Source organism: Peromyscus leucopus, chromosome 1 (assembly GCF_004664715.2).
Source record: "Peromyscus leucopus breed LL Stock chromosome 1, UCI_PerLeu_2.1, whole genome shotgun sequence".
In the NCBI taxonomy this organism is placed as follows: Eukaryota; Metazoa; Chordata; class Mammalia; order Rodentia; family Cricetidae; genus Peromyscus; species Peromyscus leucopus.
This window is the reverse complement of record NC_051063.1, coordinates 124,435,020-124,507,108: the sequence shown is the minus strand read 5'-3', so window position 1 is coordinate 124,507,108 and position 72,089 is coordinate 124,435,020. Positions and strand designations below refer to the sequence as shown.

The window sequence follows — 72,089 nt, the reverse complement described above, 5'->3', positions numbered from 1 at the left end:
GTTCTACCTCCAGCACCTCCAAAGGAAGTAGGGGATCATGTCTATATTAGTCAGGCAGAGTCAGAGAACTGCAAACAGCAGCTGCTAGAGTTCAGAAATCTCTCTCCAAAACCCAGGCCCAGCTAGCAGGACAGGTGCCAAGATTCTCAGGCAAGGCCTCTTGGCATGCAGAACCGTGGAGATGGGGGTGGGGTGGGGCAGGGCTTGGAAATGCCCTGGCAGGAGGAATGCTGGGCTTGTTTTCTTGCCAGAGGCGGGCACAGGATGTACCCAACTCAGCAAGCTCCCCACTCCAGTGCAAACGGACAAAGACTCTGTGCGGCCCGAAGCTTCCATGACTGACTGGCGGTGTGTGTGTGTGTGTGTGTGTGTGTGTGTGTGTCTTTCTAAGAAGGTGGAAGCAGAGACTGAGCCTGGAGAAGAATGGGTTGCACCTGGGGGAGAAACTTCAGCTAGATTCAGTCGGGGCTGGCTCGGCAGGGAACGGCACTTGTGCCAAGCCGAACCATCTATTTCCAACCCCCAGGACCCACGCAGGTGAAGGAGAGAGCTACTCCTGTACCCCTCTCACCTCCACACACCTGCTGTATCATCCCCTCCCATGAATAAATAGATGCCCTTTAAGGTTTTAATTGCTCAGACAAGCCTTGAACCTTAAATTCTTCTGTAGGAGCCTCTTGAGTAGCTGGGAGTCAGGTTCAGGTACGGATGTCCTAAGTGGGGACAGAGTGGGAAAAGGAAGGTGTCCTAAATACTTGGACTGGAGATGAGCCTTGCTTGGTAGAATGCTAACTTAGCATTCAAGAGGCCCTGGGTTCAATCCCTAGAGACCCTTAAAATTGGGTATAGTGGACGGGTGGTGGTGAACATCTTTAATCTCAGCACTTGGGAGGCAGAGGCAGGCAGATTTCTGAGTTTGAGGCGAGCCTGGTCTACAGAGGTAGTTCCAGGACAGCCAGGGATACACAAAGAAACCCTATCTCAAAAAAAAAAAAAAAAAAAAAAAAATGGGTATAGTAGCACATTCCTGTAATTTTAGCATTAGGAAGTGGAGGAATGAGGTTCAAACGTCCGAGATCAGGAAGCTGGAGAGATGGTTCAGTAGTTAAGAGTGCTTAGTACTCACGCAGAGGACTCAGGTTTGGATTACAGACAGGAGCCACCATTGTTAGAAATGGGTCTGGGAGCCAGGTGGTGGTGGCACACACCTTTAATCCCAGCACTTGGGAGGCAGAGCCAGGCGGTTCTCTGTGAGTTCGAGGCCAGCCTGGACTACAAAGTGAGATCCAGGACAGGCACCAAAGCTACACAGAGAAACCCTGTCTGGAACCCCCCCCAAAAAAAAAACCCCTCTACCACCCCCCCAAAAAAAGAAAGAAAGAAAAGAAATGGGTCTGGGATATCAGGAAAATGACCACACAATTCAAAGCAGAAAGTCTTACTTCTGAGACGGATGCGTGGCTGCTAATCTCACTGCGTTTTTATTCCTGACGCAGAGGAATCCTTTTCCGTATTCTGAGTGGTCGGTCGGAGCTCAACCTCCTGTCCTTATGGAATGGGATAACTTAAAAGCAGAGCAGTTGTTAAGCAAAGTATAAATTTTGAGAACAGTGTGAAACCTGGATCACATACTTTGATCTCTGACAAATGTTAACTGTTGGGAGGCATTTTTGCCAGATGGTGTCTCTATAAATTTCTTTGCTAGGTTATTGGCCTGTTGCTTTAAACCAAGAGCTCACAGCCCAAAGAATCTGAGCCAGTCTCTCCTAGAAGAGACAGATCCTTGATGGGAAGAGTAAACCCACAGGCAAGACTCAGAGGGGTGGAGAAAAGCAAATCCAAACTCAAGACAAATGTGATACTGTCAAGCTGCACGCACGCACGCACGCACGCACGCACGCAGACTCCCTAGCAGACAGCATGAAGACCAGAGAAGATAAAAATTCTCCATATCGGGGGCTGGAGAGATGGCTCAGAGGTTAAGAACACTGGCTGTGTTTCCAGAAGTCCTGAGTTCAATTCCCAGCAACCACATGGTGGCTCACAACCATCAGTAATGAGATCTGGTGCCCTCTTCTGACCTGCAGGCATACATGCAGACAGAACACTGTATACATAATAAATATTTCTTTAAAAAAAAATTCTCCATATCCCTTGCAGTCTGACTGAGACATAGTCAACTTCCCAATGCCCTCAAGACATTCACCCTGTAACTGGACCATATATTATACTAGCACCCACCCCTGGGGAAAAATGTCATCAAATTAGACCTTCCCCCGCCCACTCACCAGAGTGTGTCCCCATCTCTCCTCCCCCAACAGAAGTGCACACTCTAGTAAAAGAGCTTTTTCCACCTGAGTCCTCCCTCATCGATCATCCATCCAACTGGCTCACTCTTGCGTCCACTGCTGCTGATGCTAAAACCTCTAACAATGTAGACACAGAATTGCCTTTGTCTCATTTAACCCTTTAATAGAAATGACAGGCTGGGCAGTAGTGGCACACGTCTTTAATCCCAGCACTCGGAAGGCAGAGGCAGGTGGATCTTCATGAGTTCAAGATCCAGCCTGGTCTACAGAGCGCGTTCCAGGATAGCCACAGCGCCCAGCTGGGACTTGATCTTTGTAGCAGCCTGGAGTTGAAGGCAAGACACCACATGGCTTAATCCCCTCCTCAGTTTGGCTCTGGGGACTGGGAAGGTGTAGCAAGCTTTCTTGTTGGACTATCTTTGGATTGCAAGCCTGCAAATAATGACCCAGAGACTTATTACTAATTATGAAAGCTTGGCCTTAGCTTAGGCTTTTTCCCAACTTGCTCTTATAATTTCACCTGTTTCTATTAATCTACATTCCCCTATGGCTTGGTTACTCCCTCACCCCACCCCCGGCCCCGAGACAGGGTTTCTCTAAATAACTGGCTGTCCTGGAACTCGCTTTGTAGTCCAGGCTGGCTTCGAACTCACAGAGATCCTCCTGCCTGTGCCTCCCGAGTGCTGGGATTAAAGACGTGCGTCACCACCAGCAGCTCGGTCATCTCTTCGTGTGGCACATCCAACTTGCTCCAAGTCTGCTGGCGAAATCACCCGAGTTTCTCTCTCTCTCTCTGCCCAGAAGTCCCGCCTACTCTCTCCTGCCTAACTATTGGCCATTTAGCTCGTTGTTAAACCAATCAGAAGGCGCCTTAGGCCGAGACGCAGTGTAAACAAATATTCTGCAACCGGAAGGTGAAGCTGGGTCTTCCCCGGTGCCTGCTGGAGGGCGGTGGCCGTGGCGTCGTCAGTTGGAGTTGAAGGAAACAACACACAACAGGTGGCCAGGCCTGAGGGATGCTGAGGCGGCCAGGCTGCCGCACAGCATCTGTCCACTGCTGAAGAAAGAGGAGGGATAGGAACCCCCTGCCAAGCCGAACAATTGGTGACAGCTCACCCAACAGACCCTCCCAAGAAAGAGGCCAGCAGAGGGCCTGGGAATTCCCAGCAAGCAGAGCACGAATGGAAAGCGGCCGGCCACTGCGCTGTGGCCTCCAGGACTCACATCCCAGCAAAGGATGGCAGCGGGGCCACCGGAGGCCCAGCCACGTGGAAGCGAGACAAACCAGCTCTCTTTAGACAATGACAACACTAACAGCCGTGGGGGCCACCAGTGGGGAGCTGTCAAGTGATCGGGGTGCTCTGATTGCCAGCTTTGTTGAGCTTTAGTGGACAAAAGGATTGTGTGTATTCAAAGGGCACAACAGAGCCGGGTGTAGTCAAACACGCCTCTAATCCCAGCACTTGAGAGACACAGGCAGGATTGCCATGAGTTTGAGGCTAGCCCCAGCTACATACTGAGTTCCAGGTCAGCCTGAGTTCCAGAGTGAGATTCTGTCCCAAACAAACAATAAAATAAAATCAGAAAATCAGTAATCTGGACATGGCGGTGCACGCTTTTAATACCAGCACTCGGGAGGCAGAGGCAGGCAGATCTCTGTGAGTTCGAGGCCAGCCTGAGAAACCCTGTCCTGAAAAACAAAACAAAATCTTTTGCATCCTGGTCATTAGAAAAAGAAGTGTTGAGGGTGGAGAGTTGATAACGAGCCAGCAGGTGGCAGTGTTTACCCAGCGAGGGGCAGTGTGCAGGATCCCTCTCTCTTTCCTGACCACAGCCTTCCTTGCAAAATCCCAGCCTGCCAATCCCTGCCCCTAGCCCTGGGCCTCACACTGGTCTGCCTGGTGGAACAAAGTGCCAAGCAAGATGTGGCCCAGGTGCTGTGGTTATGGGCTGGATTTTAAGATCTAACAAGATTCTCCTCCCATGAGTAGTGGGGCCCCAGAGTCCTGCCGCTGCCCCCAGGCTGTGGAGAGGTTGGCTTTCCTGTCTCCCCGCCTGGACCCTGACTGACCTCCCAGCATCTGCCTGTTCCTCAATGCCTTCCCCTGCTCCCAGCTCTTCCTAAGTCAGTCACTTTCTCTCTTTAGGCAAGACACAGCTTTGGCTGAAAGCTTAGGCGGCTGAGACAAAGCACCCCAATGTGGTGTCTATATACACACAGTGGAGTTTTATTCAGCTTTAAAGAATGAACTTACGGTATTTGCTGGAAAATGGATGGAACTGAAGATCACCATGTTAAGAGGGAAAGCAAACAGACAGACTTAGACAAATACCAGCCAGCTATGGAGCTTCGCATCTGCGATTCTAGCACTTGGGAGTCAGCCTTGCCTGTATACCGAGTTTTAGGCCAGCTTGGGATATGTAAGACCCTATCCCCTAAAAAATATCCACCTAAATTAATATCTTGTTTTCTCTCATGTGCAGAGTGTGTGTGTGTGTGTGTGTGTGTGTGTGTGTGTGTGTGTGATGAAAGCAGAAGGGGAGAGAAACAAACACGGGTGTCTTCTCTTGGGTGTGAAATCTAGAGTTGACTCTGTGCACATAACCTGTGAGCAGAAAGGGAACAGTGTGTGGGGTGGAGGGAGACCAGTGGGAGGAGGAGGGAGAAGAACTGAGCAAAGGACAAAGATATGTATGAAATGGATGAAAATGTCGTGGCTCCAATAGTAAAGTACGTTACATGTTTTGTTTTGTTTTTGTTTTTTCAAGACAGGGTTTCTCTGTGTAGCCCTGGCTGTCCTGGAACTCGCTCTGTAGCCTAGGCTGGACTCAAACTCACTAAGATCCACCTGTTTCTGCCTCCCAAGTGCTGGGATTAAAGGTGGACACCACCTACCCACCCCACCACACCCCATGCACCCAAACTAGGGTTTTTCTTTAAATTTTTTTTTAAATTTTTTAATTTGTTTTTATGTGTTTCATTTACATGTATGTGTGTGCACCACAAGAGTGTTTGGTGCCCTGGAAAGTCAGAAGAGGGCATTAGATCCCCTGGAACCAGGGTTATAGGTGGTTGTGAGCCACCTTGTAGATGCTGGGGCTCAAACAGTCCTCTGGAAGAGCAACTGGCACTCTTAAACACTGAGCCATCTCTCCAGCCCTATTTATTTGGTTTTTCAAGACAGGGTTTCTCCATGTAGCCCTGGCTGTCCTGGAACTCACTCTGTAGACCAGGCTGGCCTTGAACTTGGAGATCCACCTCCTTCTGCCTTCCCAGTGCTGGGATTAAAAGTATGTGAAACCATGCCTGGCTCGCTTTCTTTCTTTCTTTCTTTCTTTCTTTCTTTCTTTCTTTCTTTCTTTCTTTCTTTCTCTCTCTCTCTCTCTCTCTCTCTCTCTCTCTCTTTCTTTCTTTCTTTCTTTCCTTCTTTCTTTCTTTCTTTTTGAGATGGGGGTCTCACTTTGAAGCCCAGGCTGACCTGGAATTCACCATGTAGACCAGGCTGTCCTTGAACTCATAGTGGTCCACCTGCCTCTGCCTCTGGAGTTCAGGGCTTAAAGGCGGTTGTCACCACACCTGCCTGTTATATGTATTTTATCACAGTTAAAACAACAAAAATACCCTGCCGGGTTCCACTCTCCTGAATGCTTAAGGGAAGTTCCTTGTCTGTGTATCCTGCATATTGGGCGTAAACAGCTTAGATGCAAGATTGTAAAACATCGGTAGCGGGGTTCTCCCATTGCGCTGTAAGCCTGTACTTAAGACCTCCTCCCTCCATCAATAAATGGCATTCGGCATTAAATTAAAAAAAAAGTGGGTTCCACTTAAAAAAAGTTAACTAATAAAAAAACAAACAACAAAAATAAGGAGCCGGAGAGACAGCTCAGTGGTTAAAGCACTTGTTCTAGCAAAGGGCCACAGTTTGGTTTCCAGCACACACATGGCGGCTCATAATCACCTATAGCATCCGTTCCAGGAGATCTAACGCCCTCTTCTGGCCTCCTCAGGCACTGCACACACATGGCGGCTCATAATCACCTATAGCATCCGTTCCAGGAGATCTACCGCCCTCTTCTGGCCTCCTCAGGCACTGCACACACATGGTGTGCAGACATACACGCAGGCAGAAATGCCCATACACGTAAAATAAAAATAAATCTTGAAAAAAAGCTAGGTATGGTGACATATCCTTTTAACTCAGCACTTGGGAAGCAGAGGCAGGTGGACCTCTATGAATTCAAGGCCAGCCTGGGCTACCTAGTAAGTTCCCGGACAGTCAAGACTACAAAGTGAGACCTAGTCTAAAAATAATAATAATAATAATAATAATAAATAAATAAATAAATAAATAAATAAATAAATAAATAAATAAGTTAGAACCCAGTCCAGTGGTGCACTCTTGTAACCCTAGGGTTTAAGAAACTGTGGCAACAAGAGAGCAAGTTTGAAGACTGAAACTTTTAGGCCGGTATCCAACTGCCCAACAAAAGGAGGAGGAGGGGGAGACAGAGCCAACAACCTGAGTTCCAGCCACAGAACCCACGTTAGGAGAGAGCTGACTTCCTGAAGTTGTCCTCTGAACCCCACACTCCACAAGCACTCTGTGCACACATCCATCCAAAAACACACATAAATGTAAAAACCGTCCACCCCATCAGTGCACCCTCTGGGCTCTCTTCTCCTGTTCTGCATCTCCCCGTTTCTCTGACCTTCCCCCGTCCTGATTTTGGGGTCTCTCGCCACTGCCTCGCAATCTGTTCTTTGCCCAGTTACTTAGTTCCTCGTGTGTGTAACCAGCTCTTTTCAGCCATGTCCTTGGCACCCTCCCCTTCTCAGCCCAACTGGCTGATCGAGATATTTTCCTAAACAAAACCTGTTCTCACCCTGCTAAATGCGCGGCAAACTTGCCATCTGGTGTCGATGTGGCTCTCCCGAGAAACTGATGAGTAGGCAGCCACAGCTGAGACTCAGATCGCCTCTCAGCCAGCTGCCAGGCTGAGTAGACAGACCCACAGCCTCCGGGGTGGGGGCCAGGTCAGGGGAAAGGCGCTCGCTCGCTCGCTCGGGCAGCCTCCGGGCAGCCTGCCAGCAGCCCCTGCCACAGTCCCACCTTTCTATCCCAGGCCGGACCTCAGAAGGCCGGGGCTGAAGTGGGGAACTGAGAGACATGAGGCAAAGCCATCCTTAAGTTCAGGTGAGAAGGGCCTCAGTCTGAACAAAAAGATGCTAAGCCCCTGGGACCAGACAGAGCCAGGTGGGAGTGGGCTGGTGATGGAAGGCTAGACGTCAGGAGAATTCCAGTCAGTCGTGGTGGAAATCCCGAGCTTTTGAGGCTGGGTGCCTCTGGAGCAGTTTGGGGGGAGGGCGGGAAGTTAAAAGGAAGGACCAAAGGCTATATAAGAACACAAGCCAAGCCTGGAGGGGAAACAGATGCCTTGCAGGGATCCATCTTCAAAGCAGAGGCGAGAGAGGGGAGATGAGAGGCGTTCCCAGTGAAAACTGCCACTTGATAAGCGTTCACCGGGCCAGGCAGCCGCGGTGACAAGAGCTGACAGGTACACCAGCCTGAGACACGCCAGATAGTGTTCCAGGACTGCTGTCCAAGAAATGCATGCATGCCGGGCTCCCCTGTGACTTTAGACTTCTACCAGAACATTGACAAGAGCAGGAGAGCAGAATGGGCTGATGACATGGGTCCGCCATCCCAGCATGTGAGAGGGCGAGGCAAGAAGATGGTTACTTAGTGAGCGTCTATGTCAAAACAAGAACACATACATGGACAAAAAGGCTGGGCATGGTAGCACACACCTGTAATCCCAGCATTGGGGAGGTAGAGGCTGGAGGTTGAGGATTCAAGGTCATCGTTAATTACATAGCAAGTTTGAGGCCAGCCTGAGTTATGAGAGATCTCTGTGTGTTCAAGGATACAGCCAGCATGGAGACACATGCCTTTAATCTCAATACCAACCGTAGAAGACCTGGAGGTCTGTATAGATGGGCAGTGACAAGGAGGTCATGTGGTTGGCTTTACAACCAATGAGAAGGCAAAACAGAAAGTCTATATAAAGACAGATACACAGGAAGTAGCTCTCTTGCTGAGGAGGACAGCCGTAGCAGTGAAGGGTAAGGTTTTTAGCTTTTAGCTATTATATTACTCTGACCTCTTGGGCTTTCATTTCTGCATTGGTTCTGTGTTTCTTATTTAACAAGACGGTTACATCTACGTGTGTGTGTGTGTGTGTGTGTGTGTGTGTGTGTGTGTGTGTGTGAGAGAGAGAGAGAGAGAGAGGAGAGAGGAGAGGGGGGGGTCTCACTATATAACCCTAGATGACCTGGAACTCACTATTGTAGACCAGGTTGGCCTAGAACTCACAAAGATCCACCTGCCTCTGCCTCCCGAGCGCTGAGATCAAAGGTGTATTTATTTTTACTTTCTGTGTATGAATGTTTTGCCTGCATATATGTCTGTGTACCATGTGCACTCAGTGCCCAGTGAGGCCAGAAGAGGGCATGGGATGCCCTGGAGCTGGAGTTAGGGATGGTTGTGAGCTGCTGCTATGTGATGCAAGAGCAGTGATCTTTGAATACAGAGCCATCTCTCCAGCCCTGTTTCATTTTTAAAAATAATTATTATATTATTATTATTTTAACCTATATGTAGTGTGTATGTGCATGCTCATAGGCCAGAGGCATAGATAGGATCTCTGGGAACTGGAGTCATAGGCAGATGTGAGTTACCTAATGTGGTGTGGGGAACTGAACTCAGGTTCCTCTGCAGGAGCCGTACATGCTCTTAACAGCTGAGCAAATAATACAAAATATATATTTGTATTAAGTCTCCAAAATCAAAATTGAATTTATACTTTTAGCACACCTCAGTTTGGAGGAGCCATGTGTCAAGAGTTTAATAACCACAAGTTACTCTAATGGATAATGAAGTCTGAACCCTACAGAGATACTAACTCATTTCTCCCTCAGAGCCATGCTTCTGTTATTCAAATTTGTAGTAAGAACACCATCCTAAGCTGGGCGGTGGTGGTGCACGCCTTTAATCCCAGCCCTCGGGAGGCAGAGGCAGGCGGATCTCTGTGAGTTCGAGGCCAGCCTGGTCTACAAAGTGAGTTCCAGGAAAAGCGCGAAACTACACAGAGAAACCCTGTCTCAAAAAAAAAAAAACCATAATATTAAAGTTTGGGGTAGCCAGTCATGGTCGCACATGCCTTTTATCCCAGCACTCAGGAGAGACAGAGGCAGGAGGATCTCTGTGAGTTTGAGCCCAGCATGGTCTATAAAGTGAGTTCCAGGACAGCCTGGCCTGTTACACAGGGAAACCCATCACACACACACACCCCAAACGTTTGGGGCTATAGAGATGGCCTAGTGGTTAAGTACATTGACTGCTTTTCCAGAAAACTCAGGTTTGATTCCCAGAACCCACGTGGTGGCTCACAACCATCTCTAACTCCAGTTCTCGAGGGTCCTATGCCCTCTTTCAACCTCCACACCAGGAATGCACATGGTATAGAGACATACATGCAAGCAAAACACTCATTCACATAAAATACCATAATAAAAACTGTAAAAAAAAAAAACACTAAAAAAATAAAAAACACAAAGAAGGCTTAAATGTCACCAAGTTAACATCTGAACTGTGAGCTCAGCTCCCGAGTCTGGTGACCTAATGTGCTGTTATCATTCCAAATCTCAACTCTCTGGGACTTAGAAACTAAGGAAGAAGGTTGCAGGTCATTACTATATGCTTCCACAGCTCTGGGAAAGTCTCAGAAGTACTAACCTTGCTTTTTGGCCTCTGTAGTTCCACTTCTGGCTAGCTGTCCTTGTTAACTGAAGACCAGAGGAAAAGCATCTTGGGCTTCCAGGGATCTGGATGGAATTTATTTTTCCCCAATAATCCAGGGTATAGTTAATAACCTTTAATTCTCCACTGAGTTGGCCATGGCAGTGAGCCACGTCTTCCTAAGTCTCACAAGTTTTCATTGTATACAAGTTCAGTCCCTGATCTTGGCCACTGAGAACTGTGACACAGCTGGGCATGGTGGTCTCCACCCATAATCCCAGCACTTGAGAGGCTGGGGCAGGAGGATCACTTTGAGTTCAAGGCCAGCCTGGGCTACATAGTGTACATGGTGAGCTCATTGCCAGCTCAGACGACTGAGGAAGTCTGTAAAAAAAAAAAAAGTGTAGGGGGAAAAAGTGTGTGTGGGGGTGTCATAGGGGTTGGGATGGGGGACTGGGAACAGGGCTGAGATATGTAGCTCAATGGTAGCACGCCTGCCTACATGACGCTGTGAGTCACATTCTCAGTACCACGGGGAAATAAAAATAACACATCCCTGATATTTATACGTGTTCACAGTTTTATTTTTCTCCAATACTTGACAACCTTATCTGCGCTGAGCATGTGGTTTCACTCTTGCTATTCTCTGATAAGCTTCGGTTCCTAGGAAATGTTTCCAAGTACACAGGAAGTATGGATACCACTCTGTAACAGGGCCCAGACCTTAGCAAGCTGACTCCAAGGTGCAAGTACCATTCAGGCTATAAAACTCAGCACGTGGACAGTACCACCGGCCAACATCAAAACAAAGGCCTAGGCCTGCAAAGTCCACAGCTCTGGGAAAGTCTCAAAAGTACTAACCTTGCTTTTTGGCTTGCGTAGTTCCACTTCTGGCTAGCTGTCCTTGTTAACTGAAGTATGTCAACCCAGGACCTGGTTTTTGTGCCTACGCTCACCCTGAGAAAAGCTCGGGGCTATACTGGGATCCCGAACACCCAATGTAGTCACTGGCAGGCTAATAAAGACTTTCTATTGGCCTAACCCATGTCTGAGCAGTCTTCTCTGGTGAATGCCCCATAGCTCCAGTTGGCATATTATGCAAAACACCTGTTTTTCGGTCCCTCCCTACAGTCTCTGCTCTCTGGAAAAGTGTACAGAACCACGTGAGTCTCCCCACCCGAGCCCTGTGGAAATGTTTGTGTGGAGTTTACATCTTGCCAGCTCTATGACCTTGAAGTCTATCTCATGCCTGGGAGGTTTATTGTTACTGTTTGAATTTTTTAAAGTATGTTATATATATATATATTGTGTGTGTGTGTGTTTGAGGGTATCTGGTGTAGTTAGAGACACACAAGTCACATGGTACTGAGTGTGGAGGTCAGAAACTAGGTTCAACAGTTGAGTCTCTCCCTTCCATCATGTGGGGCCTGGGGATGGAACTCAGGTCAACAGTTAACAGGTAAAGCCTGTGACTCTGCCTGTTTGAGTCAACTTTTCATTTCATTTTATTATTTATTTATTTTGACTTTTTGAGACAGGGTTTCTCTGTGTAGCCCTGGCTGTCCTGGAACTCACTCTGTAGACCAGGCTGGTCTTGAACTCAGAGAGCCACCACACCCAGCTTTGAGTCCTCTTATTGGCCCCTGCTTAACAGTTTAGCTCTGGCAAGGGACCTGATTGGAATAGATTCAGGAACTGCTTTTGTTTTTGTTTGTTGTAGTTTTTGAGACAAGGTTTCAAACTGTAATTCAAGCTAATCCAGAAATCACTGTGTTGCTCAGTCTGACCTTGAATTCAGGACCACCCTCTTGTCTCAGCTTCTCAAGTATTGGAATCACAGCTGTGCATTATCAGGCCCAGCTTTATTTTGTTAATTAACTAATTCATTCTTAGTTAATCTTGAGATAGGGTCTTGCTATAGACCCCAGGCTGACCTGGAACTATATGTAGTCAAGACTGGCCTCCTACCCCAGAAAATCCTGCCTCAGCCCCCTGAATGCTGAGATTATGAATGTATCACCATACTGGGCTAAGGTAGATATTTTAAATTTTTATTTATGTATATGAATATTTTGCTTTCATGTATGTATGAGCATCATGTGTGTGCCTGGTACTGGCAGAATTCAGAAGTATCAGATCCCACAGAAGTGGAGTCACAGATGACTGTGAGCCACCATATGGATGCGAGGAATTGAACCTGGGTCTTCTGCAAGTGCACTTGACTGCTGAGCCATTTCTCCAGTTCCAAGATCTCTCTCCTCTCTCTCTCTCTCTCTCTCTCTCTCTCTCTCTCTCTCTCTCTCTCTCTCTCTCTCTCTCTTCCCCCCCTCCCACCCACTCTCTTTTTTTTCTCTACAGTCTCATTCTGTAGCCTAGCCTGGCCTTGAACTCATGGCATGCCTCTTGCTGCAGCCTCTTGAGTGCTGGGATTATAAACATATGTGTCCACTGATAGCAAAGGCAGACATGAATTTTAAAAGCTACAATTTAGCCTGTAACGTGTTACATTTTTGTAACCGCAAAGGGATAAACGCACCAGAGGCAGGGGTGTACCACCTGGTAGAGCACTTAGCTAGTATTTATGAAGCCCTGGGTTCCATGCCCAGCACATCATAAATGGAATATGGTGGAACATGCCTATAATCTCAGGCCTCAGGAGGTAGAGGCAGGAGGACCAGAAACCCAGCTACATAGCAAGTTTGAAGCCAGGTTTGACTACAGGAGACTGTCTTAAAAGGGAAATGCCAGAAGCTGGGCAGTGATGGTGTACATCTTTTATCCCAGCACTCATGAGGCAGAGGCAGATGGATTTCTGTGAGTTTGAGGTCAGCCTGGTCTACAGAGCAAATTCCAAGACAGACGGGGCTACACGGAGAAACCTTGTCTCAGGAAAAACAAACAAGAAAGTGCCAGGCGGAGAGTTGGTGGCGCACGCCTTTAATCTCAGCACTCGGGAGGCAGAGGCAGGCCGATCTCTGAGGTCGGGGACAGCCTGGTCTACAAAGCGAGTTCTAGGACAGCTAGGGCTATACAGAGAAACCAGGCCTCAAACAAACAAACAAACAAAACAAAAACCCAAACAAACAAACAAACGAGAAGTGTCCAGGCTAGTGAATGGCTCAGCCAGTAAAGGTGTGCCTCCCAAACCTGGTAACCCTAGTTTGACTTCTGGGACACTTGTAAAGTTGAAGGGAGAAACCAGCCCTACAATTGTCCCCGGACCTCCACATGCACACCGTGGCACATCCATGTGAATGAACGGATTTTTTTTTTTTTTTTGGATTTTTCGAGACAGGGTTTCTCTGTGTAGCTTTGCGCCTTTCCTGGAGCTCACTTGCTAGCCCAGGCTGGCCTCGAACTCACAGAGATCCACCTGGCTCTGCCTCCCGAGTGCTGGGATTAAAGGCGTGCGCCACCACCGCCCGGCATGAATGGATATTTTAAAGAAGAGAAAGACCAGCTGGAGGAGGAAGCTTTGGAAACACCAGAAATGAAGAGATTAAGTCAACAGTCTGCAAAATTCCTTGCTTGTGCTGACTTCTAGAAATGTGTAACAGGTCAGTGTGGAGGTTGATGCCGGCCTTTAATCCTAGAGAGGCAGAGGGGGAATGGGTACTCTGTGTCGTGTTGGAGGCCAGTCTAGTTTACATAGTGAGTCTCAGGCCAGCAAGGGCTTTAGTGAAAGTATTCTTAGAGCTCATTCTCTCCAAAGCCCACCATTCTACAAGGGGACCTTCCTGTGTTGTACAAGCTACTTCTAGAAACATCGGCCCACATCCCAGCACCTGTTCATGCTGGTTCTGAAACTACAGATGGACTTAACTTTTGTGCACACTCAGAGATTCTGTAATAGAATCACTTTGCGGAAAAACACTCAGATCTAACTCAGATCTAACAGGAGGTTTTGTTTTGTTTTTTTCTTTTTGAGAAAAAGAAAGCACAGAACAGTGTTGAAGACTCATCAGAATGGCCCCCTCAGGTACTGAAACGATAGCCGCACTGGAGGTCAGTAACGGGGCTCTGAGCTGTTTTCCTCATCTTCCCACTTGGCTGAATTTCCCACCTCTTTTTGTCAGTGATTGGGTTACTGCTCATAACGGAGGGAATAAATGACTGTCACAGAATACTCCTGGGGAGGCCAACGGAAAGGGACCTCAGGTTCTGTGCAAAAAGAGAAGATGAAAGAAAGGGGGAGCCTGCCAGGGGCTGCGGGGAGGGCAGCGTTTGCGGAAGCCAAACGGAAGGGAGATCCGTCAGGCGGTGGGGTCTTGGCTTCTAGACCACTGAAGTTTATGCCTGAGCTTCCCAGGAGGAATGAGCACTAGCTCATCCAACACTGATGAAGCCTTGTCAGCAAGTGCCTGGCCACTGGACGTCAACATGGGACCCGTGGCCTGAGAGGACTGCAGCCCTGGCTATGGACAGATGGGGTGCTCAGCAAAGATGTGCTGCATTCTTTCATGTTGCATTTGTTTAACTCTGTGAGGCTGTGTTACTGTGCCTGGCTAAACAACTGACAGTCTAATACAGAGCTGAACAGCCAATAGCAAGGCAGGAGAGAGAAATAGGCGGGGCCGGCAGGCAGAGAGAATAAATAGGAGAAATCTACAAGGAGGAGAAAGAGCAAGAGAACAAGGGGAGGAGGACGCTAGGGGCCAGCCACTCAGCTACCCAGCCAGCCAGGGAGGAAGAGTGAAGGTAAGACATAACAGAAGTAAGCAAAGGAAAAAGCCCAGGGGCAAAAGAAAAGCTGGCAAGAAACAAGCCAAGCTAAGGCCAGGCATTCAGAAGTAACAATAAGATTCGATGTGTGTTTATTTGGGAGCTGGGTGGCAGGTCCCCCAAAAAAGTAAAGAATCAAAGAGCAAAGAACAAAACAAACACCACCTGATATTTTATCTGCAGTGGATGCTTACACTTTGACCTTTTACTATGGAGTATTGGGAGGAGAAAGAACTGTGAAAAATGTACAAATTGACACACAAGTTGTCTTCACGAGTAAACATTTTAATAACTAGTGTGTGCTGACATTGGCAGATTTTATCTTCCAATCATTTGGCTTTTACCTCATGGAAGTTTTACTCACCAAATGGAATGAGGGTGTGTTGCTGATAACATCTCACATTGAACTAGACTTCAATCTGTCAAAGGTTTTTAAAATACTTCACATATTTACCAAACAACATTAGAAGAGGCTTTCGAATCATAGCTTGAACTTGTAAAACTGAAGTTGAGATAATAAATTATTGACAATATCCTTTTGTTTCTATGTAAAAATATCATTTTGTTGAAATATTAATAATCTTACTTCCAGTGAAATGTAATGAAAGTTTAATTATCTTCCTGACTGTTGCACTATAATAAGCATCAAGACAGTGCACTTATCACTTAATATACTTTATTAAAAATCAAACATGGACTCCCAGGTTATTTGAAACATAACCTAGAAGTATTATTTTTAGAGGGATATAATCCAATCTGAAATAATTTGATGATGCCTTTATATACTATTTAATAAGTTTTAGTGATAGAATTAGAAATGATTTTCTTTTTCTGATCTTTATTTTTCCAGGCAATGTGTGTTTAAAATTCTCGCTTTGAATCCGAAGAGTAAGAAACATTCTCATACCCACATGATTGTCTGACACTCTTTTGAAAATAATGAAGTGCTTCTATGAGGCCAGAAAATCATAAATGAAATTATCATTTCACATTTACCTAAACAAATGTATTTGATATACTGAAGCAAATGTAGCAAGTGGGTTTATATCATTAAGTAGTTTTTTATCATTAAATTTATACTTTTGCCTGTATATCTTTAGCTAATAATGATGGCAAATTTTGATGTTATACTATAAGAAAAGTGATAATTTAATGTGGAAAACTTGCATAATAATAAATAGCAAATAAGAAAGAAACAGAGGCTGGAGAGAGAAATTTTCTGCTTTTTTCCAGAGGACTCTATCTGATTTCCAGCACCCACATGGCAGCTCACACCTTCTGTAACAGTTCCAGGGGATCCAATGCCTTCGTTTGGTCTTGGTGGGCACTGCACACACATGGTGCACAGACATCCATGCAGCCAAAACACCATAAACATACAAATCAACAATAATAATACCATTTTAAAAAGGAATGCATGAATTCTTCCAGAACTTTAGTTTTCTAAATTTTTAAATAAAAATATTGTAAAGTGAATATCCTAAAATGATAGAATGGTTTTGATTTCCCCCATTAAGTATAAGACTTCTACTTATAAAGATCATATTACATGTTTTGTTATGTCTTCTAGATTTTATTCTGTATACTAATATATTATGATTTAGATTAGAATTCTATGGTAAAATATATCTTTGCTTCCATTTTAATTTTCTAAGAACTAATTCTTAGAATTCCTAGAAAACTGGTTTGGTATCTAAAGATTATGTGATTTGGTAAGTTTAAATATGCTTTTTATCTTCCCCCCTTCTCAATTTAAATTAGTCAGACTATTTATCACAATGTAATCATCAGTTAATGCATATTGTAATTCTGTAATGCTTATTGTAATTCTGAACTGAAGGTTACAGACATTCTTTTTTTATTGGTAATAAGATGTAGTGGGTAGCCATTCCAGGTTGGACCTGGAAGTTCCAACCCCCATTGAGACTGTGGCAACTGTCACGCCTACGAGGCGGGGCGAGGGGAGGCGCCTGGGGACCTGAGAGCTGGATGGGCCAGCGCTCTCTCTGTGCCGGGACGCTGAACGGTGAAGGTGGACTGTGCAGAGCTCCGGAGAACACCGCTGGACTGTGTTACACCTTCCCCAGACCCTGCGACCTACCCATTACTTAATTTGTGAGTTACGCCATTAAATAAATATCCTTTTAACTACGTGGAGTGGCCAAAATAATTTCTCAAATAATAAATTCTTTTTCATACACTTTATTCTGATTATGGGAGCTTCCAAGATCTTCACCACCTCCCTCCCATCAGAATCCATACCTTTTCTGTCTTTTGTTAGAAAACAAACAGACATCCAAAGAATAATAACGCAATAAAATAAGATAAAGCAAAAAAACAAAAACAAACAAACAAAAAAACAAAAACAAAAAAACCACTAACCAATTAGGATAAAATAAACAGAAGGAAAAAAGCCAAAGAAAAAGCATGAAGAAAAATATAGACAAGGAGACAAACACATCTATACCCAAAGGAATCTCATAAAAACACAAACACTGAAGCCATGTGAACATATGTGAAGGATCTGTAAGGTTAAAAAAAAAAAAAGCTGTGACAAAACTTTGAGAGAAAGAACCTCCAAAGATGCCACTGAGGTCATTTTGTGTTGGCCATCTTCTTCTGGGCATGGGGCCTGTGCTTAAGAGTGGTTTGTGCTGGGCAGTCATGGCATATGCCTTTAATCCCAGCACTTGGGAGGCAGAGGCAGGCGAATCTCTGTGAGTTCGAGGCCAGCCTGGTCTACAGAGCGAGATCGAGGACAGGCATCAAAACTACACAGAGAAATCATGTCTTGAAAAAACAAAAACAAACAAATTACTGTGGGTTGGGGATTTAGCTCAGTTGTAGAACACTTCCCTAGCAAGCTCAAGGCCCTGGGTTTGATCCTCAGCTCCAAAAAAAAGAGAGTGGTTTGTATCCCCAGTGAGACTGTTGGAGAGAACTAAGTTTTCATTTGTGAGTGGTTACCAATTGGAGACAGCTTCTGGGTTAGGGACGGGGACATGTGTCCACTTACCCTCTTAGCTCTAGGACATCTTTCCCAGGTCTGTGAAGGCCCTGTGCATGGTGCCACAGTCTCTGTGAATTCACTTGTGTGACTGTCCTCTTGTGTTTAGAGAGTCTTGTTTCTGTGGTGTCCTCTTTGCCCAAATCACCTGTCAGCTGTCATTTTTCTGAAATTTTATAAGAGTTTTGAAATAAAATTTCTCTCAAAAATCCCAAATGCCTGCTGAGTGTAGTAGCTAGCATCTCTAACCCCAGATTTGGGGAGGCTTAAAAAAACAAGAGGGTTGTAAGTTGTGGGTCAGTGTGTGTTGCATAGTGATTTTGAGGTTAGCCTGAGTTGGGCCCTGACTAAAAATAAAAATTCAATACAGTTAAGTACAGCTAGGGATTTTTATCCCATCAAGGTAAAGATTATAGATTATATAGTAACATTCAACAATGGACCTCACAAAAGTGCGCTTCACCCTTGGAAAGCTTCAGTTAAAAGCATTCTTGTAGGCCCCGCAGCAATGTGCCGTGAAGACCAGAGCTTTCCTTTATGATACTGGGAAAGACACAATTTGTTAATTTATGTTCAAACTTGATATGATTAAGTTAAAGTAAAATACAGCAATATTTCTACCAGTTGTCTGCTAATAAAGGCCTTGAAATGATTATAAGCTTAAAAATATTTCATAAAGATCTTTAAAAAATTACTTAAAAAATATTTCATAAAGTTAATTCATCACAGTTAATGCTTATTTCACTGAAAATATTTTAACCAGAAAACTGATGACTCATGTCTGACTCTAGTTAGCAGGGTGATGCAAGTCTTATAAAGTGAGTTTGGAAGTATTTATTTATTTATATTTTTATTCTTCTCTCATATATTAGATCCTGAGTGCAGTTTCCCCTCCCTTCTCTCCTCCTCGTCTCATCACCCCTCCCCCAAATCCACTCCTCCATTTCCCCTCATAAAAGGGAGACCTCCCAGGGACATCAACCAAATATGGCATATCAAGTTTAATAATACTATGCAACCCTCCCCCCATCCCTGCCTCATATTAAGATCGGACAAGGCAACCCAGTAGGAGGAATCGTGAAGTCGGAAGATTTCCTGTGTCCTGGCCTGCTGGAGGTCAGGACAAATCTCTCCCACTTGCATCCCCTAAGTAAACACACAGAGACTTAGAGTAATTATAACTGCATGGCCATGACTCAAGCTTTTCACTAGCCAGCTCTTATATCTTAAATTAGCCCATAACTATTAATCTATGTATCGTCACATGTTCCATGGCTTTCCCTGCGTCCCATTACATGTTGCTCCTTGGGCAGCTTGCTGGCATCTCCTTTTGCCTTCTGTCTCTCTTTGAATTTCCTGCCTGCCTCTAACCTGCCTTGCCATAGGTCAAACGGCTTTATTTATCAATTAAATAAATTTAATTGTAGATTGTAGATTCCGTCTCTGTGAGCCTCTGTGACCCCTGATTAGTTGATTCTGTGGGTTTATTTGTGGTGTTATTGACCCCTCTGGCTCCTCCGTGCTTCTTCCCCATCTTCCATGGGATTCCACAAATGCCTTCTAATGTTTGGCTGTGGGTCTCTGCATCTGTTTCCTTCCATTGCTGGATGAAGCCTCTCATGATGATTATGCTGGGCTCTGGTGTACAAGTATAGGAATCATTTATCATTTCATTGACTTTTTTTTTTTGTTAGTCATGTTTGTTTTTATTCTGGGTCTGTGTTTATTTAGCCTCTGGTTTCTAGGCCTCTAGGCAGGGTCGAGGGTTGGCTCCCTCTTGGCGCATGGGTCTAAGCTAGATCAGTCTTTGATTGGCCTCTCCAAGCTCTGTATTACCTTTAGCTGAACACATCTTATGAGCAAGACAAATTGTAGGTTGCAGGCTTTGTGGCTGGACTGGGGTCCCAATCCTTCCACTGGAAGCCTTGCCTGGTTACAGGAGATAGCCGGGTTGGGGATCACTAACCCCACTACTAGAAGTCTTAGCTAGGACCACCCTTATATTCCTGGGAGTTTCCATTGTACTGGGTTTCTTGTCACTGAAATGCCCCCAATTCCAGTCGTCTCTCCCAGTACTTTCTCTTCCCACCCCCACCCCCATTCCTCCTGTTCCCATCCCCACCCACCCCTAGCGCACCCTCAGAATCTATTCTATGTCCCCTTCTCAGGGAGATCCATGCTCCTGCCTTGTGGAACCATTTCAGATCACAAAGCTGCTGGAGGTTCCAAGGGAGATCAATACAGCATCAAAACACAAGGAAGCAGAAATAAATTGACAAGCAACATTTCTCAAAGACCCATTTTTAGTGGGGCAACTAATCTGCTGGCAGAGGATCTCTGTTGAGTCTCAGCTTCATTGCTTACAACTGGGTGACAAATTAAACGTAACTTTTCTGACTCAGTATACTCATACATAAAATGGGAATGAGAGAGACTATCTACTTGGACTATATCATAAGAAGACACAAGGAAATACAGTACATTCAAGTACTATGTACTCTATACATATGAAATCATCAAAAACCGTCACAAGTGAGAATTATGAATTATCATTTGGGAGCAATAGAGAGTTTGGAAAAAATAGTAAAAGAAAAATTTCAAGTAAATAAGAATGATTGAGATATCAGACAAAATAGTAACTTCATGATTAATTTATTGTATTCCTAAAGGATCTGATTCTACTTTAGATTGCACATGGCTACACTTACTTTTTCCAAGTAGGAAATAATTAAGTTATCAAAATAGTAAAAACAGTTACTTTTTCATCAGTTTCTAGAAGTTAAGAAAAGTATCCAACCTTCTAGTGCATTAGCCTTTGGATCTGGTTTAAACTCTTCTGCTTCACTAAGATAAAATAAAAAATAAAAAAGAATAATTTTTAATGTGTATATTTAACAAATGAAGAAGCTACTGGTTAACAATGATCTGCCATTCTCTATATGGAAGCAGACCTAGGACAGCGTGCTACTAAAATTCAAAATAGAATGAATTACTTTTCCCCACTTTTAAGTTTATTATTAAATACACATAAAATTGACAGCCTTAGAAAGTTGCAATGTATGGTTTTCTGTCGTTAAACACATTTTCATTGCTATGCAAACATCACCATCTCCCACTTTTAGACATGTTTTGTGCTTAAACACTAACATCCATTTGGTGCCCAATGTGAGGCATGACCACGAGGACAGAGAAATCATGCCAGCTATGAACAAACTGAGAAGACATATTTGGTAAGACACCTTGGAAGTACTCAACGAGAGAGTTAAGTAATATTAAAAGGAAAACAATTTCCCATGTTAAGGATGGGAAATATCATAATATGAGGACATTAGAACCCTGTATAATGCTACTTTAGGTGATTTGAAAACAGAAGTGGAAAACAAAAAGATATATTACTTAATTGCGATTGACATAATATTGATTATAATTACTAGCAGTCTGGTAAATCATAATTTATCCTTAATAGTCATAGTGATTTCTTGTGTCAAGTATGAGAAGTGGATTGATAGCATACAAGCCTTAGAAAAACTTATATATGAAAATAAGAAAAATATTCAGACACAGACAGAGGAATTTATACAAGAACCTACTACACTATCACATGATGAAACTGAAGAGCAGCAGCCCAAGGATGTTAGAAAATCAAACTTAGCTTATCCAGTCACTATACAAGAACTACAAGTAGATGATAGTCATCCCCAAGGTTATCAAGAAGTTAAAAAGGAATCCTATAAAAATATTAGATTTGAGAAGATTTTGGTTGTGAGCCTAGTCTTTAACGGCTGAGCCATCTCTTCAGCCCAGATTTTAGGAGATTTAAGGAAGTAATTTTTTCATGTGGTATGCATTCACTCTACATAAAGCAGATGTTAAATTCATGGTCAACTCAGAAAAGAATTATCCCCCAAGACTGGAAAGGTTTGGCAATATCAATATTGGGAGCTAGTTCTCAGCTACAGTGGTGGATGTGGTGAAAAGAGGAAGCTAGGGCTATAGAACAACAAAATAGAGCTGGGAGAATTAATATTTCCCAAGATCAGTTTTGAGGTGAAGGTCAATATGCTGAGTTACAAAGGCAGCTTGAATTTGATGATCATGCCATGGCCTTGGTGCTGTGTTGTTTAGCAACTTTAACAGCTTGGGACAAGGTTGAAGAATCAGGAAAGAGGCCTGAACCATTTACTAAAATTATACAAGGCCCCAAAGAAGAATTCATTGATTTTTTTGCGAAGATTGGCTTCAGCTGCAAATAGAATAGTATCAGATCCAAAAATCAGACAAATATTATTTGAATCTTTGTTCAGAATGCAAAAGGGCAATTAGACCTTTAAAGACAAGATCAGCACCAATAGATGAGTGGATTAGAAATACGACTGATATTGGATCTCATGTTTATGATGTTACACTTATAAGAGAAATAATTTCTGAAAATTTTAAGAAAAGTCAAAATGTTAGATGTTTTAATTGTGGTAAGCAAGAACATTTGAAAAGGGATCGTAGGCAAGGCATCCCTAGAAACAATGATTATTCTGTAGATAATCCAAACAGAAGGCCCCAGTCTTCTGGTGTATGCAGAAGGTGTGACAAAGGCTGGTATTATACTAATGAATTCAGATCAACAAGAGACAGGCAAGGAAATCCTTTGCCATCAAAATGCCCTAAGGGGCCTCCCACAGGCCTTGATATCAAATTTTGTTTAATAATTACCTGTCATCATTGGAGAAACTCATAAACAGAACAATTAAGACTAAATAGAATAATTAAGACTTAAAAACAACACTGATCTGGATATAATCAAGGATAGAACAGCTTCAATAGATAAAAAAAATTCAGAAGATACAAGAAAACAAGTATTTTTGGCACACTGCTACAAATATAAGAGACCAAACTTAAAAATACAAATAAATGGGGGTTGGGGATTTAGCTCATTGGTGCAGTGCTTGCTTAGCAAGCACAAGGCCCTGGGTTCGGTCCTCAGCTCCAAAAAAATAAAAATAAAAAACAAATAAATGATATTGAAATTGAAGGTTTACTAGACACAGGAGTTAGACAAATAGTTTCACCAAAATGTTGGCATCTAAATTGACCTTTTCAGGAGGTAAATATTCAGCTTTAGGGATTGGAACTTTACCTCAAGTGAAACAAAGTGCAAGATGGGCAGAGTGTATAGGGCCAGAAGGACAAATAGGAAAATTAAAGTCATATGTGGCTAACAGCAATGAATTTATGGGGAAGTGAATTGTTGTAGCAATGGAAAACACAGGTTAACATTCTTCCAGTCTCATAAACAAACCATAAAATAAAATATGCTTCCAAGAAAATTGTTAAACAGTATTATCACAAAGATTCACAGACCGTTCAGGTTGTACATAAGTAGGACAAAACAGCTGCTGGTCTTTTAAAAGTACCAACAGGCCGGGCGGAGGTGGCACAGCACTCGGGAGGCAGAGGCAGGCGGATCTCTATGAGTTCAAGGCCAGCCTGGACTACCAAGTGAGTTCCAGGAAAGGCGCAAAGCTACACAGAGAAACCCTGTCTCGAACCCCCCGCCCCCAAAAAAAATTCCAACAGCCCTACCTTTAAAATGGTTAAATGACAAATTTGTGTGGGTGGAACAATGGCCTTGACATCAGAAAAATTACAGGCACTAGAACAGCTGGTACAGGAGCAGCTAAGTGCTCAACACAGTGAAGAATCAACTAGTCCTTGGAATTCTCCTGTATTCGCCATTAAAAAGAAATCTGGAAATGGAAAATGTTAACAGATTTAAGAGCCATAAATAAGGTGATTTAGTCAAAGGGCTCTTTACAGCCTGGAATTTCCTTGTCTTCTTTATTACCTAAGGGAAGGTCTATTTGAAAATCTGCTTTTTTTATTTTTATTTATTTATTTATTTATTTTGAGACAGGGTTTCTCTGTGTAGCTTTGCACCTTTCCTGGAACTCCCTCTGTAGTCCAGACTGGCCTCAAACTCACAGAGATCTGCCTGCTTCTTCCTCCCAAGTGCTGGGATTAAAGGTGTGTGCCACCACCACCCGGCTTGATACCTTTTACTAATGCTGAAATTGCCTCATTATGGGCAGAAAATGAACATTGGCACAGGGCTTGCAGTGATTTTTTTTTTGGAGAGATTAACAACAAATATCCCCAAGAAAGAGACATCTGTTTATAAAAAGAACTAATTGGATTTACCCTCATATAGTAAAAGGGACACCAATTTCTAGATTCTCCTACATTCTACACTGATGCAAATAAACCAGGAAAGGTAGGTTATAAGTCAGAAACGATAAAGTGGCTCAAAGCCCTTATGATCCAGTTAAAAATTCAGAGCTATATGCCATTCTTATGTTTTGTTTTGTTTTTTTAGATATTCCTGGATCTCTTAATATAGTTACTGATTCTCAATACGCAGAAAGAGTTGTTTTACAACTCATTCCAGATTATTCAGAATTAACTTCACTATTTATTAAACTATTTATTCAACAACAAGTAATCAGAAATAGAAATCACACATTGTATATAACATATATCAGATCCCATATGGGTCTACCAGGCCCTCTATCACAAAGTAATAATGAAATTGATCAGTTATTAATAGGAAGTGTGCTAGAAGCCTCAGAATTTCATAAGAAACACCATGTTAATAGAAAAGATTTGAAGAAAGAGTTTTTTCCTATCACTTGGCAACAAGCCAAGGAAATTATAAAGGGAATGTCTTACTTGTTCTTTTTAGAGCCAAACCCCATTACCTGCAGAAAGTAACCCAAAAGGTACCCAAAGAAATAAACCTTGGTAAATACATGTATTTCATTTTGCAGAGTTTGGAAAATTATAAAGTATGTGCACCATACGATAGATACATATTCAGAGTTTCAATGGGTAACTACTTTAATTTCTAAAAATGCTGATTCTGTAATTACACATTTATTAGAAGTTATGGCCATCAGGGGAATACCTGTATAAATTAAGACTGATAATGCTCCAGCATATGTCTCTAGTAAAATGAAACAGTTTTTTTTTTTTTTTGCAAATTACAACATAAAGCATATTACAGGTATACCACATAATCCTACAGGACAAGCACATATAGAAAGATCTAATTGTGCTTTAAAAGATATACTTAAACAAAAAGGGGCAATAAAGACATGCTGAAATAGATTACACAGTGCTTTAATAACTTTGAATTTTCCAAATGCTGAGAAAGGAATGACAGCTGTGGAGAGACATTGGATAATAATAAAAAACTAAAACTATGGAATTAAATCAGTCCATATATTTTAAAGATGTGTAGACATCAGAATGGAAACAGAGACATGTATTACTTTGGAGAAGAGGTTTTGCCTTTGTCTCCACAGGAGAAGAAAAGTGATAGAAAACATCAAAATTGATAAAGATTAGATTTGAACAGGGAGACCTCTTCAAATAGGAGAGGTGCTAGTTCATCAGACAGCTTGGTCATTCAATCTAAACTAACTTATAAAGACTAACAAATACCTATCATTTAGACAGGCATGAAAAAAAACCAAATAACATTTTGAATGATAATTTACCAAAGGCACACTTGCTTGTGGTGATATTTTATTTTGGCTCTAACAAATAAAGCTTACCTGGGGATCAGAGGACAGAGCCAGCCACTATATTAAATATAGGGGTCAGGCAGTGGTAACACATGCCTTTAATCCTAGCATTCGGGAGGCAGAGATTCATCTGGATCTCTCTGAATTCAATGCCACACTAGTAACAGAGCCAGGCATGGTGGCACATGCCTTTAATCCCAGCACTAGTTAACTATAGAGGTCTGGAGGTTTGTACAGACAGACAGGAAGTGATAGAGCTGGGCAGAAAGAGGAAGTGATGTAGCTGGGCAGAGAGAGGAAGTGAGATGGCAAGGCATAGAAAGGTATATAAGGCATGAGTACACAGGAAGTAGCTCTCTCTCGGGCTGAGGATTTCTTAGTGGTAAGAACTTGTGGATGGCTTGTTCTATTCCTCTGATCTTTCAGCTTTCACCCCAATATCTGGCTCCAGGTTTTCTTTCTTTCTTTCTTTTTTTTTTTTCTTTTTCGAGATAGGGTTTCTCTGTGTAGCTTTGTGCTTTGTGCTTTTCTGGAACTCATTCTGTAGCCCAGGCTGGCCTCGAACTCACAGAGATCCCTCGCCTGCCTCTGCCTCCCAAGTGCTGGGATTAAAGGCGTGCGCCACCCCTGCCTGGCCAGGTTTTCTATTAATAAGACTGCTTAGCAATTCATGTTATACTTGCCTTACTGGCATGAAATGAAAAATGGGTTTCTTAAAACACATGTCTTAATTCCATGTCAGAATGTTAGACTGTAGATTGCTACACGGCCCATGCCTTCTTGGACATCAGCTTTTGTGTTTTCTTCTTAAATAAAAAGGATATTTTTGTTGTTTGGTATTAAAAACACAGTTAAGAGATTGAAAATGTTTTAAGTAAATTCAAAGGAATGCTACAGTTCAAACTTGTTTTCTAAATCTCTAAGCGCTGGAGTGATTTGGAGTTAAAATATTTGAGCAGGGTGGTGGTAGCCCATGCCTTTAATCCCAGCATAGACTGGTGAATCTCTATAAATGAGTTGTTTTCTAAATTCTAGAGTTACAATGACCAAGGTCATGGTGACAGATGCCTTTGATCTCACCACGCAGGGAAAAAACTCATAGACTGCTCCTAATTGGTATGTTTACACACTATGGAAATCACATACCGTGTTTCCAGAATATTATGAGAACTATGAGGTTTCTAGAAAGGCAACTGATTGCCAATGGACACAGGAACAAAGAGCAGCTTTGGCAACTGTAAGCTCTTCTCCATGCTGCAACCCTGACCAACATTGAACCAGTTGATATTCTAATTATGGATATCATATTTATTGGTGAATTGGTAACTGGGGACTCTTCATAAAGCAAAAAGGAGTCCACCAACTTTTTCCTATTGGCTTCTAATGGAAACACTTTCCATTAAGGAGAATAAATGTTATCTCGTTTGAGAGACAAATCTGGACATTTTTATGAGGAATGGAGAACCTTATACTCAGTCATTGCCAACCACCCTATGGTCATAATGGTGCCGTTACAAGGATGGATTGGGCCCATTTAAAGCCAGAGACCTTCACAGTCTTAGCTATGTAAGGACATGTATTACAGTGAAACAGGTACCTATCTGCATTCCTTTATGACCAGGGTATGGTAGCCAAGGGGTCTGTGCCTTCCCAAACTGAGGAAGTAGCTCAGTTGCCCATAATCCCTGTCCTTAAACATATCACTCCTCCCCCAAAAGAGGCACCTATTGAACTGTGGGGACCAAGAGAAGGATCACATTTGGCTAACACATGGTTTACTGATGGTTTTCAACCACTGATGGACCCAGAACTATTGGAAAGTGGCAGCCTATAGACCAGGTATAGAATGGCCAACACTGAGGAAGGAACCACAAAATCAGTGCAGCCCTATTGGCTATAAGACAAATGACTAGGAAAGCAAAAGGAGAGTCTCCATCTTCTCCAATTCATGGTGTATGTGCAATGGTACAGCTATATGGTTATCAAAATAGAAAACCACTAACACTCAGATAAATGACAAAGATATCCAGTCATAGGAGGCACAAATGGAAATGGTATAACATGGAAAAACTTGACAAAGACATCAAATTTTATGTCGCTCATACAGGCAAGACAGCCAAAACATCTAAAAATAATGAAATAGTGGACAAGTTGGCATCATGTTTAATTAAGACTAGAATATTAAAATTTGCCAGGGAACAATTTAGAATAAATCAGCAAGAATGATAGATTACACATTTGAAAAACTTAAAAATTTACCCCTAAGTAATAGGGGGAAATGGAGAACCAAATTAAGACAGGACAACCCTATGACAATAACTATTATAAGGAATCCAGGAGGTGATTCACAACTTTAATCCCAGTACTTGGGAGGGAGAGGCAGGCACATAAGAGTTACAGTGACGCAGGCTGAAATTCAAAGTGAATGTTCTTTGTGATCTAAAAATAAATACATTTAAACATTGAATTTACATATAAAGAAACAGGGGAATGTATGCATATTTATTCTCACATACTGAGGTATATTCAGTTTCAAAATTTCAAAATAATTATTTTAATTGAAAGATAATACTTGTTCTGTTGCCAAAATCATTTTGCCCTAGTAAAGAGAGAACCTGCAAAAACAAGGTACTCCCAGCATTTGGGTTGGGGTAGGGGTTTGATTTTATCTTTCCAGGAGAATAAAAGCATCCAACTAAGGAATCCAGAGACCACTGGATAAGTGAAGCATCTAATGAAAAAGGATGTATCATCAAATGTCCCAAGAAAAAGAGTAAATTTGGCCAATGGTATCACCTACTTCCAGCTGACTGGCCTGAAATCCCAGCTCAGAGTTCCAGAATAGTGACCCAAAGATCAGCTTCGGACTATAAACTGCTCAGGACATTCAAATTTCTGAGTTCATATCGTACAGACACAAACATTTTACAACACTTTGAACTGAAAAATGCTTAATCCAAAGACTGCCAAATACAACCTAGCTGGACAGTGTGGGAAGCTGGACAGATATAGTTTCATTATTGCAAATAGTTCTTATGTGTTAGAGTCAAAAACCTTTCCTGTTTATTTAGACAAAAAAGGGGAAATTTTGCAGGATAATTGATCACACTGTGAACCCCGAGATTGCATTATTTATTGGAAAAACCTGTTTCTAGTTGTGTGGCTCAGGCCTAACACACACCTTTAATCCAAGAGCTTTCTGCTTGAATATTGTAAACATGATAAATAAAGTCAACCATAGGTCAAGAGGCAGAGCAAGCAACCAGTTGATAGGATGTGAAGATAGGATTAATCCATAGAGAGTAAGAGGGAGTCAGGAAGATGGATGGAGAGATGCACAGGAAGTAGAAGGGAGGGAGACTAAGTTTGAGGTTTTTGTTGGAGATGGTGGAGGACAAAGGTCTTTTCCTGGGATGTCAGAGGAGGAGGAAGGTCAGCCAGGTGCTTTTGCTGCCTCTATGAGTTAGTAGGCTTTCCTCTGGCCCCTGAGTCTTTATTGGTACAATTGAACATTTGTTTAGTTAAAAATAACACAGAGCAGATGATTTTTTTGTTGTTTTCAGTGCTGTGGATTGGACCTAGGTCTTAACACAAGTTATGCAACAATCTCACTTTCTACAGATCATTTCTAACTTCCATATAACTCAGCCAGGCATCTGGATCCATCTTATCGATATGAAGTTCTCTATGGATGTCCAACAAATATTTATAGCCCAAATACAACATGGAATCTCTTGTTTAACAAATAAGGTTGAATTTCCTTAAGCAGTGTCTATTTTCCATTTTCTCTTAAGCTAGTGGTTCTAGGTTTTTTGTTTTTGTTTTTGTTTTGTTTTTGTATTAAATATTGAATTGAGTTTCATGCCTGGTTAATTATTTAACCTATGCAATATATCTACAGGCTTATGCAGATGATGACTCTAGTTTGCTTTGCTGGATAATCAAAGTACATCCCAGAACAGAATGTCTGAGGTTGGCCACTCTTCCAGGCTTCTGGGAATTATGTTTGTTACCTACCTTATATTGTAACTTGTCCTTAGAAGACAGTCCGTCTGCTAAGCTTTTGGAAAAGGGCATGTCAGTCTCAGCAACAGCTCTTTTAACATGTGTCTTGTAAAGTTTCATAGTCTGATTTTCAATGCTTCAATACTTTCAATATTTTCACCGGAAGTGAGCTGACAGCATTTGCTTAGTGCTAAGAACTTTCTCAGGCTGCTTGTGCTCATTGTTGTCTTTGGAGAAACAACTTTGGTTTCTAAAGGTTTCACAACTTCTTCACCATGACCTCCAGATATTTCTCCTAAGCACTGACGTCCAGCAACTTCTCCTAAAACAATTTCCTCTTCATCAGAAACCACGTCCTCTCTGAAGTTACTTTCCGAATCTTTTTGACTAATATCATGAGCTACTAACCAAACAATCAGATCTTTTTTGTTAGGAATATCTTTCAAAAGCTCTGCTCTCGTGATATTAGGTCTTCTTATATTTTGAAACGAATTCCTGCCAACAGCCTGGAATTGAACATACAATAAATATTAAAAATAAATGTCAATATCTTTTCTGATATTACTTTGTGTCATAGCTTTTTTTATGATTTCTAACCTCAATCTAGCTAATATCTTCAAATTCCACTTACTCGTATATTTTCACTATTTTAAAAGAAAGAAAGAAATAAAAATCATATGCAATACTTGTTTGTATCTAGCATTATTCTTACATTGAGATATGTTTATCTGTCATAATTTATTCCAAATATCCAGACTAACAGAATAGTTTAAGCTTTATATTTTCTTATAAAATAAACTTATTGTCTTCTGCTTTTGCAATTTCTCTTAAAAATTATTGAACCACATAATTAACTTTCTGTCCTTATTAAGTGATCCTATAGATATCTAGACATTCATTTTTAAAGAAAAGGCTCTTTTTCTATCAAACTCTACGTATAAAAGCATTGCCACATTGGAATTGTGATCTTCAGCTTATTTTTTTTACTCCATAATCACATTCTTTGTCTTTTGCAAAAATAAGTAAATCTTCATTTCTTTTTCATATTCTACTCAAATCCCAATTACCATTTTTAATATAGAAGAATCCAAGAAAGAGTAATTATCATTCAGTAACCAAATCACTCCATTTCAGCAGCCTTTGATATATAACAGAAATTATAAATAAATTTATAATTGATCTTCAACTCAACCTTTATTTGCAACTTTCTAAACTACATTTTCAAGTGACAATGTCTTCAAAAGATATCTTCTGTGGAAATAAACTATTAAAAAGCAGCTCTTGAAAAATTCAAAGCACTCTATTATATGCAAAATTAGTAAGATTAGAAAATCCAAATATATGCAATATAGTTTGGGGATTTGTTACTGCAGGTGATTTAAATATGTCTTATTGGGTGAAAAGTATGGCATTTCTAAGCATACTGTTAAAGCCATGAGGCAAAGCCAAGGGCCTAAAGTACCTGACCTAACCTATAGATTTTTTTCTGTCCTTTTGTTGACAAAAGACAGTCATAATCAGACTGGCATGTAAGATTTATGTGCTTTGAATTCCACATGGCTGCTGGTTGTTTGTTATTTTTGTTGTTATTACCACTACTATTATTATTATCAAGTGGACTTTTCTTCCATCAAAAAGAAAATGGTATTTGTGTTTAAAAATTCACTGTGACCTAAATAAAGTTGGTAACCAGGAAAAGAATTTGCTATGGATGGTTCTATAGATAATCAAAATTTATTTTAATGATATTATTTTATAGGGTGTTTATAGAAATTTTACACTCAGGGAATTGCTTACCTATACATTAATACTACACAAAGTATATGCTGATGTAGCAATGGAAACTCAGAAAAGAGAGAAAATTTTATGATGGCAAGGACCATCATATGTTCTTTAAAAAAGGATAAACAAGATCAGAGGAGTTATGAGTGCACAATAATTTTAGTATTTCAGTTTGAAAACATAAGCACCTGCAATTCCCACACCAAGAGGCAGAGGTATGAGAGTCAGAGGGAGTTAGAGAGAGCCTGGGACAACTTTTTTGGGAGATACATGAACAAATGTCTGTTCACCTCAGACAGAACTCAAGGACAGACTGAAAAACAAACAATAACAACAATAACAAAAAAATTATCCAACTCTAGCTTACAAGTCTTACTGAAACCAGTGAGTTTATTGAAGTTACTTGCAGGAACATGAGTGAGAGATTACTTTTAGAAGGGTAGCTTTATCAGTAAAAATCCTAACCAAGTATGAATGATGGCTCACTAAAATTGTATTCCTTGAGCTCTCTGTATAATTTCCAGTCAGCTTTCCACTTTTTTTGTTTGTTTGTTTTTTCAAGACAGGGTTTCTCTGTAGCTTTGGAGCCTGTCCTGGACTAGCTCTGTAGACCAGGCTGGCCTAGAATTCACAGGGATCCACCTGCCTCTGCCTCCCGAGTGCTGGGATTACAGATACATGCCACCACTGCCCGGCTAAGCTTTCCACTTTCTTTTTTTTTGTTGTTGTTTAAGATTTATTTATTTATTATGTATACAGTGTTCTGCCTGCCTGTAAGTCTGCAGGCCAGAAGAGGGCACCAGATCTCATTACAGATGGTTACAGGACCTCTGGAAGAGTAGTCAGTGCTCTTAACCTCTGAGCCATCTCTCCAGCCCAGCTTTCCACTTTCTAGTAGTCATTACTGATGAAGTGACCTCGAGGAGAACCTTGTGAATCTTATATGCCTTAGGAACTTCCTGAGATTTGTAAGTTGTATTTTATTCTTGAGTCTTAGTAAGTCTTTGTCTAAAAGAGAATGTTATACTTTGGAAGAAACAACTAAACATTACCAGCCTTTGTAATAAATTCCAGGTTGTCCAGGGCTAAGCAGTGACCTAGTCTCTAACTCAACAATCAATCAATAACTAATTAACTTATTGTATTATCAGCCTTAAGACTTAATTCAGTAATTTTCAGAGTCATACTAGAAAAAATTGAAGTATTTATTTTCCAGAGAATATAGTTTTATACTTGGGTCAGTGCCATGGCACAGAATACATCCATAAAAACAGAAATCCCACAAAAATGCACACATTCAATATGAGGGATTTGAATAGAACCCCATGTGCCAGGAATGGGTTACATTGTATTGAACTGCTGACCAAAGGGGTACAATAGAACCCCTCAAATACCACAGGCTATTGATAAGTCTATGGGTTACCCTCTCAACTTGACAGTAAATGCTACATCTTCAAACATGGAGAAATAGAGCTGGTACCTCACTAGAAGCTTCACCTCTAGTGACTAGCTTTCATGGGTGTAGGAAGGCAGTTTGCATGCTACCGGAGGAGGAATGTAGTTATCAATATCATCCAGCTACAAACCCTGCAAACTGCGACAGTGACCTGAGTACAAGAGATACAGTTGGAGTAGTGGCACAAAGGTTATGGCAGTGATTAACCAAATTTTGATTGGATGTAAACCCAATCAAATGAGATAGAACCCATATCTGACATTGCTCACATGGTTAATGACCTGGGACTAGAGAGATCATTAGCCTATGGGAAATTCAGTTACTACTATTCTGATAAAGGAATATAACAATAAAATGATTTCTCATGATGTCTTGCTATAGCCATAAATCAGTGCCTCATTCATCCCTCATCAGAGAATGATCTTCTTGGTAATTAACACAGAGATCCACAGCCAGAAAATATGCAGAATCTAATAGACTTTGTAGCACTCAGCCCGAAAAGGGATGTCTTGAGCAAATCTCTACCCTTATCTCTGAGGAAGAGGAGATGGGAAGACTGTTAAGAGCCACAGGTGGTGGATGGTTGCAAGGCAATGCATCTTCTAGACACAACACAGCAGGTCTGTTATACATATGAACTCACATCATACTCCAGGGCAGGCCTCATACGCAGGAGTAATTGGCCTACAAAAACTGAACTTTATGTATTTTTGCATGTCTTTTGTTATTATTTTTATGTTTTGTCTTATAGTTTCCTTTTTGTTTGTTTGTTTTGATATTTTTCTTTTTTCTTTTTAAGAAAGAAGAGAGTTCACTTTTTGTAGGCCAACTCACATCATTCTGATGTCAATAAGGATCCATACTTATATTTCCCTGCTTCAAAGTAAAATAGTTTTAGTGGATTATCTTGTAAAAATTAGCCTTAGGCCTTTAGTGTGAAATATGGAAATGATATGGCAAGTCCTTGAAATCCTGGCTGTGGAGATGAACTGTTGCAACCAATTCCCTGTTCAGTTGGGAAAATAACAAGCATATATTTGCATGTAGCTAGCAAAGGAAGGAAATCACAGAACTGGTCACTGCTTGCCCATTTTTCTCCATGGTCGCGATGCTTACCTCTAAGGGTTTGACATCCAGTTGTCCTGTCCTATCCAATGAGATGTGCCTTTATTTCTGTCTCGTTCCTAATTCAGACACGTCTGGGGAAGAGTGACCTTTTCCACTTATGGAAGCTCTTCTGAGCTCTGCTTTGCTACATCCAGTTCTCTTTATGCAGTCTATCTTAAGTGTCTCCAGAGGCTGCGTCTTCATAGAAATAACTGCTAAGGGTTCTGAGATGATATCTGGATCTATTCTCAGTGGTTTATTCCCGACGTGTGGAATTATTCTAACAGGAAGTTCATCTTCTAATGCATCATCTGACTCTTTATCGGAGTCAGAGCTCATTTGTGCAGCATGCTTTTGTGCCTTTTCAATGATTCGATTTGTGTCTAGCTCTCCAAAAGCAGCAGCATAAGAACTCGCGCTAACTCTCCATGATGGAACATTTGAAACGCCATCGACAATTAAGGTGGCCACTTTCTTAGGGAAGGCCTTCTTTGTACCTTTCATATCACAGGGCTCATTATGGGTTCCAGATTGTTTTATTATGTTATCGTAAACAGAATCAATAACCTGAGAAATCATTTCAGTGTTTTCTGGAGCTAAAGGTTGTTCTTCAGGATTAGAATCTACAAGGTTTATATTACTTCTGGAAATTTCAGCTGTTACAGATTTTGTCAACTGAGATGCAATTTTATTTAACTCGGGCTTTGTTAAACCGTCCATGTCTTTGCTTGCAACACCAGGCTTTTTTTTTTTTTTTTTTTTTTTACTAGTTTAGCCAAGAATAAAGCCAACGCTTCCTCTAAAACTCCGGAGACTAACATTAAATCTTTTATCGATGAAGATTTTTTTCCCCTGGGACTTTAGCTCATCAATTATTTTCATCACCTTTTCCATAATTTTGACAGCTTCTAGAGCTAATTCTGAACTTGAAAGTTCTTCCACTGCTTGAGGTTAAAATTCAGCATTGGAAATCTCCTTCACCATTGACAAACCTATTATGTCAGAAAGGACATTACTCTTCTCCATTAGATCTTCAAATACAGACGTGGGAGAGCCAGAGTGTTTGAAAAGATTGCCATAAACGGAATTAACTACTTTGTCAATAGTTGCTTTGTCAGCTTCAGGCATAGGTTCCGATTCCTTGGCAGCTTGTACAACTTTGATCTTACTTGTGGAAAAATATTCTTGGATTTGCTTTAATATTTTTGAGGTTATTTTTTTGCATTTCAGTTTCTTGAGACTTAGTTCTTTCTGTATGCACTTTTGGAAACACAGATAAAAGCTTTGATAAGGATTTTACAGCAATTGCTTCTATTACATTATAAGATAGTTTACGAGGACGTGGTGGCCGTGATGGAGTAGTTAAGACAACATTGGTGAGGATATTTTCAACAACATTGTCAACTTCTGCACACTGATATGGAGTCAACTCACCACCAAAATAGTTCTGCAACTGATTGCCAGCCACTTCTCAAAGGACTAAATCAACTATGGTTTTTGAAAGGAATTTATTTGCATCCACTAACTACACAATTTTGTATGGTTTCCTGTGATCCAAACTGTGGCAAAATATTATTATAAATTGTCTGAACCACCAGCTGAATAATTTCATCATCATTTGGATGCAAAGATTCTAAATACTATATATTCAAATCTTCATTTTTGGCAATCTCTGCTGCAACCATACTTACTAACTTCATTTGAAGGAAGTCAAGTTGTGTCAACAAATTTTATTGAGATATTTTTATTTTGACATTGGATAGTTTTGAAAAAACTTTTGCTAAAAGAGCAGAAATCGCATCCTCTAAAAACTTGAAAGGCAGCTTTATGGTATATGGAGATGAGGGTTGGCATTCTTTACTGGCTGTTTGCACTGCCTTTTTGGACCTTTTTCTCCGCAGCTTTTGATTCCAGAGGCACACATCCTGAAGCTGGTATCTCATCGGAAAATATCAAGTTAAGCTGATGCTGAAAAGTTTCATTTATCACTGTGCTAGTTAGCCTTTTTGCTAGATTTTCCCTGTTATTGTTGATGTTCTTGCAAACAGACTCTTGAGGCATACATTCCTTTAGAATTTTGCAAACACAAGAGTGAACGATTTTATTGACAATTGATTTTTCAATTGATAGGTTTCTATTTATGGAGGGCATCTTGTCAGAAGGGGGTTGTTCAACTGTTTTATGCACATGTGGCAATTTATCCATATTTTTAATATTCATGCTGGATGATGGTTCTTCTGTAGTTGCTTCTTTAAGCCCAGGAGGTACCATATGAGCTTATGAGTCTTTGATTGCTTGTGAGGAAATCTCATTTCTCTTATCTGTCCTAAACACCTTAATTTCTGCATCTGAAAACCTTTCAACATTGAGTTGATGAGTTTCATAGCTGTGTCATAAAGTTCACCTTGATTTCGGTCACCACTTGCACCTGGAGTTCTGCCGCATGTTTCTGTTTCTGGTGAAGATGTAGATATTAGTTTGTTCACCATTTCAATGATCCCATCTTCTAGAAATGGAGCAGGAATAAGTCTAGGTTTGCTTTCTGATGAGGACTGTGGATGGTCTGGCTTACTAGGCTGACTTTTCATCTCTTTCTCTCTTTCTCTCACTTTCTTCTTTTCTTTTCATTTCAGCTTCTTCATTTGCTTCCTCTTTAGCAGTGATGTCTCTGTTAACTGATGGAGATGAACCCTTTGTTGTACCGGGCTGTGCAGTATCTTGAAGTATAAACAAAGCTTTATCGCGTAGGAGGCTTTTGCTGTATATTGGTCTGGAAAAAATCAAATGGCTCTTGAGAAGATATTGTTAAAACATTGTCATAAATATGTTCAACACATTCAGTTTCTGTGTATAGTTCTTCATCTATATCTGTTTCAGCTTTAAGAGACTGTGTCCTCTCTTCCTTGACTGGCTGTTGGGCTATTTTCTTTTTAAGTTTTTTTTTTTTTTTTTTTTTTTTTTTTTTTTTTTTTTTTTGTTATGTTCTCTTTACCCCCACTCTTGGGCTTGTCATCTATTTCCACCAAACTTTGACTAGCATTGTCAAATTTCTTTTTATCATCTGTTACAAAATCTGATTCAAGTACCTCCTTCTCAGAACTGTTATCAACAGTAGCAACTGCAAAATGGGTGTATATTTCAATCATCTGTCCCTGCTCATTGATGAGAACCAAGTCCTCTTTCCCAGTTTCATTACTTTTACATTTGTCACTCAAATGTTGAACCTGAGGATCTTTACTTTTTTTTTTTTTTAATGTGTAGCCCAGGCTGGCCTCGAACTCGTGATCCTCCTGTCTCTGCCTCTTTCAGCAAATCCTACCGGCATGTGCCACCACAACCGGTGGATCTTTACTTTTCACACTAGTAGTTGGAGATGTAACCTTTGAGGCATTCTCATTTTGGGAGTGGTAGATTTCAGTTTATTTTCATCATATGTCTTTGTATCTGTGACACCTGTAGTTGATCCTGACATCATGTTGATGATATTGCTTTTCATGAAGGTAGCTATAGAGTTAATTATTGGACGATGGATATCATCTTTTTTCATTGATATGTCTTCAGACAGAGTAAGCTGGCTCTGCTTTAAGCATCTACTAATCTGCATGGAAGTTTTCTGTGGTAGGAGCTGAACTCTTTGGGTGATATTTTCTGAGTCTAGAAACAAAAAGAAAGTTGAGCACCAGTCTCCTGAAAATAGTGGCTGAATCTTGAATGCGGAGATTGCCTTCTGGGCTAAAGAAGAAACCATTTCTATAACAATGTTACCAGTGTCATCTTTCTGAATGCCATCAGATCCAAATTTCCCTATGAACTGATCTTATACAAAATTAGATATCTCATCAACTGTCTCCTTCCCAGTTGGTGGGGAAGAAAATATTTCTTCAGCATGTGGTAACACTTTGATTTCACTTTTCCTAAATTCCCGTATGAAAGAGTTTGCAAAGTTGATAGCTAAGCTTACAGTTTCTGGCTCTGGCATATCCTTTTTCCTAGAATCTTCAGCAAGAGTTGCAAAAGAACAAAATTTGTGAGCAACATCTTCTAAAAATGCAGCTGAAAACAGAGAAGGTTGTGCCTTTTCTTCCCCAGACTTAGCAACAACAGAAGCATGGCCATACTCAGGTAAGTTACTAGAAGGAGAGTCTTCACCACATAAAAATGGTTGCAAATGATGATCCATGATTGCTTTAATAATGAAACCAGCTGTTTTACTGAGAAACAGACCTCCCTTTTTGTGTGAATCTTTCTGTATTTCTGCTTGGAATTCAGAGTTTTTCAAAACATTATTACATACAGAATCAATGAAATTCTCAGTAGTTCCTAATTGCATACTGTCTTCATTCTCCTCTGCAGTGGCAAATCTGATCTCATGTTCAGAAATTTCTTTTATAATTTCATCAGTCAGTTTTGGAGCTGCAGCCATGAACTCGTCACCATCATCTGACCCAACCTCTTTTCCTTTAGTTTATTTGTAGTATCATCTGAAGGGAAGATATTTACTAAAAGCTTGTAAATCATATTTTCTATCAGAGAACAGGGGAGCACTATAATATATGAGGACATGGCATGGGTATCCTTCAAGGAGACATTGAGCACATTTTTGATGATATTTTGAGCTTGAGGGGAAGAATAGGAAGAAAGCATTACTTCACCTGAAACTAATGCCTGTACCTGATAATCATAAATTTCTTCCAGTAGAAAATGATATATTTTCCCTCCAAACAAGTAGTGTCATTTTTGTATAGTCCTGTGTAGTTGAATCAGTGATTTATATTCATCTAATATATTTTCATAAACTGAGTTGACTGTTTTTTGAACCAATTTTTTTGTCTCTGAAACCATAGACTCTCATCCAAATTTTCTGCAAGTAAAAATCTCAGATGTAGTGAACTCTAAAACAATTGGTTTTACTAATGTTGTAACAATATCCATTATTTTGGCTGTTGTTCTCTCTGGGGTTTCAGCAGCCAAGGAATCCCGTATGAATGTCTGAAGAATTTTGCATAAAAGCTCAGAAATTACTTCCTCCAAAAAGATAGCTGAGTTCCTAATGAAAGACAATTCTCTTTGCTTGGGTTTGTTGTCTTCTGCTTGCAAGGTTGAGCAACTGAAGCTGAAAGAAAACTTTTATCTCCTGATAAGAATGACTCTAGATGATGATCGAAGATCTCCTTTATTATAAAACTGGCAATATTTGAAACAGCTTTGCTACTTATACCTTTTTTATCTGTTGTAAGAAGTGACTGGTATAGATTTGAATGAGAAAGATCAGCATAAATAGAGTCAACCATTGACTGTATGTCTTTTTCTGAAATCATATTTTGTTTTTCATTTCCTTGTTTTACAATTCATATTGCATGTTTTTTTTTTTAAGATTTATTTATTTTCATTATGTATACAGAAGAGGGCGCCAGATCTCATTACAGATGGTTGTGAGCCACCATGTGGGTGCTGGGAATTGAACTCAGGACCTTTGGAAGAGCAGTCAGTGTTCTTAACCTCTGAGCCATCTCTCCAGCCCCGTCATATTGCATGTTTTGAAATTAGTGACATGATTTCATTTATCAGTTTCTTTCTTTTTTTTTTTTTTTTTTTTTTTTTTTTTTTTGGTTTTACGAGACAGAGTTTCTCTGTGTAGCTTTGTGCCACCACCGCCCAGCCTCATTTATCAGTTTCATGGCTGTGTCACTTAAGTCTGATTGAGGAGTACCAGAACATTCTACACTGGAATGCGATGGGCTTATCTGATACATAAACTGAGTGACTATTTTTTCTAAATGAATATGTGAGAGCTGGTAGTATATATTGTTGACGCTTGTCTTTGGAATCTTGGCTTGCTAATTTCATAATGGACTCTATTTACTAAAACATTTTGACTAAGTTTGGAATGTAAACTTAAAGGCAGATTTGCTACAAGAGATGGTGGAATTTGGAAATCAAAAATTTTAGTCAGAATGATTGTGGTTATCCGGCCAGCCAATGCCTTTGTGTCATTTAGAAAATCTTTATCAAAAAAAGAAAAGAAAAGAAAATCTTTATCAGGCATAATTCCCATTTAATATTCTTCTAAAACTTTGCTGTACACAGTGTCAATAATGTTTTGAGTACATCTCTCTCTACCGGGGAAAAACACAACTGTTTCTCAGCATTCTCTATAGTTGTAACCTGGACTTTTGAAAATTCCTCTGTTACCCAATATATGAGATTTTCAACTTTATCAAACAAAACATCTTCTGAATTTCTTGTTGATTCCACTTGTACAATGGCAACCACCCTGTGAAATATTTTGCTCACTACTCCAGAGACCACATCTTCCAAAAAAGTTGAAGAATAAGCACTAGAATAAATTAACTGCTGTTTGTCATTAAAACATGTGTATAGAGATGCAGATATTTGCCTTTTTTACACAAATGGCTGAAGATGCTGTTCACTGATATATTTAATAATTAAACCTGCCATTTTATCAATGAAAACATCATTACTTTTTGTGATATTTTGTTCCAGTGATTCTTGAGAACTGGGGTTTTCTAAAATATTCGTGAAAATAGAATCAACAAGATGGCAAACATCATCTTCTGAGTAAAGAGACTTGGCTTTATCTTCATCTTTTGAAAATCTAATTTCATCTTGGGAAAATTTTCTCCTAATATCACTGATCAGATTGGAAGCAATTTCATTAAAATTAACTCCTTTATCTTTTAGAGCTGTTATATTTGAAACCATCTTAGGAGAAGGAAAAAATGTAGATAATAGTACTCTGATCATATCTTCTAAACTGTATATGGTAGCAATGTATTATATGGAGGTAAACTCTGCTTTGACTTAGTAGAATTATCGATGTTACCAAGAACATCCTAAAGAATATCATCAGCCATTGAATTAGAACAGGAAGCAGCTGACAAATCACCAGAAAACAGTGACTGAAGAAGGTAGTCTGAAATAGCTGCTATGACTAATTTGGCAATGTTTTCCACAAAAGCTTCACCATTTTCAGACTCGTCAATGTCAGGATCTAGCCCATGTTGCTTCAAAATATTTCTATATACTGAGGTGACATATACAATATCTGCATCACTAAACGGAAAGAATGATTGCTTATCACATAGAACAACAACAACAAAATCTTAGTTTGTCTAAATGGTTATTCACTGAGTTTACTATTTTTGGGGGTCATATTTTCCAGCTCAATGTTAATATTAGGCTTAGGGTTAAAAATCTTTTATAAAACTCGGATAGCAATTTTCCCTACAAATTTATCAGGGTAAATGTGTAAATGTGATGGCTTCTGGAGTTTGTGAGACTCTACAACTTCATTGAGAACTTGTTTGACCATATATAATACCTCATCCAGTGGAGTTTTGGGGCGAGGTAAAGTCTCTCCACACAAAAATGGTCAAAGGTGGTTTTCAATAATCTCTTGGATAATGAAACTGGCTATTTGATCAATCATAATTGGACTTCGGTTGGTTATATTCTTCTCTATTAAATCCAGAGAACCAGACATTTGTATAATATTACTGTAAACACGATCTAGCATCTTTTGGAGGTTTTTAATATGTGTGGAGACATTGATTATCAAAGATGGTGAACCAGATTTTATGTTTTGAAATGGTTGACATAACCTATTTTGTTATACAGTTGGACATTTCATCAAAATTAACATTAAACATTGTTTTTCTAAAGATGAAGGCTTAATAGACAGGAGCTTAAGTTGAGCTAAAAGTCTTCTGATGACATATTCTAAAAATGAATGTGGTAACATGGTGCTATAACCTTTTGAAGACATGGGTTCAGAAACAAATTTTCTTAGATTGTTTTGAAGTTTATACAGGATGATTTCACATTGAGGGTAGGATATGAATTTGATCTGAGCTTTCCCTTGCAGCAAGATGAAAGCTGATAGTCTACAATCTTTAACAATATGCTATTAGACATTTGTTCAGCTACTGAAGCATTATCATATATCATATATCATACATATATCATATATCATACCACCACAGGTTACTTTAAATTCACAGTGCAGTAAAACATCATAATAAATGGAATCAACAATCTTAGTAACACATCCTTTATGTGCTGATGGAAAATATAGCCTTTCTTCAGGATAGCTTAGAACAGTAATTTGAACATTATTAAAGTCATTCACTACATTGTTGATAAGTGATGTATTTATCTCATTAAGCCAGGTTTCAGTGATGTTTATATTTTTCCTCCACAATGAGGTAGACAGCTTAAAAAAATAATTCTGAGATTATGTCCTCCAAAAATGTAGCTGACTAAACACCGCCATTTTCTTCAACATGGCTTAGGAAAGGCTACTGTGTTCGTTCCCCTATTTCTTCTTTTTCAGGAAGTAGCAAAGAGAAAGGTTTTACTGTATGTTGTTTGCCAAATGGTGTTTGCATTTTAAAGCTAGTTGCTTTGGGATTATTCAAGGACTTGGTCAAAAAATTATTGTCATAACTCATGAATCCTACATGGTCATTAGTTTGTCCCAATTCTATTAATTCTCGCCTTTTTGCTTTTTTTGTGGGGGAGGTTGTATTTCTCTTGTTCTGTAGTTCATGCATTTGTTTTCAAAAGGAGCTTGTTGAAAACCAAGAGATAGCTTATCCATCAAAGATTTAACCAAGCTGTGGGACATATACATCAAATATACAGTCTGATGATAATAAATCTTGATCCATGTCTCCCAGATTCTCCAAAAGGTCTGACATGTAATCTCCTTGAAATTGTTCACAGTCCATTGGTGCCTTACAGTAATCAAAATCTTCACCTTGAACACTGTGAAGTAATTTTACATGTTGACAGTCTTCTGGTACTTCATGAAAAAGAGAACTACCCTCAAGAAATGCAGTGTCTGTGCATTTTTCTAGAAGTGTTCTAAGTTTCTCACACACAATATTGAGAAGAATAATTGATTTAGGGGAAAGCCCTAGCTTATTTCCAAGTATTCTATTACTTTGTTGATTATTTGAGGTGAAAAATGTTCTTGCTGATTTACCAGAACTCATATCCCCATCTGGGAATTCATCTGGTAAAAATAAATCTAAAATAATATTAAAGACTTCATTGATGATTTCTTCGGATTCATGAGATTTTAGGTTACCAACCAGACCATTTAACTTATGTGCCAGGTAATTTAATTTATTTCTTTGAGCAAGGTGATCAATTAGGTAAGGAGATGTTTCCCAGTCTCTGGGGCCTATCTGACTTTCCATGGTATTGACTGTTGAAAATGGGCACACTATTTCTAAATGTAGAATATGGTCTGTTTCTTACATTATTTTCAAAATGATTTATTCCTAGTACTTCAGACAATAAATCACTCCTTTTAAGAGATCTTGAAAGATATCATCAAAGTCAGAAGAAGTCAAGCTTGGACAGAACCTGTACTTAGTTTTTATGGGAGCCTGATGTGTCTTGTCAGCACTTATAATGTTACCATTGAAAGAATTTCAATAATAACTTCAAAAATACTTAACGTGAGTTCTCCAATGGAAATAGACCTGCTCTTTACACTTGAGAATGAAGTGATATGTTTCTGTTAGAGATTACAGCTTGCATTTGCCATGCTCTGTCTTTGCTACCCTCTTCGGTGCCATCAGGAATGTTTGAAATTAAGTAGCAGGTGACTGATTCAGAGAAATGTTCACAAAACCGATACATTGAAGAATTACTATTTATGCTTTTGAGAGGCTGTTTTGAGTCAATTTTTCTTTGGGAGTGAAGAAACATGAGACAGCTCCTCAGTCAAAACTAAAAGAAAAATGTAAGACAGAAACAAGCATTTTTAGATCGGATTAGAGGAAACGGAAAATTCAGCATATTGGCAATGTATTTTGCCTGTAAGGTTCCTTACTAAAGTAAAAGGTAAAACTTAATGAAAAAAGAAAGAGAATTTTCCTTAAATGCTTCACAATTGTGAAATCTTAGTCTTAGCCAATATGTTGAGAAAACAGTTCTTCCATATTCAAATCTACAAGTCATAGGTTGATGTCTGCCTTGACTGTATAGTTATGGACACTAAGAGACGAGATTTTTCAGGTTTGGTGAAGCATCCTGCCATAGCGCCAGTGAAATGATTATTATTATTATTATTATTATTATTATTATTTGGTTTTTCGAGACAGAGTTTCTCTCTGTGTAGCTTTAAGCCTTTTCTGGAACTTGTCTTTATTATATATATAACTATTTTAAATCAATATATATGATGCTATGCTACATTTTACTTGTAAGTTTAAAGATTTGTGTTACTCTATCATCTTGAATAAAATACAATTGTATCAATTCCAGAGGCATGTACAAGTATTTGAACCTTTTTGATTCACAGTGCATGCTCAACCAAAGTTCCCTACTTTAATTTTTTTCCATTTTCCCCTTATCTACAGATCTAGAGGGGGGAAAACCCACATCTTTTTACTTAATACATAGTTAACTTAATAACACTTTTATGTACCATGGAAGTTTAAAAATAATCAAATAGTTATTCACATTTCTAAAGCTATTTTCAGGAAAAAAAATGTAGACTCTTGGACAAGAGATCTTTTAAATATACCTTTTACTATTTTCCCAAAATTATTGCAACTTGAAAACTAACTTATCTCTTGCTTACCTGCAACTTTGGTGGTCTTCAAATGTGTGATCACAGATGCAGCAACGTGTCTTGTGAACAAATGCATTTCATTTGGACCCAGTTCATGATCAACAAAGGCAACTGTTTCCTCCAAAGTCTCCACTGTCATTTTGGAGTTTTTATTTTTCCATTTGTGAAATAAAGAAAAATCCTCTTGGCAGGCTTCAAGACCTTCACTTTTTTCCTCATTTATACAGGTCATTTGTTTACACCACATTCTGAGCAGAATTTTCTCATTCTTTTCTCCTCCATTTACTGCAGACATAAAAAATGGTTTCATGGTCTCCAGGCTTTCATCTGGGTGTGGCTGATGGGGAAGCCATAGCTTGACAATGCCGTGTTAACAATATTATCTGCAGCTAAACATATTTTGAGTGGGGAAGCGTTTGTCTTAATTTCATTTGGCTCAATTGGTTTGGTGGTCTCATAGTGAAAAACCCTTGAATTTTCACCTTTCCCCATTTCTATGAATGACATGACTTGTTTTAGTGATTCTTCTGTGGAATCATTTGCTTTCTTAAACAATTTTTGTAACGGCAACCGTTGTAACTTTGGCAACATTTTTCTGGTAATTGTCTCTGTTGCACTTGAAAGAGATTGTAGGCATTTTCACTATTTCAGAAAACTCTATTTAGAGATATGCTTAAACTTCAAGTCCACAAATGACTCTAACATGTTTAAGACACTACGATCTCCTGGACGATTTGGCTTCTAGAGCCATAGCCACTTGATCTTTCGTTTTCATGTCACAGGTCTGCATACCACTGAGGATGTGCTTGCTCAGAACACCGTGGTTACTTTTTAGCAGCAACATACTCTTTCCTACTTGTTAGCATTCCCTTACTGTCTTGAATAGGCATCTGAGACAAGAAGCACAGCTGTAATTTTTCAAATAGCATTTCGACAATTTCCCGTCCAAACATATTGAGTTGTGCTTTGGCATCCTCAGTTCTGGTAGACCCACCTTTAAAGCAATCATAGAATCTGTTTCCACAATCTTCAAGTGGTGGTAAATTTAAAAGTGAAAGCGAGTACTCCAAATCCTTCGCTTTAATTGAAATTTCAGTCAAAATGCTTTCAGCTACGGTTAAAAGTGTAGACTTTTCATTTTCTCTATCACTTGTTTCTGTTGCCATTTGTCAAACTTTTTTTTTTTTTTTTAAATATACCTTCTTTAGGAAAAATCTGTTCTAGCTGTGAGGAAACATTCTCTAAGTAAAAACATGCCTGCTGCTCAGCTGGGGAACCTGCACCCAGATTCTACTTTGATAAGTGAAGATCACCAGAATTTGAGACATTAATTGGAGAAGCCAAATTGTGGTTGCTTGTAGCATACAATTCTTGCAACACCGCATTAACAATTTTACTTGCTTCCAGGATTTGACCAGATGGTAAAGCTTTTGTATTTAACATGGCTCTCTTTTGTGCCACTCTTTCAAGTTCTTTCATAATTATTTCTAAATTATCATTTATTATGTTCTTGGCATAAATTCTCAATTCTGAAGCTGGTAGTTTTGTTTTCAGTATGGTTTTGGCATCCTCTTTTGGTGGAGTTTGTGGCAGCCCAGTGGCAGTTTTGGATTGGTTCTCTCTTGGAATCTTCTCTCCAGTACCTAGCTTGGTCTTGCTTTTGGACTTAATACCACTAATGCCTAGATGTGGTTTTGTTTTAGAGAGAGAGGTAATTTTTGACCTTGCTTTTAAATTTGTGTTACATCCTGGCCTAGGGCTGTTCTTAGGGCTAAGTTTAGAATTATGTAGTCTAAGAAGGTACATGTCATCATAACTACCTTCAGGGGGACATCTCTCTTCAAGATGAAGGGAAACAAAATTTGACAACTTATCAAGAACTGTTTGAACTAAATATCTTCCAATTTGCAATGGTGAATAAGGCAAAAAGCATTTTTTAACACAAGAGCATTTAAATTGTCAGCATTATGATGCATTTGTGGTACCCCAAGTCTAGGGGAATTACTTGTTTTTCTTGCTGGCTTATTTTCTCTAAAGCATGGTGGTTTTTCTGATCAGGTATCATTGTCATCATACATTTTTATCTCTCTCCTGCTTTTAGTTTTTTTGTACAATAATGTCACAACCAGAGTGCATTTCTCCCAAAATATTTTGAAGTATATCATTTGATGTGTTAATATGAGACTGAAAGAGTTTCTTCTGTGCTATAGCTGATGTTTTACTTTTAGACTTAGACACACTGTAGGGAATTTCATTAAATGGAAACAAATGGCCTATGATTTCCTGTTTTGACTCAGCTTCTTCAAAACATCTTCTACTGCACTGGATATTTCAGTTTTTTCTCTTGGTTTTGATCCTCCTTTTCTCATAAATATTTCTTCCAAAACAACTCTCTGGCTTTCCTTTTCCAGTGTTGTTTGATTTTCTTCTAAAGGATCATTTGTAAACCATGATAATGTAGTAGTTTTATTCCCTCTCTTTGTATACCAGCAAAACTTCATATGGTTAACTGTGAATAGCTAGGATTCTCTGGGGAGGATAAAAAAATTTCTTTTCAGATCCATTATTGTGCAAAATATTTAAGATACTATTAACAATTTCACTCACAATGGTATTTTTTGAAATAAAATACTGTTTGAAGATGTGTGTATACGTTGTATTTCTAAGTCTAAATCATCTTTAATAAGCTTCAAAATAGCAGTGGCAATGAAATCAGCATAGTCCTTAAGGCTAGTTTGTGATAAATGGACTGTGGTTCCAAGATTTTCTCTGCAACTCGCAAAAACGGGTTTTGCAAGCTCTTGGCTAGGATCTGTTTTGGTTGTTGATAATTTTAGGACATTCACATCAGATTCAACTTGGCCTGATTCATGAAAAATGCTGTCATCTTGTTTACCATTTTTAAATTCTCGGCTAAAAAATACATTTTCTTTATTAGACTCAAAGGTGGGAGTCATTAATGAATTTATTCTTTCTGTGGCAAAAGACTGTAATCGATTGAAAATAGTTTTAGTAATGAAGTTGGCATTTTCCTCGCATGGGTCAGGTGCAGGTCCCCTGGTGTCTTCATTTCTCTTCACAGGCATCTGATAAACAGCAGCATAAGCTAAATTCTTATTTTTTGAATGTGAAAAATGTCCTGGTTGTTCCTCAGTTCTTTGTGTTATAAAAAGAGGCTGTTGGCACTGAGACTTTGGAAACATATCATAGAAGGCCAATCTTGAGGAAGCAGGAGCTTTGGCCTTTATGGGAAGCATGACCAAAGAAGTAAGGTTATGAAGCACGTGTCCACTCTATCTTTGGACACCAACATGACATCTGTTTTAGGAACTGACACTTTCGGGATAATATTTGTACCCAGAACAACTGGTTGGAAATTTGCTTCTGAGTGTTTGCTAGGTATACTACATTGCAGAGTGGGTGTGGCAAATGAGAGATTATTCTGATACATAATATTTTCATAAATATCACATAAGATCCCTTCAATGGTCTCTTGAATTTGAAACTCGAGTATTTTTCAATATTCTGTCTTATTGACTGGCGTTCCAATAATACCGTCTTGCTGTTCTGAATAATTGTCTTTGTCACACTTGCTTTTGCTTGACACAATATCGAGCACTGTGCTAACAACCTGACTTGCAATATTCTCGGAAACCACAGTGTTATTTGTCAGGGGCAGACTCTCTTGTTCTTTATCTCACTCATGCTTGATGCCTCGTGCAATTTTCCCAGCCACTTCTTTTGCATAAATATTTAATTCGGACAAAGACAGTTGGCACCACGAGTCCATCTTTCCTGGGTTGCTATAATCCACTGAACAACGGGGAAGTTGCTTATCAGAATATGAGTCTTTGCCTGACACTGCTTTGCTTAATGTTGCCCCTTCCTGCTTTACTGGCAAAGTCACTGGAACTCGGAAGCTGACTTGGGGATGAAAGAGAGATTCTACTTTGGAAGCAGCAAAAGTTTCTAAATTTTCTAATATTGCCTGCACAGTATCTTCGGTGACACTTATTTTTGTCTGTTTGTTAACATTCCAGCTCGACTCAATGTCACATGGATTTCCATTTAAGACACTGACAGGTCTGTTTCCTGGGTAGGTATGCTCATGAAAAGAAACATTGGTTGAAAAGATAATTGTTTCACATCTGTTTCCACTTTCATGTTTTTCTGTCGTGGCAGCTGAATACTGTTTGTGAAATACGGTCCTAACAACATCATTCACCACTACAGTTACATCTGTGTTGGACACTAAAGGGCCCATCAAAGGATCCATAAATTGAGCAGGCGTTTGAATGTTGACACAGGGACATTATAAGGCATACTACTAAAATGAGAGTGTGAGAGAGAAACAACATTTAATTGATTGATTGAAGCACTTTGAAAAATTTCATCCAAAGTATTTCTTACAATGGGAACAACTGGAGATTTGTGTAGTTCTTTGAGGTTTATTTCAGTTTTGTTCAAGGTTCCTTCCAGAACCCACTGGTCAGTAGAAAAGGTTCTAGTTTCTTCTCTGGGTAATGTTCTATCTCCAATGAAGTCTTTATTTTCTGTGTCATCATCTGGAAGTGATCCTGATTCAGCTCCTCCAGGAAGAAAATTTCCATAAATTAGTCGATATTGATAATTTTCAATGTCTCTGTGCTCTGATTCAGGTTCAATAAACATATCTGAAGATACTACATCTAAAATTAAATCAGCTATGTTTGTAAGCATTTGTGTCTACTGTGGTAAGTTTTTGTATTTTTCTTACAATCTGATGGGTTAATTTAGTTCTGTTTGAATGGCTTTCAAAATAGCACTTGACGCCTTCTTTGCGTGAGTGTATAAAGTAGACTGCAACCATTTATCATGTGAATCTGTGGGAGAATTTTTGCTTTCACATTCCCAATCCATTTTATTCCCTGTTTTATTTTCATCATTATGAACACCAATATTTTCTACGTTTCCACTGGCAAATCATTTAGCAAAAACCATGTTAAGAATGTCTGAAGCCGGGCGGTGGTGGCGCACGCCTTTAATCCCAGCACTTGGGAGGCAGAGGCAGGCGGATCTCTGTGAGTTCGAGGCCAACCTGGGCTACCAAGTGAGTTCCAGGAAAGGCGCAAAGCTACAAGAGAAACCCTGTCTCGAAAAACCAAAAAAAAAAAAAGAATGTCTGAAGCAACAGTTTTCAGTTTATTTGGGCACATTTCTTTTGAGTCCTCTGTTTGGGGAAACACTGGGAGATCATTTTTTGCTTTATTTTTGGTAGTCTCTTTATTACCCATCATCATTTTGGAAGTTATATGAGAGATGCTGTTGGTGCATTTGGCCATTTCCTCCATAGCTGAAGCAAATGATAGGTTGTCAACAGCAAGTGACTCTGAGCCAGTTTTCAGTCCAGAATCTACAATGCTGGTATCTATGTCAATATCACATGATTTTGCAAGGACATATTCAAGAACTGCTTTGGGAATGAGTTGAACATTAGATAGTGCTGGAGGATCCTTACGTAACTTCTCTGTGTTTTGCTGACTACAAGTTGGCTGAGAATCAGGGTGGGAACCCGTGAGTTTGCTTAACATTTCATGCAGTGTTTCTCTAATTCAATCTAACACCTGCAGCTTGGAACTATCTTTCAAATCCTTTCCATTAATGGCACCCTGGTGAGTACAAGGTGTAGCCAAATATTGTCAAAAATAATTTTTATCCTGTTTGCTTGACAAAATGTCTTGTTCATTAGCATTTTCAAACCCACATAAGATTGTAGAAACTGCCTTATCTGTAGAGGTTGAAGTATTTATTTGCTCTTCCTTTGTACTTGATATCATTTCACAAATACATGTCACTAATGGACTTTCCATAATGTCATTGACACTGGTGACATGGGAGTCTACTGCTTCATTGGAATCAGCAAACAACCTTTTGCTTGTACGACACTTGGTATGATCTGTCTCCCTAGGATTTGGGGTTATCTTGGTGAATTCTAGTTCACTCTGTATAGCATCTAAAACAATGTTGATTATTTTCATTGTGTAAGTACTAAGTTGGGAATGTAATGATTTCCCTACCAGTGAAGTTTTTTGCCTGTCTGTAATTTTAGACAAACAAATAACTTCAGACTTTTAAATTGTATTAATGATCTTATCAGTAATATCATTTACATGCTTAGGTTCACATTCTCGAGATCTTAACGGAGAAGTCTTTTCAAGCTCTATGTTGAGTGAAAATAAATATTTCATCTTCTTTTCACTGTCAAACTATACTTTGAATGGCATTTTACTTGATATTTCTTTGGTTGTTTGGGGAGTATCAGAATGATCTAGACAAGCTTGATCAAGTGATGAAATGGTGTTTTTAATGGTATTAGGAATGCACTTCGAGGCCTTGTGAAGTATATTTATCACAGACTCAGTTATTTCATGTGCAAATGCACAAATTTCTGACCCAGAAAGCATCTCTTCTGTCCATTCTTGATCTGATAATCCTTGAGATTTTTCTGACAAAAGCAGAGGTTTCTTCACGAATTTTGCTTCCTGGGTGATGAGATGAAACAGAAGACCTATCCTTGAGCATTTCTGTTAGAATGTGTTGAACTATGTTTTCTGAAGCCTTTTGTATTTGATGCTTTTGATCTCGGCTGAAAATTGAAACATCATAAGTCAAGCAGTGTTCTGTCTTCATAATGTCTTCACCACTAAGAGATACCTCCAACTTTAATCTGCAGTCACGAGATTCAACTTTGCTTTGAGAAGTAGGTTTTGTTGGTAGTTTATTGCTCCTTTTGGATTCAGAACAAGTGTCTCTCCTTGTAGGCTATTGGTTAGGAATCTGCTCTTGTGGTTTTATTTGTTCATCACAGAAGGATAAATCAAGCACACTTCTCACAAGGTTATCTATTTCCACCTCATCATCTTCAGAACAAAGAACCATGCCTGGGACATTAACAGGGGAAATGGTCTTCTAGTTCTAAGACCATTAAATGAGCCAGTGCTAGTGAGTCTATACTTTTCTTCGGCATCAGGAAGATTTCTTATTCGAGGTTGTCTATGTTTTTTAACATCTGCTTTTGCTGGCCCCTGGTGAAGTTAAGACATCATCCAGTAGCTGAAGAAGTACTACTGTGTCTTCAGATGCAATTAGTCTCTCATTATTAAGTAAAGTTTGCACACAGCCTACTATAGTGCTTATTGCTTCTTCTACATAACCAACTAGAGAGGACTGTGGAAAAAATATTTGATATTAAATTCTGCATTTCTTCTTTCACAATTAGATTAGCAGCATCAGATTCAGGACTAGATTTCTTTTGGTCAGTTTTTTGACAGAATTTATCAAAAATTGGTTCTGTCTTAATTTGTTGGAGGAAATGCTTAGTTGTGTCCTCAAGAGGAAGCTCACTTTTCTTATGAGATGCAAGAGTCATCAACTTCTCTAAAATGGCATGGACCATATCATCTGCAATATCACACATTGGCTCCAAGGTAGAAGTCAGTGTATCTTCTGAAGGGTTTGTGTCTAAGGATGAGAAATACTCAGCACTACCTGAGAAACTTGTTTTAGTATCAACTGCCAAATCTTCTTGTGAGAACATCTGCACATATTTTTTTTTCTCAACGGCGGACTCCAGCTTCTCCAGCATATTTTCCACACTCTCTGAAGCTACGGAGCATATGTCAACATTTGAGAGCAAGTCTTCTCTCTCTCTATCACATTGGTCAACAAAAACTTCGGCAGTCACAGAAGAAAGAGAAGGAATGGCCTGGCTTAAGTCAGACATTATTTCTTGAAAAATACTTTCTAAAATAAGTTGTGTTTCTCCTTTCAAGTGAAATTTAAAGTTTACAAAGACATTCTTTAAATTTTTCATCTGATCCATGGCCTTTGCTTTTTTGTCATATAGCAACAGAATCTCTAAACTATCTATTTCTGTGGTAGCATCTTTAGATTTTTTTAGTGCTTGTTTCTAATGCTGTTAAAAGGTGACTATCAGCTGGGCGGTGGTGGCCCACGCCTTTGATCCCAGCACTGGGGAGGCAGAGGCAGGCGGATCTCTGTGAGTTTGAGGCCAGCCTGGACTACCAAGTGAGTCCCAGGAAAGGCACAAAGCTACACAGAGAAACCCTGTCTTGAAAAACCAAAAAAAAAAAAAAAAAAAAAAAAAAAAGGTGACTATCAGATTTACTACTTCCTATCTTAGGAAATGGATATTCCAAGCTGGTTTTGTTATAATTGACTTGTGAAGACATAGATTGTCCTCTCACTTGATATGTTGTGCCAATAATTGTTCTTTCCACATGTGCAGAAGGAGGTTTCAAAGGTGTGAGTGGTTTCTTCACTGGCCTGTCACTGGCAAATACACATGGATCTGCTTGAAATGCTTTAGGTGTGTAACTTCTGTATGTGAAGCCCTCACTGCATGTACTACAGAAACTTGAACTATCCAAAGAAAGGTCTGAGGCATCAGACACCGGATGAATATTACTCTGCACTCTTTCTTCATATTTTGTGATGGCTGGATATAATATACTGGTTACTGTCATTATATTTTGAATTACACTATTTAGTTCTTCAGAAGTTACCTAGAAAGAAGATAATCAGATAAAAATTAAGTCATATAAATATTTATTCCACATTTGGGAGATATGGGGATAGCATTCAATTTTTTATATTAAACAATTATATAGTAATTATATAAGTATAATACCAGCATGATTTATAAGAAAATGAAAAAGGGATTCTATTCAGAATTTCAGACTGTTTTAAGCTGGTTTATTTCATACTAGAGAAAAAACATTTTGAGCATAAAATTTTATTTTATTTATATGCCTTAAGAAACTATATAAATTATTTCCCAACATTCATAACTTAGGTAAGTTTAAAATTAAAGTTATCAAATTGTTATTTAGTCATATCTCATGAAAAGTTTTGGAAAAAACCCAGTGTGGTATTCATATATTTTGAAAACTGATTAAATTATTTCAAATTATTTCTCCAAACAGATAGAGTAAATGTATTTTGGAGTCTTCAGAAACATTTGTCTAGCTTCTATATGGAGATGAAAAATAAATCATCTTCATGTCTACTCCATGCTATAACAGAAAGCACACAGCCTGTTTTTATGGAATACAAAAATTAGTGTATTTTAGATTGGCTATGTAGTTAACATGACTTATGCACTTGAAAAGTTTTTTTACATTTAATACTTTAAAAATATAAACAGTGTTTAAGTATTTGATAATATGGAATTATGAATTATTAGTATATATAATGTGATGATGGTATTTTTACATCATATTTTTAGTGTTCCTTATTTTTTCAAAATACATATTGAAATATTGACGATGATGTTACAAGTGTGAAGGACTTCAAAACAATTTGCAACACATAAATGCTGGGGCCATGGGTAAAACGGCTCATGAATTGTGGAAAATGGCAGTCATGGCCACACAAGGCTTCACTGTCGCCTCCTCAGTGTTATTTCTATTTGAATTATTTACTAGAAAAAGCTTAAAAATCCTTAAAAACTATAAAAATACCTGCCAAAGGGAAAACAATCAGCTGATTTTAAATAACAATGTACAGAAGACTGTATATAGCATATTGAAAATATTATATAAAAAGTAATTAAAATATTATAGGTATTTTGTCAGAATTATGAAAAAACAATGAACTAGAATATTTTGCCTGTGTGTAGACGTGTGTGTTGTGTGTACATGTCCACAATGGTGTACATATGTTTACATAGTGTGTATTCAAGTGTATGTTCAGGTATGTGGCGGCCTGAGGCCAATGATGAGTGTCTACTTTGATCAGGCTTCACTTTAATATCAGGAACCAGAGTTTCTTACTGAACATGAAGCTCATCTACTCAGCTGGCCTCTGAGGCCCAGGCATCCATTTATTTCTGCCTCACCCCACCCTAGCCCTGGAGTTAGGAACTCGGGACTTTAATATGACTGCTGGGAATCTGAACTCAGGTCCTTGTATCTGTGAGACAAAACTTCAAAGACTGAGCCCTTTCCCTAGTCCCAGATGGGTTTTTAAAAGCATAAAAACAATCAACTGTCAACCTGAAGTCTCTTTTAAATGAGAGTAATAAATTTCAGCAGTAAAGATAAAGAGATTTTGAAGCCGGGCGGTGGTGGCGCATGCCTTTAATCCCAGCACTCGGGAGGCAGAGGCAGGCAGATCTTTGTGAGTTCGAGGCCAGCCTGGGCTACCAAGTGAGTTCCAGGAAAGGCGCAAAGCTACACAGAGAAACCCTGTCTCAAAAAACCAAAAAACCAAAAAAAAAAAAAAAAAAAAAAAAGATAAAGAGATTTTGATATTAAAATCAACAGCAGCAGCAAAACACTAGGCCCATTTGATGCTAGAAAGGCTGGTATAAAAGTGACCCTACAGCTGGCCGGTGGTGGCACATGCTTTTGATCCCAGCACTCGGGAAGCAAAGGCAGGCAGATCTCTGTGAGTTCGAGGCCAGCCTGGTCTACAGAGCAAGATCCAGGAAAGGCGCAAAGCTACACAGAGAAACCCTGTCTCGAAAAACCTAAAAAAAGAGACACTACAGAAGACTGAGGTGGATGAAATAGCACCAGAAAAATAATCTGAAAAAATGTATTAAAGGTAAAAGCGATGGTAACAATCATGGCAAACAGTACATTTTTCCCTTAATAAGTTTGCTAAATATATTTCATAATTAAAAGGAAAATTTACATTATCTAATTTGATGTTGGATGTATACAGATGTAGTACAGGAGAGGACATTAGGATATAGTGACCAGAATGCTATAGTCCAATGAAGGAGGTACAGTGATGACTTTATTTTGAAGAAAAATAATATTATAACCTAGAATATCTCTGATAAAACTTCTCAGAAAGCATAATAAAGACAATATCCAGGCTGGAAACCAACTTGAAAATAGGTATAGTGGTCTGGTGGCTTATGATTGTAAGAGCAGGACAAGGGAAGCTGAGGCAGAGGGATTGCTAGAAGTATGAGGCCACACTGGAAAACAAGATGAGACTCTGAAAACAACAACCATAATGACAAACAACATGTTCAGTAGCATTAAAGCCTGAAGTAGCCAGAGTTAGCTGTGATAACTGTCGCTAGAGGGAGAGGGAGATTTCCGTAGGGGCCATGGTAGGTTGCCCAAACTCTAATAGGAAGTTGAGAAAAGCTAACGGGGGGGGGGGGGGGGGGGGAGAACTTTTGCAACCTAGATGCTGCCCCACCCCCAGTGACACCCCTTCTACAAGGCCACGCCTACTAACCCTTTGCAAACAGTTGTGCTAACTAAGGACCAAGCATTCGAATACACGGGCCTATGGAGGTCATTCTCATTAAAGGCATCACAGAGATGGACAAGCTCAAATTCAGAGGGTCCTGGGACAGACTAGACAGCCGGAGATTAGCAGCATTGTCCTTTTGCTGGGTTTCTGGAGTTTGTAAAAAGCAAACAGATTACACTTGGGCTTTGTTTTCTTCAGGTTTTAATCAGTAAGGTAAGCTTCAGGGTTATTCCAAGTTTACACATTAACTGCAACTTAAGAGTTATTAGTGAAAGAAGTGTCATAGTATTCTGTTTTAATGTTTTTCGTTTTCATGTTTATCTTTAGAGTCCTTCTTGTTTGGGGGCTCATGGTATAATCTGCTGAGCTTCAATGAAGAACAAAAAGTGACACAGCCTAACAATGACAGAAAGTGATACTCAATAAATGTTCACTTTAGCTGGGAGTCAATGAATATAGCTTCTGAAATATTCCTGAGATTTCTAAAATCATTCTGAGAATATAAAGTACAATCAGCCAATTTGTATCTATAATTAATAATAATAAATCCTGCATATAACTGTTCTTAAGTGAAAGTTCAATGACCAGTTAAAAACACTAGAGTTATCTAGAGATTAAATTCTGAAATCAGTAATTCATCAGAATAAACAAACGCTTCATATGCATTCAAGTGAAGGTCACCACCAACTCAGTTTTCCCCAAAATCACTACTCTAAATATTTACTAAAATATTCAATTACCTGATGTTCCACTAAGTGATTCCTGGTCACAATCAGGATAAACTATTTTTATATCATCAAACTGCTTCTTTTTTTTTCTTTACAGAAGCTTAATGTAATAAGACATATTATTAGTAGTGATGTTCAAGTAGCCAAGATCAAATATCCTTTCATGCTCAAGAGGAGGTAAGTCCTTGTTAGTCTATATGTGCTATTTAGAAGACATAGAAGAGGCCGGGTGGTAGTGGTGCACACCTTTAATCCCAGCACTCGGGAGGCAGAGGCAGGCGGATCTCTGTGAGTTCAAGGCCCGCCTGGGCTACCAAGTGAGTTCCAGGAGAGGTGCAAAGTTACACAGAGAAACCATGTCTCGGGGGAAAAAAAAAAAAGACATAGAGGAGAAGATGGAGACATTTCAAATGGGAGGAGACAATTATTTCTGAAATATTCTGCCTTTAACTTAAAAGACACACTTGGAGAGATTTTTTTTTTTTTTTTTGAAAGAAGGAAACCTGCACCATAATCTACTGGAGCATGCAGTTTCCTTTCCGGAGGAATGCATACCAGCATAAAGACATTGATGAAGATTTATCAGCCCACAGTGACTATGGGATTCTTGAATTTGACTTAGAGATGAGTAAAAGCAAAAAAGATAGGTGTGTGTGTATATGTATACATGTTTTCCGCTTGGTAGAAAAAGACATTATTACAGTGCTAAAAATTGTGAAATTGATGTCTTTATTCCTTGGCACTTCAATATTATGGAAATATTATTAGTATACTGTTTCCTAAGGAATATATGATGTAGCAATGTTTAAGATTGCTACTTCAGGGGCTGAACAGATGGTTTTGAAGTTAAGAGCACTTGTTGCTCTTGTAGAAGACCTGGGTTAAAAGTTAAATAAATCATTAAAAAAAAACCAAAACAACTTTTAAGCCAGGCAGTGGTGGCACACGCCTTTAATCCCAGCACTTGGGAGGCAGAGGCAGGCGATCTCTGTGAGTTTGAGGCCAACCTGGGCTAAAAAGTGAGTTCCAGGAAAGGCACAAAGTTACACGAAGAAACCCTGTCTTGGGGGGGGGGGACTTTCAATCTATTAACAAAACCCTATTATCTACTCATCAAAGGGCTAAGAATGCTATTTGCGTAGCATCCAAGGCATATAGCTGAGACTTCTTTGCTTGGCTATGACCACTTCTCTGATGTTTCCACAACATATTTTAATGGTCTTTTGATTTATGATTTTCTGGTTAGGGATTTAGCTCAGTGGTAGAGCACTTGCCTAGCAAGCGCAAGGCCCTGGGTTCGGTCCTCAGCTCCAGAAAAAAAAAAAAAAAAAAAAAAAAAAAAAAAAAAGTGAAGACAGATTTATGATTTTTTTTTTTTTTTTTTAGTTTTATAAAACTTCATGATGTTACTTTCACATTAGATCATGGAATTTGGGGGAACCTAAATCTGTGTTCCAGAGCAATGGGCACTCATTTTCGGCTCTAGAAGAAATTATTTCTTATTCCATTAGAAGTGAGAGCAATGTTTTTGCATCAAGGGACTAGTCTCCCCTTAGGGCAGGGGAGTGAACACAGAATAGTCTAAGTTTTCATTGATTAAAAAAAAAAAAAGCAACCTTCAACTCCCTTTGTTATTGCTCATGATGTAGGCACCTTTTTTTAGCCTTCTCAGAATATCTTCGCGCTTATAGTATGTTCTTAATGTGGATCACAGAGACTTTTATATTGGGTTTCCAAAAGTCGACAGTAAGGATCACTCAGGTTAAAACCATAGGAAGGTCGAAAAAGCTGCATACACAGAGATTAAAATATTACAAATATAAATTGATGTATTTTCACTTTTAATTAACCTGCTAACATGACTGAAAAGTCAAACATGCAGTTTAAATTTGAACTGGGACTAAGCAAGCAACAGGAGGATTTACTCAGGTAAGTTTCCCTTCTTCCCTCGCCCATGTGAAGCAATTTAAACCATCGGCCCCACTCAATCAGTTCTTTCCTTGATGTGTCGTCACCTTATGAACACGAGAGAAGGGAAAGAGAAACAGAGAGAAGGGAACGAATGGGGATAGTGTATAATTTCCTTTAAGAAATAAAGCCAATGCTTGGACTCTGTCTTTTCTTTCCCTCCTTAGATCAAGACACTATACTCAAAAGGAAAAAGGATAATATTAATTATTCTGTTTCCATCATCTGAAAGTGAAGAAAATGGAAAAATCTTTTACCAAGATTAAATAGAAATAACACATGAAGACAGTGTAGAAGTTAGATGCTAAATACTAAGGATAAAGAATCATAGTGTCTTGGGACTTTTAACAAACCCAAAGCACTTTGAGTATTATACTCATAAAGAAAATCAATGTCTATGTTACATAATTCCACATATTGAAATATCAATTTTAAGGCATATTTACAGAAAATGTTTTTGTCCTGTGTTAACAGCAAACATGATCTCATACAATAAATGTTAACATATAAACATAATTTTACCATATAAATATTATCATATAAATAGCATAATAAGCATAACCATATAAAAGAATGGGAAGACAGCCAACTAATGTTCATGATTCCCTATTTTTTTTTACTATGAAGGAAACACCTAAGTTATTTAATCTCATTTATTAACTAAAACATTATCAGAGTAAGTATGGTGTTGGTGTGAGTTCTCAGTTACTTTTTCAAAGAGAGAATAATGATAATAGCTTGTACAAGCTCTTCTGAATATGAGAAGGTAAGTCAAAGAAGAATGTGTAAAAGTGTGCTAATGTTGTCTTCGCATTCTTTCAGCTTTAATGCTTACTAATACAAGGCCAAGTCAGAAAACAGGTGGTGATGTTGGAGTCTGTGGGGGGAGCTGGAAAAGCAGAGGTCATGTGCCCTTGTTTGTAGGCTTCTAATTCAATTTACACTACCACATAACATTGTGCACCAATCCAGAGGGTCCTGAAGGCACCAGTTTGTAATCTTTGTTCATTTTGCAAGTTGAGTTCAGTTCTTGAATCCTGGAGAATCAGGTGGAGTAGGGGGTCTAAAAAGAACTAGAAGGCAGACGGCAAAAAGGAAAGCCTAAGGGAGCAAGATAGCGGAGTAGCTCTTCCTTTGCGTAAAACACTTAACATTCTGTTAAATCACGGAGGTCCTAATGCCACCAGTTTAATACCTTTCAAAAGGTCTAATCAGAAAAGTGGATCGAATGACTACCAAAGCTTCCCGGAGTGCACCAGTGCCCCTGTGGTTTAAAGTCTAATTCAGTGGGAATTGGACCAGATAAGAGGTCCACATCATTACAGGAAATAAATGTCAAGGAAGGAATTGGTTGTCTCTCTTAGATGATATTTGACTGTCAACTCTTTTTAGATGTTGACCTTTAACAATGACAAACACATTCCTCAATATTAATTAAAGTGACCACTTAACAAAAATATAGTAAGTCTTCTTCAGAATTATTTAGTCAAGACCTGGAGGGGGCTAGGAACGGGACAAAAATCTAAGCGTTTAAGGGAGTAGACAGCACCATAGAATTGAATACAAATGATGAGTGTAATCATTCGACCCAAAGACATGTGATTCTGAGCAAAAATACATTAGTGATCCTCTAGAATGACTCAGAGTAACAAATTAGGAAGAAAGAAGAGTAAGTTTGGAGACAAACTGAACAAAATAATGAGTGATGGTTGTTTGTTTACATGGGCATAAAACATCGACTGGAAGAATTCTTTCTGAAGCTATGAAGGGAGGAAGAGGATTAAGCTGATCACGAGGTTTCATTCATCATCATAGAAGCAGGGCACTTTTTTTTTTTTATCTACAAGAATTATAATACTAAACATGGAAAATAATTTCAAATCTATTTTTTTTAACTTACTGGATGAGATAGCATTTGGTTCAAAAGAAAAAAAATGTCTTTCATTGAGAGTTTAGCACCAGTTAGCATTGATTAAAATCCTAGTACTAATTGATAGCAAATAGTAATAGCCTTTAAATCAAATGTTTCTAAGAAAAAAAATACATAGGCATATAAAGGGCTTATAATTAAATGTTAATATGTTGCTATGTACTATAAATTAAAATAGGGCTGAGGATCTAAATCCTTTTGATCATGATTCTATAAAGCCATGTTGGATGAAATTACTTTATTCACAATCTAAACAATGTCTGTGGTACGATGTCTGCCTGTTAGTACATGTTCTCCTAATATACTCTGTATTGTCTATCAGCAATGAGAGTACAGCGTTGTAATGTAAGACAATTCATGTGATTATAAAAAGGTGCCTTACCTTTTCACCGATATTCGTAGTAAAATCGAAGTATCAGTGCCTGGGATCACCGGCAGCTTGACTCCAAGAGGAAGACCCAGTAGCTGAGCGGCTCCCACCCCTGGAATTCGGGCTTTGGGTGCCCCCTGTGAAATAGAATCAGATAACTTGTCTTTTCTTTCGATAACAGTCTTTTGCTTTGGCCCATCTCCTCCCGCAACAAGAATAGATATCCAAGAATCAAAGGGTAAGGTCGGAAGGGCTCACCCTCGCAGTGTGCCAGCCTCTCTTCAGCCAGCCTAGGACACCCTGCTATAGCCAGCCAGACAGGAGCTGGTGATTCCCGTTCCCAGGCCCGAGGCCCACACTGGCTCCTCCCAGGCCTGAGACCCAGGACATCCACACTGGCCTGAGGCCACTCCACTTACATCTCCGCATTGCTGACTGCTCTCAGCCGGGCTGCTGGAGGCTGCCTTGTTGGCAGCCACTTTGGCGGTCTTGGAGCAGGCGCTGAGGTACTGCTCCCTGACAGCCTGAGCCTCACATCCTCCCTTGATGCTTCCTGGCTTCCTTCACCGCAGTCCCTCAGTCCCGAATGATCAGTGCCAGCCCCCTGCGGCCCCACGAGCTTACGTTCCACGTGGAACCGTGGAGGCCACGCAGGAGATCGAGTGCCTCAAATTGGGAAATTCGGCCCCAGAGAAGCTGACTGTGACGACCTCGATCGATCGAAAGTCTGGTTCTCTTGGAAACCGTCATCCCCCAGGCAATCCAAACAAACCAAGGAAAAATGTAAAAGTGTGCTGGGTAGGAGGCTGAGGGAACAGAGCCAAGAGGCAGCTAGTTTCTTCTTCACCAAAAAAAAAAAAAAAAAAAAAAAAAAAACCTGCAAGCACTTACACACACACACACCTAGTGTCAGAGGCCTGGCTATGTATCCATCTTCTGCAATGGAAACATCGTAACCCAGCTCTCACAACTTTCCACATCACGCCCACGTCCAACAAACGATCCTGCTCCGTCCTCCCTCCTCCTTCCTCTAGTCTTCCCTTTTCTTTAGTGTCTCTCCTGCTCTTTCTGCGTCCTCTACTTTATCCTGTTTTCTCCTGTTCTCAACCATCCAACCCAGTTTCGTCAAGTTCTCAGCTCCTCTGAGCCAGTCATGACTGGACAGGGTAGAACACAGCTGTATAAAATATGGTGCTTGTCTTTGAGCAGTTGTATGGACAGAGGAGGTTCTAGGCGGTCATCTGACTGGTCAGGAACTAGGACTTGGTTTCAAAGGTTCCTTGACCCACGGGCACTCTTTCTGGACCATTTAAAACTATTAACTCTGTATACTAAACACCTCCTTACATTTATAACTATCTTGTCAATAGCTTACTTTCTATTTTCAAATATTAAGGATGTGATCATCTCAAAAGTGACATCCCTCCAAGTGTGAGAATAGAAATTACTATTGGATAACATTTAACTGAATACTTTTATTTTAAAAAAAAAAAAAAAGATGCAGAGAGAGTGAGTGAAATGGGATTACTTTCAAAATTACGAATTAGAAGAGCTAATGGGGGAGACAATGCCCTAGCTAGACATTTTCTGTCAATAAGGGAAAGTTCTATGGCCAGGAATGGGTTACATTTTGTGGAATTGTTGGACAAAATGGTCCCATGGAAATCCCCAAACACCACAGGCTGTTGTCAAGGTGGTTGACTGCTTTCTACAAACCGGCTGTAAGGCCCTACTGCTGATGATAACATTTATGTCATTGAACACGAAGAAATAGATCTGGTATCTAACTATAAGCTTCATCCTGCTGACCAGATCCTATGGGGCTGGAAGGCACTCTGCACGCCATTAGAGGGGAAAGATAATTACAAATGGTACTTAGTTACACACTCTGCTGCTATAACAGCAACCTGTCTGCAAGATTTAATATACTGGTGGAATGGCGGCACACAAGTTACAGGGGTAATTAGCCACTTTTTTATTGGTTGTAGGGCCTGCTCTATGTGATGGAACCCATACCTGACACTGCTAAGTGGCCAAAAACCTGAGACTAGATAGGTCATGGGCCTTAGTGGACCAGCCTACTACTCTCATTCTGCTAAAAGAACACAGCAGTAAAATGATCCCTGATGATACATTGCTAACCCACAGATCAGTGTCTTACTCAACGCTCATCAGAGAAGCTTCTTCTTGCAGTAGATGATAATACAGAAACCCACAAGTAGGCACTGTACAGAGAGGGAAAGACTTTGGATCGCTCAGTGCTCAATGGGATGTGTGCATCAAATTTCTCCCCTAAAGGCTTAGGGATCTGTCTGGAGGAGCTGAAAAGATTGTAAGGGCCAGAGGGGTTGAGTAACTCCAGGAGACGGTGTCTTCCAGATTCAACAACTGATAAACATGTGAACTCACAGAGACCGTGCAAGCACAAGGCCTGTACAAGTTGAAGCCAGATGGAGTCTCAGCTCTGAGAAGGGTGTATCAGCCACACTCCAGGGAGGCCTCAGGCCCAGGAGGAGTTGACCAACTCAAAGTGAACTCCATAGTTTCGTTCCTTTTAAGATTTTTGTTTGCTTTATTTTGGCTTTTTTTTTTCTTACTGGTTTGTGGAATGTTTTTGTTTTTGTTTTTGTGTATTTTGTATTAGTTTTAGAGATAGAGAGAACATAAAGTTGGGTGGATAGGAAGATGGGGAGGACCTGAGAGGAGCTTGGAGAGAGGAATACATGATCAAGTTAAATTATATGAAAAAAAATCAAAACAAAAAGTTATAATAGTGTTTAAAGTTGTAACCCAAATCAAATTTTCATAGAGGATACTATCATGCTAACTGTCTAAAATTCACATTTAGTCTTATTAGACTGAAATGAGTCTTGAGTTCACAGGGATTTGCTGTTCTTGTCTTTTCAAAACCACATCATATTATGTGCAACTACCACAGAAATAAGGTGGTGCTTTTCAATATTTTCAGAGAATAAACATTCATTTTAATGCATTTAAATAAAGTGGCTCTAATTATAGTTTTGTAACGTCCTTACTTTTTTAATCTTCATAATACCGAGTTAAAGGAAATTTGTTTTTTGTTAACATGGAATAATTGTCACTGATTCATGTAGTTGGTATTGTAACCGTCCTAATGCATGTGCGCAGAACAAGTGCTAATTAAAATACTACTGCGTCCTCATCATCTCCTGCCAGCTGGCTGTTTATATTAACATTGCAGGGGATCCCAGTGCTATTTAAGGTAGCTACTTATCACTTAGGGCTTGATTTTATGTTGCTGCTAAGATTTTCACCTAATTAGTGGACGGGCAGAGAAAAGTTTTATCTTTAGTGTGGCTTCACAAATAATGAAGTTGAGAATAAAGTGCATCTTTGGAGACATTCTGTAAGAAATAAAATAACACACTCCTCTCTAGCATCCTTTCCTTGCTGAGACTTCTCTATGTGAAAGTGCCTTGTCACCTCTCAGCTGCTCACGCTGTTCTGTTTCTACTTGTGTGCATCTGTCACACTCTTTCCAGTGTCTTTCTTGAAACTTCTCAGTTGGGCTGTTTTAGATATAGTCCCTCGGTTTGGGCTAGATTTATGTCAGCTTGGCACAGACTAGAATTATTTGGGAAGAGGGAACTTTCAAATGAGAAAAAGACCCACTATTTTGGTCTATGGGCAAGCCTGTAGTACATTTTAAAATTTGCAATTAATATGGGAGGATATATGTCACTGTGGATGGTGGCACTCTTTCACAAGTGGTCCTGGGTGTATAAAAAATCAGGCTGAGCAAGCCCTGGAGAGCAAGCCAGTAAACAGCACTCCCCACGGCCTCTGCATCAGCTTCTGCCTCCAGGTTCCTGTCCTGTTGGCCTTCCTGTCTTGGCTTTCCTCAGTTAACTGTGGCTCAGGATATGTCAACCAAATACCCCCTTTCCTCCTTAAACTGCTTTAGGTCACGGTGTTTTATCACAGTTATGGAAACCCTAATTAAGACACCCTACAGGCAGAAAATTGCTGGGTTTTGCTTCATGACGCACTTTGAAAGAATCTTTGTAAATGTTACAAATTCACTCATTAACAGAGATACTGTATACATCCTTAAGTTGCTCCACTCTGTATTTACTATATCTTTGGTTCTTTATCTCTTTTTCTCTCACTCTCCTCATAAAGTATTTTAGTTAATGCTGCCTCCATTTTTGAAAGTTTTATACAAAAATATCACAATAAAGTTTTAAGGTATTGACTCATAAAGGTATGTGTTATTGGTGAAATTATTAAGGCCACTCCACGTAGTTAAAAGGAAGGTATCGCAGTCCAGCGGTGTTTTCTGGAGCTCTGCTAGGTCCACCTCCACCATTCAGGGTCCCGGAACAGAGAGAACGCTGGCCCATCCAGATCTTGGGTCTCCAGGTGCCTCCCCTGGCCCTGCCTCGTAGGCGTGACAGTTGCCAGAGTCTCAATGGGGATTGGAACTTCCAGATCCAAGCTGGAATGGCTACCCACTACAATGTGTTGTGAAATAATATTTTTGTACGCTGTGTAGATGTTTTTTTCCCAAGCCACCTTATGATTGGTTTAATAAAGAGCTGAATGGCCAATAGCTGGGTGGGAAGAAGTTAGGCAGGACTTCCCAGCAGAGAGAAAAGAGAAAATGAATCTAGGTGAGGAGGAGTTGCTAGCCAGATACAGAGGAAGCAGGACATGTAGGAGCAGAGATAAAAGCCACAAACCACTTGGCAACACAGCAACACACAGATTACTAGAAATGGGTTAATTTAAGTTATAAGAGCTGGTTAGAAACAAGCCTAAGCCGGGCAGTGGTGGCTCACACTTTAATTCCAGCACTCAGGAGGCAGAGCCAGGCAGATCTCTGTGAGTTCAAGGCCAGCCTGGTCTACAGAGCGAGATCCAGAACAGGCACCAAAACTACACAGAGAAACCCTGTCTCGAAAAATGAAAAAAGAAAAAGAAACAAGCCTCAGCTAGAGCCGAGCTTTCATAATTAATAAAATTATTTATATATATATGTATGTATGTATGTATATATATGTACATACATATATACACATACATATACATATATATATACACATACATATACATATATATATATATATAAAATAACGTTTCTGTGACATAAATGATTTTAGTGCTGGTGATCCAAGAAAAATCCATCTACAGGTATGCTGCTTTGTGTGTGTCTGTGCATTTAAGCAAGGGTCTAACTATGTAGCCTAGGCTCGTCTTGAATTCACAATCCTCCTGTAGCAGCCTCTGGACTGCTGGGATTATAGGCATGTGCTACACTGCCACACATGGTATGATCTTCGTAGTGGTCTTAATGATTCTGTTCTGTCCTGGCCCAGGGAATAAATATTATTTTTTTAAAGATTTATTTTATTATATTTACTGTATTCTGTCTGCATGTGTCCTTGCAGGCCAGAAGAGGGCACCAGATCTCATCACAGGTGGTTTTTGAGCCACCATGTGGGTGTTGGGAATTGAACTTAGGACCTCTGGAAGAGCAGTCAGTGCTCTTAACCACTGAGCCATCTCTCCATCCCCCCTTTTAAAGATTTCTTTATTTTTTTATTTTTTACATTATTATTATTATTATTATTATTATTATTATTATTATTATTATTATTATTTTGGTTTTGTTTTCGAGACAGGGTTTCTCTGTGTAGCTTTGTGCCTTTCCTGGATCTCGCTCTGTAGACCAGGTTGGCCTCAAACTGACAGAGATCTGCCTGGCTCTGCCTCCCAAGTGCTGTAATTAAAGGCGTGTGTCACCATGGCCCGTATGTCATATTCTTAAGCCTGCACCATCCTGTTTTGTTTGCTATAGCTTTGGCTTCGTGTATGGATTTTTTTTTTTTTTTGGTTTTTTTTTTTTTTTTTGGTTTTTCGAGACAGGGTTCCTCTGTGTCGCTTTGTAGTCTGTTCTGGAACTCACTCTGTAGCCCAGGCTGGCCTGAACTCACAGAGATCCACCTGCCTCTGCCTCACGAGTGCTGGGATTAAAGGTGTGCGCTGCCACCGCCCGGCTCATGTATGTTTTGAAATCATGTATTGCAATGTCTCCAACCGTGTTCTCTTTTGCTCAAGATTGCCTTGGATAATCCAACTTTTTAAAGAACTAAAGTTTATAATAAAAATGTAACAAAAGTAACAGTTACATAGAAGGACTATCATCACAGAAATAATAATAATGTGTATGCATTATTACTTAAAAGAATTTAAATTACTACTATGTTTTTAAGACAATAGGTAATACAACAAAAATTGTAATTGTTTCATATATTATTGAAACACTAAGTAATTTAATTTTATGAAACAGTTATATTTGATAGACTAATTAGATAAGCATTGAAAACCTACATTTTGTGAATGGCCTTTAACATCAGTGGCATTGGTAACAGAGAGCGTATTCTAATGATAAAGAATGTCAGTGTTTCAATGGGAAGACCGCTGAAGCAGGAATTATGAAGCTCAAGCTGTCATTTCACAGCCCTGACACAAATGTATCATCTTCCTTGGAAAACCTTTTTTTTGTGTGTGTGTGTGAGTTTTTTCTCTATAAATTATTTGCAGCAGGCTTCACTTTCCCTTTCTTTACCCAATTCACATTAATATTTGCATCAATTACCTGTAGTATCAATCAATACAACAGCTTTGCCTACCTACACATGAAAGCATTGATTTTCCCTTTTTGTAGATGTTCTTTATCTTTTGCTTCATTTCTGTATTTTCTTTCTACCTCTGTTTATTTCTCAGGTGTGTATCATCTGTGGTGTATGCTCTTCCAGCTCAAGATCTTTCTGGCTACCATGCCATATTTTTCCTGGTGCATAGCCAACACTTACGAATTTATATTTCACAGGGAGAATCAAGCTAGAAAAAATGTTTGGAAGACCTGACTGCAGTCTCGGGACACTCAGACTAGCAAGATTACACACAGTTTTGTTTGCTTATTTTCTTAGTCAGTGTTCTATTGCTGTGAAGAGACTCCTTGACCATGCATGGCAACTCTCATAAAAGGAAGTATTCATTTGGAGTTTTCTCGCAGTGTCGGAGATTAGCCCATTATCGTCATGATGGGGAGCATGGCTGCATGCAGGCAGACATGGTGCTGGAGAAGGAGCTCAGAGTTCTACATCCTGATCTGCAACCAGCAGGAAAAGAGTGAGATATGGGGCGTGTCTCAGGCTTTTGAGCTAAGAGCTTAGCCCACCCCCAGTGACGCATTTCCTCCAACAAGGCCACACCTCCTAATCCTTCTCAAGCAGTGCCACTCCCTGATGACTAAGCATTCAAATATATGGGGGGCATTCTTATTTAAACCACCATATTCCACTATCTGGCTCCCATAGATCTGAAACCTTATCATAATGTAAAAATGTATGTGAACAATTTATAATCACACCAATATGTAATGCAATTACATTTTTGGCTCAATAAACTGTTTTGAACAAATGACTGTAGGATCCGGGTGTGGCAGTGTATACCTGTAATCTTAGCACATAAGAAGCTGAGGCAGGAGGATCAAAAGTTCAGGGTTGCTGGCCTTGGTGGGGCACATCTTTAATCTCAGGACTCAAGAGGCAGAAGCACAAGGGTTTGTGCTGTGGGATGGCTTTCTGCATGCTGTGAACATGTGTGGCTCCCACTGGAGAATAAATAAAGCTGCGTTGACCCCGGCAGGGCAGGATAAGGTTAGGCGGTACATTCAAACTGAAGATGAGAGGAAGAAGGGTGGAGTCAGGAGACTCGAGGCCCCTGCTGAAGGAACAAGATGCCAGGAGACCGATAACACCACGGCCATGTGACAACATGTAGATTTATAGAGATGGGTTAGCTTAAGGTAAAAGAGCTAGCTAGCAGGAAGCTTGAGCCACAGACCATACAGTTTGTAATGAATATAAGCCTCTGAGTGATTATTTTATAAGCAGCTGTGGGACTGCAGGTGGAAGAGATTTGTCCAGACTGCTGCGCAAGGTAGGACTGGAGAAAATTCCAGGTAGAGGTTTGTGTGAGTTTAAGGCCAGCCTGGTCTACATATCAAGTTCCAGGACATCCAGAGCTATATAGTGAGAATCTGGCTCACCGAGAGAGAGAGAGAGAGAGAGAGAGAGAGAGAGAGAGAGAGAGAGAGAGAGAGAGAGAGAAAGCGAGGGCTTGTTACTGGTGGTATTTATTCTTTACTCTTTGGGGGCCACCACCCAGCTCCCAAATAAATCACATACAGATGCTTATTTTTAATTATAAATGCCTGGCCTTAGCTTGGCTTGTTGCTAGCCAGCTTTTCTTAACTTTAAATTATCCCGTCTACCTTTTGCCTCTGGGCTTCTTCCTTTTTTTACTTCTTATTCCATGCCACTCTTATTCCATGGCTGGCTGGGTGGCTGGGTGGCTGTCCCCTGGTGTCCTCCTCCTTCTCTTGCTCCTTATTTCTCTTGCAGATTTCTTCTATTTATTCTCTCTGCATGCCAGCCTTGCCTATCCTTTTTCCTGCCTCAATATTGGCTGCTCAGCTTTTATTAAACCATCAGATGTTTTAGACAGACACAGTAACACAGCTTCACAGAGTTAAACAAATGCAACATAAAAGAATGCAACACATCTTGCATCATTAAACAAATGCTCCACAACATGTAACACATCTTAAAATAATGTTCAAGAACAAAAGCTCACTCGGAGCCAGAGGCAGGCAGATCTCTGCGAGTTCAAAGCCAACTTAGTTTACAAAGAGATTTCCAAGACAACCAGAGCTACACACAGAGAAACCCTGTCTCAAAAAAAAAAAGAAAAATAAGAAAGAAAGAAAGAAAGGAAGGAAGGAAGGAAGGAAGGAAGGAAGGAAGGAAGGAAGAAAGAAAGAAAGAAAGAAAGAAAGAAAGAAAGAAAGAAAGAAAGAAAGAAAGAAAGAAAGAAAGAAAGAAAGAAAGAAAGAAAGAAAAAAGTTCAAGGTTTGCCTGGACTACATAGAGAGACCCTGTCTCAAAACAGTATCCAAGTTTAACTCATTGAGTTGGTATTGTACAGAAACTAAAAGCCATGTTAGTCTAGAAACATTAAACTTAAAGTTTTTCCCATTTTTACAAGGGTAACATTGATAAATACGCAAGGTCTTAGTTACGTGGGTTTGATTACAGAATTGCACTAGAGGCCATTCATGCCGCATGTTGGCAAAGAGTCTGCCTGCGTTCTCCCCATGTCCTGAGATTTTAGATGAGTCTGAATTAAAACTAATTAAAATTGAATTAAAAACGAATGGACTGAGTTGCTTGAGAGAGGAACGTGCGAGGCAGCACAGCGTCTGGGTTGTGGCGTGGTTACCACCGGCTGCTCTTAGATCTCTGGAGAGGGCAGAAAGGCAGGGTGGAAACGAGCGTGGGTTCAAAGCTGCAGATAAGCTGAGCGTGCAGAAAGCAGCTCTAATTACTAGAGAGACTACTGCAGCTAAAGAAGAACCTTGAGGCTTATCAGTTAAGAGCTTGCTGCTCTTGCAGAGGCCCTGGGTCACAGCACCCACATAGCGGCTCACAACTGTCTGTAACCCCAAGTTCAGAGGATCCAGTGCTCTGTACGGGACCTCTGCAGGCACTGCCAGCATGCGGGACACACACACACACACACACACACACACACACACACACACACACTAAATAAATCTTAGGAAAACATAAGGAAAGACCTTGAGTTCTGAACTAGTAAGGCCTCCAGAGGACAAGAGTCCACCCACGGAAGGCCCCAACTTATGAAAATGTAAATTCATCTAAAAGGAGAGGACCTGAGCTGAGACCACCACTGGTCCGGTTCTCAGCACCCACACGGTGGCCCACAACTGCCTTCAACTGCCAGCTCCAGGGAATCTGAGATTTCTACTAGCTTCTGTCAGATCCTGCACTAATGCACACATCCCCCCCCCACACACACACACTGCACATAAACTCATGCATGAATGCCCATATATACATAATTTTTTTAACTTTATGGTTTTTGGAGACCGGTCTCTCTATGTAGCCCCGGGTCCTCTGCAAGAGCACTAAGTGCTCTTACCTTCTGAGGTATCTCTCCAACCCCGACTTTTCGGATATAATCCACAGCATGGATCTTACTCACATAATACAAGAAATTAAAATAGAACTAATCCTGTGACACATACCACTCTCCACCCATCAGACTGGTAGAAACAACCCATATTCTGTTGGTAAGGCTGGGGAGCAGCCAGCACCCCCAAGCAGAAGTGGGGCAAAGACACAGATCCTGTGGAGGAGAGGGAAACTCTTGGGTCTTCACTGAACGTCCTTGATGATTGTGACGATAAATCTAGATGGTCAACTTGATGAGATTTAGGGTCACAGTGAAACCAACCTCTGAGCGTGTCTGTGCGGGACTTTCTAGACTGGGTTGAGGTGGGAAGACCCATCCAAACGTAGGTGACGCCATGCCATGTACTGGGGTTTGGGAATGAATTAAAAAGTTAGCAAACCGAGCACCAGCCGTCCTTTCTTTCTGCTTCCTGACAACAATGTAACCGGTTGGCTCAAGCTCCTGCCGCCCTCACCCTCCTGCTACAATGGCCCCTGACTCAGAAATCCCTTGCCTCTGCCTCCCAAGTGCTGGAATTAAACATGTGTACCACCATGTCCAGCCAAACCCTGCTGTGGAATACTATTTTATTTTTTATTTTTGGGTTTCGAGACAGGGTTTCTCTTGTGTAGCTTTGGTGCCTGTCCTGGAACTCACTCTGTAGACCAGGCTGGCCTCAAACTCACAGAGATCCACCTGCCTCTGCCTCCTGAGTGCTGGGATTAAAGGCGTGCGCTGCATTCTTCACCTTCACCACCTTCTTCACCAAATTCTTCACCACCTTCTTCACCACCACCACCACCACCACCAGTGGAATGCTATTTTAAATAGGCAAAGGTATGTTACATTTGTTTCTGCTGTGGAATCTTACTTTAACTATGTGAAGGTGTGTTCCATTTGTCTGTGCTGTGGAATCTTACTTTAACTGCGTAAAGGTGTGTTCCATTGGTTTGTGCTGCCTTTGTTTAACGTGTAAGATGTGCTGCATTTGTTTCACCTTGCCTGCCTAAGGCACCTGACTGGTCTAATAAAGAACCGAACAGCCAACAGCTAGGCAGAGGAGGGACAGGCAAGGCTGGCCAGCAGAGAGAATAAACAGGAGGAGACATCTAGACTCAAGGGAAAGAGGAAGGAGGAGAAGCCAGGCAGGCACCAGTCAGCAGGCACAGAGTAAGACATACAAAAAGAAAGAAAAGGTAAAAAGCCTCAAGGCAAAAGGTTAGATAGAGAGAAACAAGTTAGCCAGGTGGTGGTGGGGCACACCTTTAACCCTAGCACTTCAGAGGCAGAAGCAGGCGGATCTCAATGAGAGCCAGGACTGTGACACAGAGAAACCCTGTCTCAAAATAAAAAATAA

General features: G+C 39.9%; 2 long non-coding RNA genes and 3 pseudogenes across 4 annotated transcripts; 1 reads left to right on the top strand and 4 right to left on the bottom strand.

The window, feature by feature from the left end:
- Positions 1-2,446: 2,446 nt before the first annotated feature.
- Positions 2,447-3,082, bottom strand: LOC119087683. The gene is made up of 2 exons (XR_005091195.1): positions 2,963-3,082; positions 2,447-2,741 (listed from the first exon to the last, which is right to left on the bottom strand). It is a non-coding gene; the product is annotated as an uncharacterized LOC119087683 (long non-coding RNA).
- A 5,313-nt stretch (positions 3,083-8,395) lies between these two features.
- LOC119087682 lies at positions 8,396-16,102 on the top strand. 3 transcript variants are annotated; one of them, XR_005091194.1, is made up of 4 exons: positions 8,396-8,433; positions 14,043-14,113; positions 15,681-15,718; positions 16,064-16,102. It is a non-coding gene; the product is annotated as an uncharacterized LOC119087682 (long non-coding RNA). The 3 variants fall into 3 exon arrangements; XR_005091192.1 differs by lacking the exon at positions 16,064-16,102 and having other exon boundaries at positions 15,681-16,056; XR_005091193.1 differs by lacking the exon at positions 16,064-16,102 and having other exon boundaries at positions 8,410-8,433; positions 14,037-14,113; positions 15,681-16,056.
- Positions 16,103-33,193: 17,091 nt separating this feature from the next.
- On the bottom strand, positions 33,194-36,702 carry LOC114696140 (annotated as a pseudogene).
- A 45-nt stretch (positions 36,703-36,747) lies between these two features.
- On the bottom strand, positions 36,748-61,395 carry LOC114696179 (annotated as a pseudogene).
- Positions 48,607-61,396, bottom strand: LOC119088390 (annotated as a pseudogene).
- Between the last annotated feature and the right edge of the window lie 10,693 nt (positions 61,397-72,089).